The sequence below is a fragment of the Mixophyes fleayi genome, chromosome 5 (assembly GCF_038048845.1).
Source record: "Mixophyes fleayi isolate aMixFle1 chromosome 5, aMixFle1.hap1, whole genome shotgun sequence".
Lineage (NCBI taxonomy): Eukaryota > Metazoa > Chordata > Amphibia > Anura > Limnodynastidae > Mixophyes > Mixophyes fleayi.
The window spans coordinates 270,618,178-270,690,266 of record NC_134406.1 but is presented as its reverse complement, the minus strand read 5'-3'; positions in this window follow the sequence as shown (position 1 = coordinate 270,690,266).

Below are 72,089 nucleotides of genomic sequence, written 5' to 3'. Positions count from 1 at the left end.
GGCAGGTGAAGCGTAGGAACTGTAGACACCTGGGATGGCACTGGGGAAACGGAGGAAAGCACAGGAGCTTCAATATTAGCTGTAACAATCTGTCCAGATGTTCCTTGGGAGGTTAATGATTGGTAACATTGAAGTAAGAGCTGTTGGCGAGCATCCTGTTGCTCCACACGGCTGACCAGATGCTGCAGCATCTCTTTAGCGGTAGGTTCCGTATCTGGGTCTGTCATGGCCTGATCTTACTGTCACGGGCACTAGGAGTCCTTACCCAGGGATCACCAGGTGATAGGCTTACCAGAGCAGTATAGGTGGTAATATGGTACTCTGGTAGCAGGGTGATCACGGAACAGGAAATAGCAGATGATGAGATGCTCAGGAAAGTCTATGACTAGCAGCACTGGCAATATGGAGGTAGTAATACACGAGGAACTGTATGGACAAAGGACACGTGAAGGTAGTCAGTGGTCTGCGGTAGCAAGTTGTACCACTGCTATAGTGAGGAGGAATGTCCAACAGAAACGAGGAGGTGATGAGAGTCAGCGGTCTGCGGATAGCAAGTTGTACCGCTGTCTGAGTGAAGGAATGGAATCCAAGTGGAGGTATCCGGGGAGTCAGTGGTCTGCGTTAGCAAGTTGTACCACTGCTATGTGAGAGGATACTGGAACAGGTGAAACTGTAAACAGGGATCAGTGGTCTGCCACTAGCAAGTTGTACCACTGAATATATATGTGAGGAGGTGCACGGGGAGAGACTGCAACACAATATATACACGGGCACCTTGACTTTGATCCACAGTAATATGCACAATATAAATGTATAAATGACTGAACAACACTGCCAATATAGAAAGTCTCTTGAAGTAATCCAGCATGAGATAACACAGTCAATGATGGCAATAGAGTCAGCGGATAGTACACTCCAGAGGAGAACCAACACAGTCAATGATGGCAATAGACTCAGCGGATAGTACACTCCAGAGGAGAACCAACACAGTCCAGCAAGGTATGCAATACACAGCACAGTCAATGGGAAGTAAGCATACCGTGGTTCAGGAGAAGGCAGTCAGACAGGAGTGCAGAGATACCTGAAGGGCAGGAGGCCGGCAGGATGCAAAGTCCCTGGATGGGTGAAGCGGTGGTCTAGCAGATGCAGCGCACAGGTAGGTAGACCAGCAGGGAATACAGGAAGGCGTGGAGAGCGGATCAGCAGTAGATGGATGAGTAGCGCTGAGAAGTAACAGCAGCGGGTCTCTGCGGGAACACGGAGGTAGCCAATAGCAACCAGCAGGTGCAGTAACGATGGGACACCGGAGCAGAGTTGAACTGGAACAGTTGATCACGGAGAGTAGCGGGTAGCAATAGTGGCAGCAGACTCAAGGAAACACGGGAGAGTTGACAAGGGCTGAAGACTGAAGCGCACAGAGGCAGCGGATAGGAATCAGCTAAACAGTCACGATGAAACACAGACGGGTTGCAGGTTGAAGACTGTAGTGCACGGAGGCAGCGGATAGGAATCAGCTAGCAGTCACGATGATGAAACACAGACGAGTTGCAGGTTGAAGACTGTAGTGCACGGAGGCAGCGGATAGGAATCAGCTGGCAGTCACAATCATGAACAGGTGAGTGGATGTGAATGAAAGACTGTAGTGCACGGAGGCAGCGGATAGGCATCAGCTAACAGTCCCAATGATACATGGTAGAGTTGAAGTGATTAGAAGACTGTAGTGCACGGAGGCAGCGGATAGGAATCAGCTCACAGTCACGATGATACAGTAGATGGTAGAAGTGGTATGGGAACCACAGTAGTAGAAGTGGTTTGGAAACCACAGAGGTAGAAGTGGTTTGGAAACCACAGGAATCAGCTGGGCTGAATAAACGAGGAAACACAGGAACACCTTCAGAGACTCATGGGGAATGAGACTCCAAGATCAGGCAACGTGGTGTTGACCACAGGTGCTTAATATAGGGAGGTTGCCTGATCTGCCAATTAAGTTAAAGGAACATACACTGGAGGTATAGAAAGGGCTGCGCATGCGCAGTCCCTCAGGATGGAGGACGGCCACGGTTCCTAAATGTCCGGGAAGAAGCACTCACAGTCCGGTGAGTAACAAATAGCCATGTTACAGTTTAATGTCTCACATTTCACTTTAATATCTTGATCATAGCAAAGCAAACTAAACCATAAACTTAGCTGTCTTCATATGAGTCCAGTTGACATCTCATGGGCAGTGGCAAGCTAGGTCTTGTATTCAGGAGCAGAACTAACGGCGGTGCGGCTGATGCACGGCATCGGGGCCCATGGAAAAAATGTGGCCCAGGGTCTGATCTGTCCCTCCTTTTCCTGATCCCTAGCTCCTCTTTCTTACTTCTCTCCCCCGCTCCCGGCGGTATGCACCAAGTGGGATGGGACTCCATGGCGGGAGCCCAGTTATTGAGGACCCCGGCCTCCTTCTTCTGATTGCAGGACCCGCATGTTGAAGGACACACTCCAGCGCATTGTTAACAGACTGACCCAGCCCTACAAAGTAATGCATAATTTGAATTGCGGTTAACTACAATGTGGCTTAATTTGAATTAGAGGATCTACTGTGCTGTGTAATAATAAATAACGTCACTACTGTGTGGCATCATATGAATTAGGTGCATAAACTGTGCATTTTTTATTTTTGCGGGTGCGTGTGTAGAGGGGGGATGGGGGGTAAGGCCGACGCAATTTATAATGAACTTCCCAGAGGTAGTCTGAGAGATGTAGTTCTCTGAGTGAGTGCATGTAGTAATATACTTGTGATTTGCAGGTCATGACATGGCACCCTCCCAAATGTCAGTTTGGAGGCAGGGGTTTATGTTTTTGGGAGTCTGGTCATGGCTGGAATGGACCACATATATGACAGAGAGCAGGGAGAGAGGTGGCAGATCCAACTTACTGAGTTTGTTCATAGCCTGCACAGCGTGAGAACATAAAACTGTACAAAAAATGTTGCAGTTCTTGTCCCTTGAACAACAATGTTTACAATTTTAGTCCCACAGTGGGCAAAACGGAGGTAAAAATGATATGAATTTTATAAGTCATCCTTGGGCAGACGCTTGAGATTAAGCGAGTAGGAGAGACAAGAATAGTGACAGTTGTGACAGCCCCCTCCCCCTTCACATCTTCACCTTCAGTTTGTTTGTTCATTTCTCCGTTCTGCTACTGGGTACTAGAATGCTCTCTGCATATAAGTTACTAGAATGCTCTATGCAGAGAAGTTACTAGAATGCTCTCTGCATAGAAGTTACTAGAATGCTCTATGCATAGAAGTTACTAGAATGCTCTATGCATAGCAGTTTCTAGAATGCTCTCTGCATAGAAGTTACTAGAATGCTCTCTGCATAGAAGTTACTAGAATGCTCTCTGCATAGAAGTTACTAGAATGCTCTCTGCATAAAAGTTACTAGAATGCTCTCTGCATAGAAGTTACTAGAATGCTCTCTGCATAGAAGTTACTAGAATGCCCTCTGCATAGAAGTTACTAGAATGCTCTCTGCATAGAAGTTACTAGAATGCCCTCTGCATAGAAGTTACTAGAATGCTCTCTGCATAGAAGTTACTAGAATGCTCTCAGCATAGAAGTTACTAGAATGCTCTCTGCATATAAGTTACTAGAATGCTCTATGCAGAGAAGTTACTAGAATGCTCTCTGCATAGAAGTTACTAGAATGCTCTCTGCATAGCAGTTACTAGAATGCTCTCTGCATAGAAGTTACTAGAATGCTCTCTGCATAGAAGTTACTAGAATGCTCTCTGCATAGAAGTTACTAGAATGCGCTCGGCATAGAAGTTACTAGAATGCTCTCTGCATAGAAGTTACTAGAATGCTCTCTGCATAGAAGTTACTAGAATGCTCTCTGCATAGAAGTTACTAGAATGCTCTCTGCATAGAAGTTACTAGAATGCTCTCTATATTGAGAATCAGACTATGAAATGGATTTCATGTAGCTCTGCCATACCTACCTTTATGACCTAGTTACAACGATAAAAACTGTTGAAAAACAAATGATAACAATAGATATTTATAGTCCACACGCTGTCTGTGAATATTGTCCAGGAGTAATGCAGCAGGACGGCTATTTATGAATTTAGAACACAGGACGTGCTGGATTTCACAACCATAATATACTGTAATTACAGCTGTCAAGTGCAGATCTCAGGGATCCTCAAAGCAATTATCATGTTGTAACAGGTCAGCAATGTGTAAAGGAAGCCAGACAAAATGAGGGCTTTAACCTTGGTGCCAATATAATGGTGCTAACGTGGTATCTGCTTCAGTGCTCTCATTAGCATTCTGTACCCCAAGGATAAGATAATAACTGGGTTTTAGAAAGAGAAACAAACATATACATGAAAGGACTTTGTAAGGTCATCAGGTAATGGCAGAATGAGCACAAATCGACAGTCGAAGAAAAGCTGTAACTCGGATCAGTAATCTCGGACAGTCCTGACCAGATGGGTGTAATATAGTGATATCACTCACCAATGGTGATATAATACCTCCAACCAGGTATTCTCAGTAGGCGCTCTTCACTCTGCCAGGTGAAAGGGGGCGAGGCGGCATCTTCTTCTCTTAGGAGTGTGGCCTAAGGCATACTTGCCAACTCTCCCTGAATGTCAGGGAGACTCCCTGAAATAGGGGTGATCTCCCTCACTCCCTGAAGAGTCTGGCATTCTCCCTGATGCTGAGCCAGTACAAGACGTGGTTGGCTTCGCCATCTGTGGCATGATGACACAGTTCAGAAATTGTGTCCTATGTCCATGTATTGATGCCTATGGAGGTGGCCATTTTCATGGAGACCAAGATTTAATCAAAGACTGACAGGTAAGACAACATGACTTCAGTAATGGAGACAGAAATGTAAATGACACTTCAGTCTCTAGAGATTCATTAGCTGCTTTTCTTTAACGAATAGTTACCTACTCTCCCGTAATGTCCGGGAGACCCCCACATTTCTGGGAGAGGTCCGGACTCCCAGGAGAGCAGGGCAACCTCCCGGTTCTCACCCCGCAATAGATAGGTGGTGGGGACGGGGCTTAATGACGCAAATATCACGTCATCTTAGCCCCACCCCTTGCTGTAATTGACCAGAATTGTGACAATCATTTAGGGGTGGGGCCAAAATGATGTGATTCATCAAACCCCGCCCCCGCACGCCCACCTCCCCCAGAATCTCCCTGAAGCCAACGAGGAAAAGTTGGCAAGTATGGCCTAAGGCTGTGACATCATAGCCAACGTTACACTCTTTATGCCATTTAGGGGGAATTCAATTGGCCGCGTTACGGGTAAAAGTAACGCAGCCTGCGCATTATTACCGTTATTATGGTAGTTTCAACGCCGACTTTTTGCTTGCAGTTCCCTGAGCTGCGAGCAGAAAGCCGGGTTAAAACTACCGTAATAACGGTAATAGTTTTAACGCTGCGCAAATTCGAGGGGAATTGAATTCCCCCTTAGTGTTTTAATCGCCAACTAAGTCATAGGTTTGCCGAGTGGTAGATCAATCACTGCAAGTGCCATATACAATAAACAGAAAAGTCACTATGCACATTTATTATAGGGTATAAGATAGTAATATGGAAGGTGTAAGTATAGGTGGAACGAATATAGAAAAAAGTGTACACAGTCACAAAAAATATACAGCAAAACATACTCTCCATTCTGTGCAATATGGTGTAACACAACTGACATAAACTGGATAATTACTCTCTATCAATATACAGTATACTGTGTGCTTGGACTAATATAAAGAGATCATAAGCTTGCTAAACAAAGCAATATCTCACACACTAATCTGATATAATGTTCTCTACCTAACTATGAAGATATCTAAGAAAGGTGCCGCAGATCTTTCGGACGCTTGCAATGGAAATCCATGAACTTATTAAATGTAACTTTTCATGCCAATAAAAAAAATTACCTTTCACCCACATTTATCAAGAAAATACAGTTGAGGCGGCTGAGCGTTCATCAGATGTCCCGTTGGGATTACGTTGCGCTCAACCTCACTTCGCCAGTCTCCATCACAGGGCCTGATTCATATCTTGCATTTTAGTTGCGGTTTAATGAGCACAGAACTTGTGAGTAGTTCTGACCATATTCCAATATGAGAATCTAAAAATATGGCCCCATTCGAATCTGGGTATAAGTGCGCTCTGTCTACATAGTACCTGCCGCACGTAGACACACAGAACAGATTGTAGTACACACAAGTGTAAGTACAATAAAAATTCACATAAAAAAGCATAAAAATTTTATTTGATCATAAAGTAAAGTAATAATACACTAGAATTATTCATATAAACAATTATTTTCAACTATTATAATTGGTTTTTTAATTTTTTTTTACATTAATTACAGAAATAAGGATGATTTCAATGGATAATGTAGATACAATGCGTTGTAATAGTATAAATAGTTGTATATAGTTGATGCTGTGATAGCAAAGACTATACCGTGTCAGCATGATGTTAGTGGTTAGCACTTCTGCCTCACAGCACTGGGGTCATGAGTTAGATTCCCGACCATTGCCTTATCTGTGAGGATTTTGTATGTTCTCCCCGTGTTTGCGTGGGTTTCCTCTGGGTGCTCTGGTTTCCTCCCACACTCCAAAAACCTACTGGTAGATTAATTGGCTGCTATTAAATTGCCATTAGTCTCTCTCGGTCTGTGTGTATGTTAGGAGATTTAGATTTTAAGCTCCAATGGGGCAGGGACTGATGTGAATGAGTTCTCTGTACAGCGCTGCGGAATTAGTGGCGCTATACATATAAATAGATGATGATGATGATGATGAATTATCACTTACACCTGCTGTGTAGTGGGTGCAAATGATACTGCTGAAACCAAGAGTATCTGTGTCGAAACGCCCTAACTCTACATGGGCTACGTTCATCTGCACCTTCCCTCCCTCGTTTCACCTCTCAAATCGTCATAAGTGTCAGTTGCGTTCAGACGTGAATTTCATGCAACTGTGCTCACTGGTGTAAGGTTGGATTCTGTGTATGCACAGTGCTAGATACGCTATTCAAACGGACGGACGTCCGAACATGAATCAGGTCCATTGTGCGAATGAGTGAGTGGGCCTGAGTTGGGCTTTCAGCTTGTGTCACGGTCTCCTTAATATAATGGGGGCACAATGAAAACAAGCCCCTTCACTGGTGAACGCACCCTTTTTTTGGCAGCAAAAGGGCTTTTCACCATTTGATAAATCGGCCCCTCAATCCATAATCTAGATGTACAAGAAGATAATGACACAATAATGACACAATAATACCTATGGGCTCTATTTATTAAAGGGAGACTTACTATGAATTTATCGCCATCACCATTAATAGATTTGGCAGAGCAATGCTAAGACATTATATCTATAAAATACATTTTCCATCCTTGAACACTTGTTTAATACTGACTCTATGATACTCCTAATCTAACAATAAACAGACTTGCACTGAACGTAATAATCAAATACTGAGTCTGACCGGCTCCTTCCCTCATCACTGCTCCCCTCCAGAGAGAATTAGTTGTCAGCTCCGCAGAGGCAATTTATGCCCTGCTGTTGTATCACTTTCTGTACCCTGGGATGCTGGGAGATGTAGTTAATAGGACTTTTGGGAGCGGCTCCAAGGGTTACATGATCCAATGAACCAGGGTATGGGAGTGGTGGTTACACGCAATTAAGTGGATTCAGTGCAGTGGTCACAATCAAGACTATAATGTACCTTAGAAAACAAAGTGAATTTTTGGGCTCTAAGTATCTTCCATTTGTTCCTGCAAACTTTGGTGAACTTATTATAACTGCAATAATTTTACTACAACTAATAACATTGACAAGGAAGATACCCTCACCATTTATAACATCTTTCCAATGTTTTCAGAGTATATTATATTGTAATTTACTTCCTGTACTTTTCCTTTTGATTTTTGGAATAAAAATAGAACTTACTTTGCCGAAATCTCTTACTGTGTAAGTACTGGCTCCAGCACTCTCCGGTCCTCTGCCTGTTGGTTGTCATGGTTTCTGAGACCTATTAATGTGGTCACTGGGAGTTAGCAGGTAAACAGTAACAAAAATATATTTATCATTTACAAAAAAAAATAAATAAAGGAAGTAAACTAGAAAACATTTCCAAATACTGAAACATTCGGTGAAAAATTCCTGGGTAAACGTTCCATTCAGGGGCAAATACAAAATTTGTACAGGGGATATTCTTTATATGTATTTCTGAAGAAAAAACCCCATTTATTTATTTATTGATAAATATACATTAGTACCAAGAGTGGAATTTTTTGAGAATTTGGTTTATAATATTGTTTTTGAGTATGGGGATTAATGTGATATTACTGTACACAGTTTCTAGGTGGTGGAATATTAGCCTTGAGTAGTTCATAGAAGAAGGCCTCTTGTTAAGGCCTAAGTGCTAAACCTTTTACATTATAAAGATAAGTAATGGGGGCGGGGCTGCTACAGAGAAAGAGCTCCGCCCCTATTTACCTGCAGGACACCACCCGCCTTCACGTTTATACTGAAATAATATGTAGATCACTAACACCATACCTCCCAACGGCACCCATTTTGACCTTGAAAGGGGTGGAGATTACACACAAAGGGGCAGGGCATCACCTCAAGTGGAACTATTTGGCATGGGTCCGGGGTGGGTTTGGGCGAATCAGGTAAATTCACTGGTGAATAATTGCGATCAACCATTTTCTTAGAGATGACATCTTTAAAAAGGCTGTTTAGATTGAAAAGCACTGAAGAGTATAGGGGCACTGTATAAATACAAGTTAATAATAATAATAATAATAATAATAATAATAATAATAATAATAATAACAGAAAAATAAGGGAGCATAGCTTCTGTATCATTTCCTAATAAGTAGCTAAGTCTTGAGCAGAATGATTGGCTTGCAGTCTCCTAGGTAACAAGAGACATTTCAGCATTCATATATATCAGGGAAATGTATTACCTTATACCCCCAAATATATTTAGATACGCCGACATTACCCCCTTGATTTGAAAGGAAGGAAATCATATATTATTAATTATTGGAATTCAAACTTTTATTGAATCTATTCAAAATTTCTTTGAAAGCTTCAACTTCAAAACTTCAGGCTTTGGAGAAATGATGTTGCTTCATTTTTTATACGAGAGCATCAATATTGGGGCATTTTGATGTCAGAGCAATTTGGATACAGTCTTCAGCGTCCAATCGATTTCTCTGCTTTGTTTTTATGTTCGTTAGAGTGGAAAATCCTTGTTCGCAAAGGTAGGTTGTTGCAAAAGGCAGCAACTTTTTGACTGCCTCCTCATGTGCAATTTTGATGCCTTTGCAGCTGTTGACATCCAGAAATATGACAGATCTGCTTTGTTTTCAAATGCAATACGTGCTTCATTATTGCATGGAAGCTCAAGAAGTGCCTCTGCCAACCCTTGAGGCTCTTCTGGTACAACAGCAATTTCACATTTAAAGGGGTCTACAATCCAACTGACAGCATGTGAATCGGCAGCATTACCCCCAGGAATTTCATTTTTACCCCATTTGGGGTAATTTACCCCTGTTCCCTGACCACTGATATAGATGATAGCAGAACAAGCTACCGATCTTATATGCTTTGCTATTTGGAGTTATGGACCCATATAGGTCTCTTGGCTATAAGCTGTGAACTATATTTTATGATGTTGGTGATGAAATGTGGAGGATAAAAATGATGTTGCAACAAAGTTGCAGTGCAAAGTATGTTTAAGGGGCATATTCAATTGTTGGTGTTACTGCTTAAAGTAACGCGGCGTGCGCTATTGCCGCCATTACGGTAATAGTGCACGTTATTACGGTACATTTCACGCTGGATTTCAGCTCACGGCTCAGGGAGCTGCGAGCTGAAATCCGGCTTAGTATTACCGTAATAATGGTAATACTTTTTCTGCGGCGGAAACCGCCAACAATTGAATATGCCCCTAAGACTGAACAGTTTAATTTGCCTTAATAAGTTATATATGAGCATTTCACATTCTGCCCGTTAAACATTTCACTTTGGTCCCTCAGCAGAACATTTCGGCTTGTATTTGCCAATATATTTAGCTTAGATATATATATATGTATACATATATATATATATATATATATATATATATATGTATGTATACATATATATATATATATATATATATATATATATGTATATATATATATATATATATATATATATATATATACACAAGTTAACCCGTGCATGCATTCTAGTCAAATCAAGATACTTAAGGTCTTAAAAATGTCATGCATTTGGACCTAGCCCAGGCCTCCTCAGGGGAAGAGCGTTACTTCCCGACGCAAGCCCTTTTTAATATGTGTTCATGAGGTAAAATTACCTCACGAAAATGAGTTTGACCCCTCAATTTGTAAATTTAGCCTTTACTACCCCTCCCACGGGGGGAAGGGGGGATGATGGAAGTTAACTGACTTGACTGTTCTAATTTTTTTGTCAAATAATGTCAGTATACTAAATTTCAGGTCAATTGGATGAGCCCTTTCTGAGAAAATAGTTTTTTCCACACACACACACACACACACACACACACACACACACTAACGCACGCCTCTACACATGTGTGTTCATGAGGTAAAATTACCTCACGAAAATGAGTTTGAGCCCTACCAAATTTCAGCCCTTTTTGAATTTTTTTTCCCACACACACTAAGAATTTAGTAGGTCAGTGTATAACTCTGCCCAGCAGGTGGCGCTGCAACTTGTTTTTTTTTTCCACACACAGACAGACAGACGCCACTAAGCATTTATATATTTTATATATATATATATATATATATATATATATATATATGTATATATATATGTATATATATATATATATATATATATACTGTATATATATATGTATGTATACATCTTACGTTTTGTGGGAAGTATTTCCTATAGACACTTACTAGCCGCCATCTGGAGTGATTTGCTTGTAAAAATAAAACACCTGGGCTTTTTACACAATGTATTATAATACTTCATAATGGGACATTATATCATTTTTATTCTCTGTCTCATAAACACGTAATAAAAAACGATTCAATGTGTCATTATGTTGCGTTTACGTTTATGGTTACGCTACTATGTGAACCTGCCGTCTATCTTTGTGTGCTGGCTGTAAAAGTCAATATTAAGCATTTGTTCTTGTAAAATATAACAGAAATAAAGTTAATTAGAAGTGTGGTTCGTAGTGCGTTCAGAACGTAGAAGAATAATGCGAGGTATTTATTCTAAATTGTATTTTTATCAGTTGTAGTAAATAGTTATAAAGAAGAATCAGAATTAACAGATCTATTTATTATAAGGTGAAAAGTCCCATCTCCAGCAGTGACATGTGATTCGCTATATACTGTACATTTAGGAGTCCTTGTCGGGGGTAATCCCCACCTGACAAAAGATTTGCCCGGTTTTGCAGGTGACAGCCCCCCCCATGGAAGGCGAAGGGAAGCCTATTTAACAAGGACAACGGCGGTACAAGTACGGCCGCAATCCTCGTCTGTTAACGCCATCTTAGGATGTTGATAGCAGAAGATAATCAATAAAAAAATGCTTTTTTCTTACAATGAAGCATTTTTCAATGGCTAACATGTAAATTTTGTACAAATATTTATATCTATTTTTAGGTTTTTATTTTGTTGTGTTCACTAAGTGGAACTGAAAGCCCAAACCTCAGGTTTCAGTCCCACGGCGGATGCGTGAACCAGCCATAAATAATGATGATAATGACGATGGTGATGGTGAAGAAACTCTGGCTTGACCTTTTTTTTGAACAATCTAGAATTACCCAGTTAATGAGTACAAGACAATTTTGACAGTGACCGCTCTACACCGATCCCCCTCATGTTGCCAAAACTGCTCTGACCCATCGAGGCATGGACTCCACAAGACCTCTGAAGGTGTCCTGTGGTATCTGGCACCAAGACGTTAGCAGCAGATCCTTTAAGTCATGTAAGTTGTGAGGTGGGGCCTCCATGGCTCGGACTTGTTTTTCCAGCACATCCCACAGATGCTGGATTGGATTGAGATCTGGGGAATTTGGAGGCCAAGTCAGCACCTTGATCTCTTTGTCAATTGTTGCAGTGTGACAGGGCGCATTATTCTGCTGAAAGAGGCCACTGCCAACAAGGAATACCACTGCCATGAAGGGGTGTACTTGGTCTGTAACAATGTTTAGGTAGGTGGTACGTGTCAAAGTAGCTTCCACATGAATGCCAAGACCCAAGGCTTCCCAGCAGAACATTGCCCAGAGCATCACACTGCCTCCGCCAGCTTGCCTTTATCCCAAAGGGCATTCCCGTGCCATCTCTTCACAAGGTAAACAATGCACACGCACCCGGCCGTCCACATGATATAAAAAAAATGTGATTTATCAGACCTGGACACCTTCTTCCATTGCTCCATGGTCCAGTTCTTGTGATCACATGCCCATTGTAGGCGCTTTGGGGGTGGACAGGGGTCAGCATGGGCACACGCAGCAAGCTCTTATGCACTGTGTGTTCTGACACCTTTCTATCACAGCCAGCATTAACTTGAAATTTGTGTGGGGTTGGACCAGATGGGCTAACCTTCACTACTCACGCGCATCACTGACCATTAGGTGCCAATGACCATATCGCTGGTTCACCAGTTGTCCTTCCTTGGACCACTTTTGGTAGGTACTAACCACTGCATAAAAGGTACACCCCACAAGACCTGCTATTTTGGAGATGCTCTGACCTAGTCATCTAGTCATCACAATTTGGCCTTGTCAAAGTCGCTCAGATTCATTTTTCCTAGGAGAATGCCTATCTCAGTGCGGTCATGTTGCTGCCAGCTCCTCTGTTTCAGCATCTGGAAGCATGGAATTGTAAATTTTAATAATGAAACACTATTCCTACTTCCCTATTGTCAGCCAATGAGGAAGGGGGGGGGTGGTGTTACTGTAAATGGCCAGAGTAGAGATGCAGGGAAAAATTAAACCACTAGATGAGTGACATGATGATGAAATGTTGATGATTTAGGCCTCCTAGTGGTAGTAAAAGCCCTGGAGGCAGATCTGGGTATCACATATGGGCAGGTATTCCATTGACAAGGAGCCTTTAGTATAACTGCTTCGGTACTTGGTTCAGACATTGTGCAGTCCAGCATTTTACACCTGTGCGCACATACTGTGAGTTTGTTGCTGTTGGACGACGGCTCTGACCAGAAAACGTTTTATTAAGCACAGTACTACACAGGTTCTCAGGTTTTGATATACAGAACATTTAATCATTGTTCTTTCTTTTGCAGTAGCTGATTCCTAATAAATTGGTTTATTGCAGCTATTAATAACAGCGGATTTCAGTGAAACTGTGTTATCAGCTCAGTCCAAACTCCAAAGTCTTTACAACTGTATGATTAGAGGAGTAACAAGTAATGAGTAATTGTGCTAATAACTGATATCTTCACAATATAATTGCCTGGGAAGAAGGATGTTTGTTCTGGCTTCCTGAAGCGCTCACAAACATTAAGACGGACTAAACACAGTATAAAATTTCTCCCAACACAGCAAAACTTACACTTCTTCTGGGTTCCCTTATTTCTTCTATGTGCTCACCCTACGTCTGCTTCCCAGCAAAAGTAGTTTTTCTCCTTTATGGGACATTTCTTCATTGCCTTGTACACAGAGCTGGAGTAAGACCTCTCCGGGTTACTAGTCAGGATACTAAGCCCTCCGCCCTTCCCATCCGTTCCTTCAAAAATCCCTTTTCTAGACAAACTGGACACAGAATTTCCATCACCCAGAATGCTAAAATCATGAAGTACATTAACATACTCTACTCCTGAAGCAGGATGTCCACCTTCAGTCGACAGTTTCATTTATTGAATTGTGCATGTCCCTTCTTGTTTCCTTATGTACATTTCAGCCATGCATTTATACCATAAGGCAAAGATGTATATATCTAGGGAGCAACTTTGTGTTGCATCCAAGATCAAAATCCCGACAGACAACGCTGCCCGATGATTTAAAGCCATGACTGAAAGCACAGAAGATAGCTTCAAAGGAAAAGTTATGTATTTAGCACAAGCTAAAGAATGGAAAACATAAAACAATAACCTAAAATCAACTGTGGAAAACACATATATAAAGCCAATTAGTAGGCGATCTTGCATTTAGAGGTGGATCTGGATAAAGTGTAACTCACAATTTTGCAGAACTCACAGTTGGGACATACATCTAAGGGGGCGGACCCATGTCATAACGGGGGCGTGGTCATATCACTATGGGGGTGTGGCCACATTACCGGGGCGGCGTACCTAGCTGTTCTGAAGTGTTGGGTCTCCACTTAGCCCCTTCCAATCCAATCATTATAATGGGACAAAGCTGCCTGTAGTCAGGACAGAGCCCACCAATCGGGACTGTCTTGTCTACATAGGGACAGTTCAGAGGTATGGGTCTAGATATCATCAAAATGTACCCTGTGTGAGGATCGAACTCACGACCTTCAGATTATGAGACTGACCACCTTACCTCAGAGCTTGTTGGAGTGGCCCTGCGGACTTATCAGGGAGGCTGTGAAGGATACACTCCAGCAATCTCGGAGTAAACCTAACAACAATGACGGTCTCACTCTATAACATAGGGTGGGCGCTCTCTCCTGAACACCCAGAGCCGTAGATCTGAAGGTCAGGACTTCCAGCAGAAGACCATGACAGCACTTGTAAAGAGTAATTAAAAGAGACGACCGCCTGCACAAACATATAGATGAGTTGTGACTTCTGTTTTTCCTTCTGTCTCAACTGGTGTCTTAATTAAAAACAATGACTAGAACATTTCTGCTCGGTAATCCCTCGGAGGAAGCATAACAAGATTCATCTGTTCTGCTTCACCTAACGTACCGTCGCTAGTATTAAAAATGACATGTCTGGTAATCACACTGAGAACTGAGCTGATGCGTGATGTTTAAACGGTTTCTCTGGAAACTGGCTGCCTGGCGTTCTGGAGTCTGCAGAATCTGTCACACTTTAGGTGGATGGAAAACTGTCTAGACAAACCTCTGCGCTTTCTGCATTTGCTACATGAAATCCCTCATTGTCGTACGGAGACGGTGGGGGTGGTGGTTAATCAATTACCGGAATGGTTCCAGCTGGTTTGGAATTTAGATTCATATTTTTATTTCATTTTATGTTTCCTGTAGCCGCAGATATAAAGGGACGGAACTATAGCCATTGTCAAGGGTTCGGTGGCTTTGCAGTTGTCCAGAAAGGGGGCCACAAGATGGTTCTCCATCCACTATGCTGCCCCCCAACTCTGCAGTTCTGGGCCTGCGCGGGGGCTTTGCATGCACAGTGACGTCCCATATGGGCTTCCAAATTTTGCTATGAGACCCAGTAAGTCCTGGTTTTACCCTGTAGATAATGTAAAGTAGGCCTGTCTCTACAGGTGTTCTAAAACTTCAAATCCCAGAATACACTGCCAACTATCGGACTGGCAAAAGCATTCTGGGACTTGTAGTTTCACAACAACTGGAGAGCCACAGGTTGTCCAGACCTGATCTAGGGCTTGTGCTCACGAGGAATAAGTATTGCAAATTCCAAATGAACTACTGAGCAGTGGTAATCGAGTTATGCGTGCTGTAAACACCGACACTGTTTACTCCTACATAATTATTCCGATAATGAACAGAGCGACATAGAAAAAATAACTACTTACCAGGAAAGAGACACAGAGGAAATCCGATGACAGGACTAAATGACGTTGCGTGCGAGACTTGGAAATTTCGGCTTTTAAAGCGGCATTGCACGGACCGAGGTCTTACCTTTACGTTAGGTGTTAGGAGTTAGGAGTTAGGGGATTAGGGTTAGAGGTTAGAAGTTAGGGTTAACCTTAGGAATTAGGGTTAGGGTTATGGGTTAGGGGTTAGGGTTAAATGTTAGGAGTTAGGGGATTAAGGTTAGAGGTTAGAAGTTAGGGTTAAGCTTAGGAGTTAGGGTTAGGGTTATGGGTTAGGGGATTAGGGTTAGAGGTTAGAAGTTAGGGTTAAGTTTAGGAGTTACGGTTAGGGTTATGGGTTAGGGGTTAGGGTTAGGGTTATGGGTTAGGGGTTAGGGGTTAGGGTTAGGGTTATGGGTTAGGGGATAGGGTTAGGGGTTAGGGTTAAATGTTAGGAGTTAGGGTTAGGGATTATGAATAGGAATAAAATTAATATTACCATAGTCCGTGTGTTTCCACAAAAATGATGTCGCGCACGCAACTGACGTTATTTGGAAGTGTCGCATGTCCTCTCATCGGATTTCCTCTGTGTCTTTTTACTGGTAAGTAGTTATTTTTTCTATGTCGCTCTGTTCATTATCGGAATAATTATGTAGGAGTAAACACTGTTGGTGTTTACAGCACTGATAACTCGTACTACACCCCTACTGAGAACTAAGAGATACCAGTCTCACTATTGATATTACCAATGGGAGTCGCTAGAAAAATAAAGAAAATGTCACGTTTTAAGCTTTAACGTTTGTAACATGATAAAGCAAAGCCTAGATTATTTTTTAATTTTTTCAACAATATTCTCCACCCGGCAGGAGAGGGAGGTGAGTAGGGAAATAATTTATAAAGTGTTTGGGAATTCGGCATTAAATGCTGGTAACTATCATGTCAGATGCTGGAGTTAAAATAATTTAATATATTTTGAAGATTTATCTATTCATAAAACTGCGGGATCAAGCAGGGGCGGATCGGTCATAGGTCTTACCGGGGGGTTTAACTGGCAGACAGATGTCCCCCATGTCCTTATGGGGTAATTATGTGGATGTTTTTCCTTTTTCTTTAAGTTATGAAGGTGGGTGGGCACCCAGGGCCACGGTCTGGGTGGTCAGGGCTCACCCTGGACTATAGGGGCCATTGGTGTGCTTTTTGGTGACCCTGATCTGATCTCTCCACTAGCCCATGGGCAGCACGGTGGCTTAGTGATTAGCACTTCTGCCTCACAGCACTGGGGTCATGAGTTCAATTTCCGACCATGGTCTTATCTGTGAGGAATTTGTATGTTCTCCCCGTGTTTGTGTGGGTTTCCGCCGGGTGCTCTGGTTTCCTCCCACACTCCAAAAACCTACTGGTAGGTTAATTGGCTGATAATAAATTGACCTAGTATGTCTGTCTGTCTGTGTGTGTGTTAGGGAATTTAGACTGTAAGCCCCAATGGGGCAGGGACTGATGTGAGTGAGTTGGTAATAAAATGAATGGTAATAATAAAAATAATAATCCCATTCCTCTCCTCTGTGTGGCAAGACAAAAAACTGCCTGGTGCATAGTGTCACTAGTAGGAGGCTATCTATCCCTACTGTGTGGCCATCAACACCACATGGAACCCACTAACAGGGTAAAGTAATTCTGATGTGAATTTAGCTGCCCTCCAGCTAGGGAAGGGCCCAACTAAGGAAAATGTTTCCCTAGGTGGCAATGCAGGTTTAATGCAATGTGGGATTTCTGTATTAAATGTAGGCCCTAATAATGCAATGTCAGTGGACATTAGGAGAATTAGGCCTATTTGTTAAATGTGAATGGTATTGATTAAATGTCAGGGCTGCTAGGGGGGAAGGAGGTCTATTTATTCAAAGCAGGTGCTATTGATGGGGAAAAGGAGACCTAGAGTGTTCACTCATTGCTCGGCTTTCCAGGAGGTGAATATTACTGTATGTATCCCTTTTCCAAGCAGGGTCACAACATTCCAGATTCCGGCCAAGCAGCAAATGAACGGAATACACCAGCAGCAGAGACTGTATGCAAACTGCAGGGTCTACCTCCGGCTCCGATGTGGCCACTTCTGGGGATCCCCCCAGGTTGCACTTGTATCCTGGGGGTGTGAAAGCATGGACGCCCCCCAGCCTGCCTCTGCAGCTTCATGAATGTCCCTAGTTAACTTGGGTCACTGACCAACTGTTCTGGTTCAGGTGGGACAGTCCTGATTTTGGTGCACTGTTCCACGCAGTCAGGACTATCTGTCTTCATGCTGCTTTGCTCATGAAAGGTGGAGCTGCTTGCACCTAACAGTAGTTCACACAGCATTGTTTGAAAGGAAAGGGGTTGGAGGCTTGTACTCCTGCGGTATGGCCGCATCCGCATCGGTGGTGACATAGCCAACTCTCTTGTCACTTTGGCCCTGTTCACATGAGGCCACTTTCACAATATTTTCCAGGGCCACTTTAAATTCCCAATCCACCTCTGGGCTCAAGGTCCATATGGTTCAGTAATATCAAACGGAAATCAGCTTAGATACCTATTAATTTCCTATGGTTCATTTGGCTGAATTATTAGTTCTATTTTTGCCAAATTGATTCACAGTGTAGCCAAATTTCCATTTTGGAAACAACTACAGTGTAAAATAATGAAACAATCTGGAAATACTAATAGGTTCACTCTGCTCCTGACACCGGATAACAAAACTAAGAGGTAGAAATAATATTTTGGACATTTAGATATTTCTTCCACCTCGCCGGTTCCAGGAGAGATTCAGTATGTCAAGATGATTTGTGAGCTCCTTTCTGATGGGTTTTTGTGGGTTATTGGACTTAGGGTAATATCTGTGCACAATGTATGATCGCAAAGTGATGCGGCATATTCCCTGACACAGGAAAAACATGCAGGTCATCAATTATTTAAGATTCTATCATGTGGAATCAGTTGGATTCTAAAGCTATTTAATTTGCAACAGAGTTTCCATTTAACACAATATATAATTTACTACTCAGAGTTTTATTTAGTGTTTTAAACATGACATATATCTGTCTGCTTAAGGATAACTCAAGTTTGAATTCCAAGTTGAAAATTCTGCATTGGGTGAAGTATCTTAAGTACAATCTGATGGTCCCCTCAATTCTGGAACAGTTTGCCTAAATCACTTAAATCAACTACGTGTCTGAGATCTTTAAAGACTTCTGTCATTCAGCTTCATAAACATGTTTGTAATTGTAATACTTAGTGCCTTTTTGTTTAATTTGGTCACTAGTGCAGTGGATCCCAAACTTTCTCAATTCGATTCACCCTTAGGGTCTTCATAATTTTTTGAAGGCACCCCTAAGCCAATATAATTGGCAGGTAGTACCCCTCCGTGCTTACCCATCTTGGCCATGGCACCCCTGTGAGATCACAGTTTGGGAACCACTGCACTAGTGTATATAATGTATACAGGTATCACAAACCGCGTTTGTGCGCCAAAGGATTAATCACAGCAAACCCACCTGATCATTATAGCATTTTTTATGTCACTCACTTACTGGTACTTCCAAAGCTGCCACCATCAGGGTTTGGTTTCACAGACCACACTGCGAGGAAGTCCTAGTTCAACTCAGAATTCCTTCAGAATTTATAATACAAATTTAAATCTATCAGATTTATCATAAAGCCAATTGATACCATTTATTTCAGTTATTTATAGTTTCTAAATTGCTAAGTTGTCCAGTAAGAACACAAAGACTGGACCTTATTTAGGCTGAAACAATACTCACAATGCGTAAGGTAACAATAATAATAATAATAGTAACAATAATAATATGACATACAGTATTAAAATGCAAATAGAGCCTCTTAGTAAAGTAAAAGGGAACAAAACCGGAAAAGAAACCACATAGTTTTGTCTGGCTGTACCAGGGAGAGATTGGGATAGTGAACAAACCTTCAGAATGAAATTGATTCCCAAAGAAATCACAATTTTTTTGGGAGTCAATTTCATGTTCTCGGAGGAGACATGTTGGGGGTGTGGATGTGTTGTAGTTTCCTACACTAGGTGGGTTTTCTCACAAACTGTAAGGAAATGCAGTCATACAACAACAGAACATTGTCTTTCTTCTCTTTCATCCCCAGATATGTACATCAGTGGCTGCTATTCCCATCCTCTCCTAATCTGAAACTCATCTCATTATAACTATACTTTTTAAAAGTATGTAACAGGAATTTGATATATATTACTCTATTTTTTTTGCTTTGCTCTCTTTAATGACTCTTTTATCTCAAGTGTTAGGAAATCCACAATTAAACAACATAGAGGAACAAAGAGGGATCAAGCTCTGATATCTGCAAATAACACACTTCACCTGCTGCAGCTGCTGCTGCTCATCTTATTTCATGTTCCTGGACATTGTAACATAGTAATTATTGGCCTAATTCATTAAGGAAAGTAAGGCAAAAAAAATAGTATGTTTTCTCCTGGACAAAACCATGTTACAATGCAAGGGGTGCAAATTAGTTTATTATTTTGCACATAAGTTAAATACTGTCTGTTTTTTCATGTAGCACACAAATACTTATAATAGTTTATTTGTACACTGAAATTTAAAGTTGATCTATTATATGCCCTACCGCAACTACAGATCTGTCTTCACATTTTAAATTTACCTCCCCTCCAATTCAACATGGTTTTGCCAAGGTTCAAAGTTACTCATTTTTTTTGCTTTACTTTCCTTAATGAATTAGGCCTTATATCTTTGTTTTCGCTCTTTATTTCCCTTCCTCACTATCACCACCCAGCTCCTCAGCTCCTGCTCTCTCTCTAACCCATTCACTTCTTACTTATGCCTTTCACAAACTCTCTCACCTCCACTGTCTCACCACTTCACTCCTGCCCCTGGCTCTTCACTTCTGCTCCGCCTCTTCACTCCAGTTCCCGTTTCTTCACTCCTGCCTCCGTCTCTTCACTCCTGCCACTGATTCCCCTTCACCTTATTTTCCCATTGCGGTTGTATCTACTGCTCTGAACTCTACCGTTATTGTACTGCATTGACTTTGCCATTGTAGTGCTCTACTATAACATTGCTTTGCCATAATATTGCCTATTTGTTGTTTTACCACTCATTGCATTGCAGATAATCAATTACACTGTGTTTGGGATTCCCAGTATGAAAACCATGGAGAGTTTGTTGAAATGAAACAGAGTCTTTATTTAGGATAATAATCAAACATGTAATACTTGATTCAGGCAATGGTAACTTCAATAGCACAAGTCCATAGTCATCAGAAGAACAGGATACCAGGTTACTAGGATTAGCAGAAGGGCTGGAGACCAGGCATGACAAGTTAGCTGCAGGTTCAGGTTTGTCTGAATAACCAGCTTACCTGGGAAGCTGGAGCAGGAAAGACTGATGTCAAGGTGTAGCAGATGAAGCAGGATACCAAGATAACCAGGTTTTATAGATGAAGCAGGATACCAGGATTAATCAGGTGGAACAAGGCACGGGACGATCAGGCAAAAAGAGGGTCAGGTAAGCCAGGAGTCATAAGTTGAAAGATCCAGAGTATACTTCGGAGTGAGCAGAAGCACGTTCAAATGAAGCTGGGGTCTGGGTCACAAGATGAGGTGCAAAATGCAGGAACAATGCAGAGGTCAATAACCAGGGAGAAGGTCAGGACTCAGACAGGATCACAGAAAGTCCAGCAACAGAGAGGAAAACAATTGAACTGGCACAGGCCTCTTGGAAAAGGAAGTCTTAAGACAGCCAGAAACAGGTGATAACAATCCTGATCTGATGAGGGCTTAACCCCTTGCAGGCAGGGAAAGCCTGTCTAGGTATAAGAGCAGCACCTTTGGTAGCACGGAGGTACTGCAGGCCAAATTCAGACATAAAGACACAAGATCTATGTCTTTCATCCACTCTAATAACATCCTCCAATTCCCATTTACAGGACTTCTTTCAGGCTGTACCCACTCTATGGAATTCCCTCCCACACACAATAACACTTTAACACTTTCTTGTGGACTACAAACCTTCGAGCGTTCTCTAAGAACCCACCTCTTCAGACAAGCTTATAATAATCCTCAAACACCTTCTTAACCTCACTAGGTTACCCTATTACCACACCATTTTTTTTTTACCTTTGTATTCTGGGTGGACCAAAATGCAATATGTAGACTTAACCTCATGTACCCAACTCCCATTGTCCCATATATCTTAAGCTTTCGAGCAGGGCCTTCTCACCTCTCTGTCCATCTGTATTGCCCAGTATTGTTTTATTACTGTGTTTGTCCCCAATTGTAAAGCGCTACAGAATTTGTTGGTGCTATAATAATAAATGTTGATGATAAAGACACACTGCACTGTCATACCTCCCTTGTTACCATCCAGGTGGTAACAAGGGAGGCCCAGACACTATCATGGCCATTGCACCTTCTAGCCCCTGAACCGTCCTTGACATTGCCCAAATAGGCATCTTCACTATCTAGACTCTCCAGGACTCACTTACCTCCTAGGCCCTTGCACCATCATGGCCCCATATAAACCTTTCCACATCATGATCTCAGTAAGTTGCAGACTTCTGCCCCATAGTGAGTCCCACTCTGCCTGTTGTTCCCATTTGTTCTTTTGTCTCTCATTTTTTCCCTCCCTTTAGAATGTAAGCTCTGATGTCCTCTCCCCTATGTCTTATGTCTGCTTTCTCTCAGTTGTCCTCTTTGTCCACATTGTGTCTTCTGCTTAATTGTCATGCAATTTGTTCTGTTAATTGCATCCATTCATTTATTATTCTCTTTATCTGTACCCATTATTCTTATCTGTATGTACTTATGTAATTCTGTAATTTTGTTGTATATCTTTACCCCTATGTATTGTGCTGCGGAAACCTTGTGGCGCCTTATAGATAAAAGATAATAATAATATTGAAGTTTTGTCATTTTGATAGCATACAGTGGGTTTTTAAATATGTTACCCTGTAAGGTCATTCACCAAGGCAGTGTATATTCTATTATGTGGAGTAAATTCACACCTAGATGTGAATCAAAGTCTATTCAGAAATAGCCATAAATTCTGATAACTGCCATATCTTTTCTCTGACACATTATAGAGACATAATTTCCAATCCAATAAACAGGTAACAACTTCCCACACAATTGCAAATGAAATATGACATTATTAGACCTAATAATCAGAAAGATACATTATTATATTGAATAATGCACTGATGATGAATACACCTAAAGATATGGATATGGACCATGAACACAATTTCTTTTATGTATATTTTGTTGTATGAATTTATGAGGACTGGGTTTAGTTGCTCACAGCACTCTCCATTTGTAGACTTCAAATAAACCAGAGATCTTCTTGCATCAGGTGGGAACTGGACCATACAGTGAGGTGCCAAATGGTTCTTATCTTTAGACATCCTAAACTGAACTCCAGATGTAAATAATCTGGTTTTTTTTTGGACAGGATCTAATCAGTAGCAGGGGACCTGGCCAGGGCAAATGGTCAGTTGTGTCAAGTTCCCCTTTGTTACTTGTCACAGTGAGTTCCAAAATAACACACAACAAATATTTTACATATGTTTAACCCCTGATGATGATGCTATAACTATGACACAGGAAAAGCCTGAAAATTAGAGATTTCTACCCAATAAAATACTTGTCAAGTTTCATTTCTCTCCTATGTCATTTTATTTTACCATCATTACTTTGTGTATGATTTTTTGGGTATTTAGCAGTGTAATAAAATGGTAAACAAGGGTTTGGGGTGCCTTTATTTTTTTATTTAATCTTTAAATGTGCTGTGATTTATTTGCCATTAGGTACTATTGTGGAACGACATGGTTGCCAGGGCATGCTACCGCCTGTAGGTCCACAAGCTCCAGCATGCTCCTCCAGTCACAGACAGCCATGGGCATGCTGATATGGGCATTCCAATGGCCATATTCTAAGGGCATGGGCACTACCAATGGACAGCATGTGCATGCAGTTGAGGGCTACCAAGGCTTGCTGGGGTTTGCAGTTCCCCAACAATACTTAATATTTCTTGCATACTATTTACCACCCCAAGGGGTGCCAGAAAGAGTCTCGGTGCTATAGTATGGTTTACCCTGGGGTGGGAGGGCTCATGTTTTCTCTGTGGGTCTCCATGTTAAAGTGTGATCAGCCCAGGCTGGCGCTGGTTGCAGCTCTTGCCGAGGGCCCTTTGGTTGTGCCCCCCTCCCCTTACTTGGTGGTTATTAGCCATGGTTATTGCAGTGGTGCCGTTTATTCATCTGGTGGTAGAAACCGGTACTACATGTAAAAACGGTGATTGAGACTTGACACTTATTGAAACCTCTGCAGCACAATGCAATCTGTTTCTTTAACGCAACACTGTGCATTGCATAAATAGCAGCAAGCTGCGTCTGTTACTATTTTAAGGATTCTTTTCTGTTATAGGGGCAGCCTAACACACGCCATCTATTTATACATGCATATATATTATATATTATAATACAAGTAATGCTAATCTCTTTATGAACGCCTGTAAATATTATCAGTATAACACAGAATAGTGATGTCATAAGTGACATAAATATTACAAAAATGTATTTATTATAAAGACTAATGGTGCCACTACTATAGGATATTTTATCCTGCAGAACTGTATGTTGTCCTCACGTGTGTCCATGGTAGCTGTCAATTAGTCCTATGACCGTGTATGAATCTGATAGATATTACATGTATGTATCTAACATGAGTGTGCAGTCCTTTCTGAATGTCCTTTTCCTATACTCAATATTCACCCCTATCCCAAGGTATAAAATTCTAATAAGGTAAAATGTTATTTGTTCTGAGACAAAGGATTTGGTTTGGATGCTGCAGAGTCCTGGGAGGTTTTAGCAAAATGTAGTTGCTGCCAAATCTATATTTGGGCAAATTAAAATGGATCCTGTTTGTTCTCAGGTTTTAATAGACCGGCCGCAGAATTACCATTTTCAGGAAGACCTTAAACTTTAGGCCCCTTCTACTTAATTGCAATATTCAAATTAGGGTTCCAGCGGAACCTTTTATAAAATAATTAGGCATTTATCTGACTCCTGCAACATGGATACATTGCATCCCTAGTTATAGTTTCTAATAAGTGCCGATTTACATGTTACCCTATGTACAATTCAGGCCATGACATATATGTCGTCTAGTCTGAGTACAATAATTCCAAAACTTATTCACCCTGTAAAAGACATATAAACATATATGCAGCATCAATACCTTGTGTTATTGTTGTGTTAAAAGCATTTGCAGCTTTTTAGGTTTGTCACTCTGTACCCATTGGGCCTGACTCGTGCATTCTGAGCGAAACTCACTCCGTATTCTACGCCGGTATTTAGGCTTTGTGTACTCGCAAGTTCAACAAAGTACAGATCTCAAGATACGTGCGCTGCTGGATTCAGATGTACGTTTGATGTGCTCTACCACACCAGACACTGCAGGATACCTCCAATATCTATGTATATTATAAATTCGCAAAAGAACGCACAGAAAAATAAAAAAATTATATAATTAATGTCACATGGTAATAATAGATGCATTAATGATAAAACAGTTAAAAAACATGACATTTTTTTTTTCTTCCATGAAACACATTCATTGGAATGTTGTTAGTGTCTTCTGAACATAAAATGAAAATTACAATACGTGATTGCAAACTCATCTTACAGCATGCATACGAAACTGTCATCATTACTGATCTGGACGTACTGGTCCCAGAGCTGGTGCAAGAGATACGGCAGAAAGACCAGTTACTTTCACGCCCGTAGAGCTTGATACGGCCCGTGGCTGCTGCGCTGGGGTTTGGCACGCCCCTATTGTGCAGCGAATATGGCAACACGCCCCTTCCCTGCCCAGTTCACTTCTCGTAGTCATAGGCAGTAGTATGCTCGCTTTCGTACGGACATTGCAGCGTCCGCGGCCGTATCTACATGATCTGGGCGTGCGAAGAGTGATTTTGCATATGATATGCTCAATATGGGCAGATACGTGCCCTGAGTCAGGCCCATTGGGTTTGAAAACACCCCATGAATGTGTGGCTGCTTAATTTAATTCTTTGTCTAGAGGGCTAAAGCACCGTGGAGAAGAAGGTTACAACAAGCAAAATGCAGGTTCGGGATGCAAAAGCCGGGATGCTTAGTCAAACAGTGTCAAGCGCACTATAGGAACCATTGGTCATTTAGACGCAACGCTTTCCTTTTGCCTGATTCTTTAGTTGAATAGTGACATTGTTTAGGATCCCAATAAGTTAATGGGAGCCTTATAAGGTATTTATTTATTTAACGCATTTCCTTATCCCTTTTTTTGTCATGTCACTTATTTTTTGTGTGGCACATTTTGTTTATTCCCAGGACAGACTGGACACTTATGGACCCCTCTATCTGTGCCCAGATAGGTGAATTGGCGTATTGTTGCCACCTCCCTGAAGTTTTTGGGAGCTCCAGGTTCTTGGAAAAGGTTTGGCAGAAGCCAAGGATAAAGGGGTCTCTCTTAGCCTTGCAGAGAAGAGGGGCTTGAAGACCACAACCCCCTTACAGCTCCAGGGGTCTGGTCTGAAGAGGTCGTTCTGCTTTTGGAGACGGGATGAAGACTGAGACCTAATGAGCACCTTGGGCATGTTTTGCACCGAGCACATACCGCACCTGGGGGAAAGCTTATACACAGCATCATTTATACAACTTTTAATATCCCTCTGAAAATAAAATTGCGTTACATTGTATTACAGAAGATGTTGCGGTTGGGCGATTTCCACCTACGCAGCATGTTTCTGTTATTATGAAAGATATTTTAAAATATTATCAGTGGCCGCAATATTCCTTGTCTTTGATGTTTACAGCCCAGGGTGTAGCTGAGATCGGCACGGCTGAAATATGAGAACGCAGAGAGACATTTTCAGACAAATATTTTTCCCATTAGATAACGGTTGGAGCGTGTAATAAAATACCTAAACACTCCTTGACAGGGCAATACCGTGAAGTCAAATAGGTCAAGGAAGCTATGTCAATGCATCATGTAAACGGCATTCTCTAAACTTCAAGAACAAGGAGGATGTGAGGTTCTCAGGATAATCCTTGTTGTGCTCTTTGACATTTAATCTATGATGTCTCAGACAAGGCAGAAATCTACGTCTTAATGATAAGCATCTCACTGTACTCGCTGTAAATAATGCCTATGGGGCATATTTAAGAAAGCACGATAGTGCTTTTAACGGGTCATTAAGGTGCCTCCTGTCCTCCGCAAATTTATTAAGGGTGCATCGCAGCAGATATCATGGATATCTGCTGCTTTGCATTCCTCTTCGTTTTTGGGAGCAGTCACCATTCAACAGAATGGTGACTGCTCCTGGCCGCAATCTAACAAGTCCCGAAAAAACTTTTTTCGGGAACTTGTCATGTTAATGTACCAGCTGAAGCTGGCGTACATCATCGGAATGCAAGAAATCTAATGCTGTCAGCTCTGCTCCGAAGAGCAGAGCTGGACAGCGCATGTATGGAGGGATCACATGATCCCTCCCTGTCACTCTGCGCGCTCTCTCTGCAACTATCGTTGCAGAGACAGAGAGGGGATCTGTGTGCGCATGTCCAGTTCTTGGAACTGGACATGCGCAATTGAAGAATGAAAAGAACGAGGAGAAGACCTGGAGGCAGCGCTTCCGAAGAGGGGGGTAAGTATGATTTTTTACATCGCAGAAACAGCAGTTTTTCGGAACTGCTGTTTCTGTGCAGGGCTGTACATAAATGTAAGAAATAGTTCAATCCTTATCATTGCGATAAGGATTGAAAACTACTTTTCACTTTATGTGTATATTGATAAATGTGCCCCTATGAGCGTTCACTTATTTTATTTGTATTTGAATTTTGGATGCATTATTGCTGTTTTGTATTATGTTTTTTTTTTAACGTTAATGTACATCAGTGGTTAGCAGGGCTTCCAAACTTCATTAGGGGGTCTGATTCATACTGAGCGCAACCTGCGTTTGGGCAATGTTGCGTTAAAAAGCATCTGCAGCTTTTTAGGTTCGTCTGTACCCATTGGGCTTAAATTCATCAATTAGCGGATCTCAAGATACGTGCACTGTTGAAGTTGACTGTAGGTCTACTGTGCTCTGCTATACAAGATGATGCAGGATACATGCAATACCTATGTGGAATACAAATTCGCCAAAGATATATATAATTAATGCCACCTGCTAACAATAAAGACATTATTGATCAAACTGTAAAAAAACAACAACCTTTCTTTCTATTTTTTTTAACTCATGAAAAACATTTTGCAGAAAATAATTTTTGACAGTTGCTCCTGATTGCAGACACATGTTGTAGCTGTATACATAGCTGTTATCCCTAGTGATCAGGACGTAGACTAGACCTGTATTTGGAGCAAGAAAAAGTGCAGAAAAACACATATTTGAGAGATGGGCGGAGCTGGATTTGGATGTGGCTGAGCTTGAGTTTCCCTACTGTACATTGACTACAGAAAAAACGCACCTTCCCTGCTCCGTTCACTTCCTGAAATCGTAGGCTGCAGTAAGTGTCCTTTGCGTTCAAAGATGGAGCGGACAGGGTTGCCTTCACGGACATATCTCCCGGGTTCTGGGCACACGCAGAGTGATTTTGCGGACGATGCGCTCAAAATCAGCAGATACGGGCCATGATGAATCAGACCCAGAATGTTGTTATTATTATTATTATGGCAGCACGGTGGCACAGTTGTTGGCATTGCTGTCTCGCATCGTCATGAGTTCGATTCCGCCCATGGCCTTATCTGTGTGGAATTTCTCCCCGTGTTTGCGTTGGTTTCCTCCGGGTGCTCCTCTTTCCTCCCATACTCCAAAAACATACTGGTAGGTTAACGGGCTTCTGATAAAATGGATCTTAACCTGTATTTCTATGTGTGTGGTAAGGAATTTAGACTGCAAGATCCAATGGGGGCAGGGACTGATTCCATGTCCTCTACAGAGCTGCATTATGAGTGGTGCTTTGTAATAAATCTACCATCATTTTTAATAAAAATATCAATAGAGAAATGCCAGGCCGTGGCCTGGTCTGCAGCCAACCCCACCAGCAATTTTGCTGAAGTCATGACCCCAAAATTGCCAGGACATGCTCTTTTATCCTGCAGTAAAATGAGACTGTTGGGGACATGGGACTAGTAATTGTGCACCTGGAGTGCTACCGAGCACCTTCACCTTTACTGTGATAAATGTATAACTGGTACCAACTAACCAGCAAAGGTGAACTATATATTGTAACCCCTGGACATGTTTGTTTCTGGTGTCAGTGTGTCCTAACCGCTATCTTGTAGCGTGCTTGGTTCAAACACCCGGCAGAAGATCAGCCTCTCCCTCCTCAGGATCCTGTGAGTTACCCTGGTGCCCCTCACATGCATATTAATAACAATGGACATGAGTGGTCCAACATCCTCTTCTCCAGCAGCAATCACTGACCTGCATGCAGTTATTTGTCAAACTAAATCACATAAGGCAATAATAATCTCATTACCCCACACTGGGCTGAAGAGCTGACACTCACATACAGTGGAACTGTCATTTTCACTTCTATACATTTGAAGTCACATTAGCGTGCTTGGTCTCAGCTCTCTCTTAACTTGCTCTTGACAACACTCAGGACTCAGAGAAGTCTTCTCGGGTGCTCCTCTGAGTCATACTCTTAACACTAGACTGACTTGCAGGATCTCACACTCAATCTTACCAATCTCTGTGTCACTATCTCTGGGGTCTATTTAAAAAAGGGGGAAAAAAATGGAAGTTTTTCCCCGGATTTAAGTCTTCTCACTATATAACAAAGCCCCGGGCCGGCCGTAGCCATTGTTGAGTATCACTGACGGTAGCCTTTGCCGGAGACCTCAGGTGAAGCATGGGGAAGCCTATTTACCAAAGACAGCCTTATGCTGCGACAGAACTACAAGCACCAGCATGTCCTGCATCCAGGAACCGCTGGGACCTATTGTGCACTAGAAAAAATACACTATTAAAAACACTGTGACAAAAATATTTTATTAAAATAAATACTCCCCGACAACTTTTGTTTTGGGAGGAACTCTAGCGCCTTCAGAATGGGGCTACTTTTTCTGTGGGGTGGGTTTCAATTGCCGCAACAGTCTGGCTATGAGCCTGGCAATGAGCGCTGGTTCTGGTATCACTTTTATTTGTGGGGAGGCGCATTGTGGTTTTTTTATTATTTATTATTCCTGTGCTCTTACCGTAATGACCTATAATTGCCTGCCCCGTAATACTAAGCGTAAGAAGTGGTGCAGTCTTACATGCGGACGCAAGCGAACACATTTATTGTGCGCAGTATGAAAGCGCATATTTTATGGAAAGAACAATAAATACATCTGTTTTGACTCCTGACTGACACGTGGCCGTTCTGTATATCTGGAGTACAATTACATATTGTAATTATACATGTAACCCCCTGTCACTGTGTGTAGTGTGGGGTGCAAAGGGTACACAGTGCACCTCCTTCTCAAGCCCTGGCTAGCTGATGGGCATGGGTGTAAATGATCAGGGGGTCCCTGCACATGCAGGTGTTTCTTTGTAGTTAGTGGGACACAGGTAATGTCACTTTGGTGCAGTGTAATAGAAGTCACAATAATTTGGGCGCCAGACCATCTCTATAACAAACTCAACTCTTTATTTACACTCTTCCTCCAGCACGATAATCATAATGGTTGCAGCAATAAAGAAATATATGTACAGCTCCTTACTCTCTCCAGCACAGTTCTTAATGAGCAATACGAATATGGTTGCAAATATATCTCATTACTCCTCCTGCACAGTTCTTAATGTTATCCAGATGTTATATAACATAAATCATTGGTCTCTCTTACACTCCATACTCACTGCAGATACCCTTTCTGCAGGGGCACATGCATGGATGCTAATAGGCAGGCAGCCTCTCCTCCATGCAGCTCTGACACACTCTGTGTACCTCTCAACTGCAGCTCACCCCTCCTCTGCGGGGATGATGTCTCCTGTGCTCTGACACGTCACTCTGTGTACTCTCAGCCTCAGGATCTGACACTACAGCTACCAGGCCTCTTGTAGCAGCCCTCACTCCAGGGCCTCTTCCATGCAAAGTGTCCCCCTCTCTCTTGGGTTCTCTATAGTGGCATGGAGTTCTCCCCCTCATCCAGTGCACACATTCCTTGCCCTGGCTCAGTCACCATGCTCAGACTTCCAGGGAATGCTGGGGGAGCCTGGGAGCTTCCACCCCAGGTCCCCAGCTACAACTCTCCTCTTGTGTCTCCCTTCTCAGTTCCTATCCCCCCTTAATGACAGCCCCTCCTTCCTCTCACTTAGTCTCACAGGCTGGGCTGGGTTATCACCATGGTAACCAGTTTATGTAACTTTTCAGAAACTTCTATCTTACCCTCTAGGTGACCCCTCCTCTATTCACTGAGGTAAAGGTTTAACTAAAACACCACTAGGGGGGTGTTACATACATGTTACTGTAACGTTTTATTATTTTATGAATGAATATTAGATCCTTTATTTACCTGTGTTTTATTGGTATTGGGTGGAGGCGTCTGCTGGTCTGTCCTACTGCTGCTGAGTACATAAAACATATCAGGATTTGGCAGAAAATTGGATGAGTCAGACTTAAATGCTAATTCCCCACAGCCTAAGTTATAAATATATTGTAATCAAACACCAATATAACACCCTGAATACTCACTTCCTTTTCTTTCAAAATACCGATACCACATCCTACATGTAACTATTTAAACAGTCTGCAAAAGTTTTGCTGGTCAAACTGTAGTGCTGAATCCTGCTCTCCCTAGTGCTTACAGTGTCCCCTCGTTGACAAGTGGGCAGGGGGCATGGTGACATGATCGCCTCCTACATCATCATTTATATATCGCCACTAATTCCGCTGTACAGAGAACTCACTCACATCAGTCCCTGCCCATTGGGGCTTACAGTCTAAATTCCCTAACACACAGACACACAGACAGACACACAGACTAGGGTCAATTTGTTAGCAGCCAATCAACCTACCAGTATGTTTTTCGGAGTGTGGAAGGAAACCGGAGCACCCGGAGGAAACCCACGCAAACACGGGGAGAACATACAAACTTCTCACAGATAAGGCTATTGTTGGGAATTGAGCTCATGACCCAAGTGTTGTAAGGCAGAAGTGCTAACCACTGAGCCACCGTGCTGCCCCCAAAGCTCTGCATCACCGTAGCCTTGTCCCCCACTATTCAATGTTGCTATTTGCAACGTTTGCGCCTCCCTTTCTCCGCTCATAATTTGGGGGTCCCAATTATCTTGTCTGGCTTGTTTTCATGCACTATGAAACTGAAAGCCCAGATTGACCAGGTAGGGTGAGCTGCTGGTTGAGGTGATACAGTTACAGCTACCTACTTTTACATGTAGCAGACAATGGAAGGAATAGGAGAAGAGGATACCTGGGGGGTGGAGGGGTCAGAGGGGTTGTATTCAAATATATATAATGGTATGGGGAAAACTTAGTAAAAGCAGTCAAGGGCAACTTTTGGCCTCGGAGCATACACAAGCAAGTGCCCTAGGGCGGTGATTGTATATTGTCAATGAAATATATAAAAAATGGTTATGTCAAAGACCGACCATCAAGTACAACACCTACCAGTTCCATCTGAGTAGTCTTCAATGCAGAGAGCATCCTTCTGACTCCCCACATAACATTAACATCCCACCACACAGTAGTCCCCACATAACATTAACATCCCACCACACACCAGTCCCCACATAACATTAGCATCCCACCACATAGCTGTTCCCACATAACATTAACATCCCACCACACAGCAGTCCCCACATAACATTAGCATCCCACCACCACATAGCTGTTCCCACATAACATTAACATCCCACCACATAGCTGTTCCCACATAACATTAACATCCCACCACACAGCAGTCCCCGCATAACATTAGCATCCCACCACACACCAGTCCCCACATAACATTAACATCCCACCCATACCAGTCCCTAAATAACATCCAAGCACAACCAGACCCCACACACATCCAATATTCTTACTGTCTTTGCAATATGGGAAATTCTCCTATGGAGCTTCAAACACACCACAGTGATACATGTAATACAGATGTAATATGTAATATAGACAATCCCAATGGTCTCCTCTATCTAGTCATTAATTTAAGGCATACATGAAGCTAAATGGGGCAATGTTTTAGGAGAAACACTAAAAATGTTAAGGTGAATAAATGGGGGCAGTCCAAAGACGTTAGTAAGTTGGATTTTGATGTGATGATTTTACAGCTTCTGCCTTGCCCAATTCTCGGGTCATCCACCAACCCGGAAAAGAGACGCAGATCGATTTTACAGTTGTGTTTCCAAAGACCTGGGAAGTCAGCGTGCACCTTCATATGCGCTTAGAGTAGTTGTAGGTGCACTTGGGAACGTAATGCATCAGCCTGTAATTTATGTGGATCGTAAAATGACCATTACTGCTTACTACAGAAAACAGACCAATATAAAGTGATCTGATTCTAATTACTGGCTTCCTTAAGGGATGAGGCCTTAACCCAGTCTCCAGCCAATCAAAGAAAAATGGTCAATGACCCCGATGACGTGACAAGTGATACAGTAAGAAACTGGAAGGTCAGTATGCATATATGTGACATATACTTCTACATATCTATGTTATATAAGTTTTGTATAATTACTGGAATATAACTGGAATTGCTGCAAGATTAGCAATAATTAGTAAAGAAAAGAACCAAAAACTGGGGTGATTGATCTGGGTTCAGGCAGAAATTTCCGTCCGCAGCGCACAGTTTGGGAAACACAGGATTAGGCACTTAAGCAATATCAGTAAGAGGCTATTTCTTTTCTAACCAAACATAATGGGATCTTTAGTATTTGAATGTCAAGTTCTTATTTGCTAAATTGATAAATATATGGCTTGGTTTATGTGCAGTGCAAATTCTGCTAGTCCATAAGTAAGACATATTTATATCGCTGGTCGATAAAAGGACAGTCCCACAGACCATTCTCCCAACAATAGTCCTTCTGTGATTTTTTTTTTAATGAATAATTCCTTGAAAACTAACCTCTTTCTTCTGATTTATGGTATAACCAGCATGACTTTCAATTGAAATTTGATGGCTGTAACAGAAATTGCACTCTTGCCAGAGGCAAACGCAGGATTTGTAGAGGGGGGTTTCCACACCACAGCACCAGTGGGCGTGACCAACATACATGGGGACATGGCTATAATTTTAGACAGTGCTTGGCTGCTCTCCAGCTCTTCCTATCCCCATAATATACATGGGCAATGCTGCGTGCACTCCTGTTAGGTGCAGGCAGCTCCCCCTTTTCAAGTAGAGCTGTGTGAAGCCGGAGCAGGGTCCAGTCACCTCAATTATACAGTGCCCCAGGCTTGGAGGGGGGGGGGGGTTTCCAGGCACTGGGAAACTCCCCTTGGTTTGCCTATGCTTGCTTTTAATAGCTAAGTGTCAACACCACCATTACTATTTTTTTTATAGATATGGCACTGTGCTTTCTAAGACCCCTGCCTCACTTATAGGCTCCTCTCCTCACCGCAGCTTCATTCCCCCGCTTCTCTTCGAATTCTTCATCTTCTATTCTTGTCTTGGCCGTACCTGGTGGCTCCTCTGCTGTTCGTCGCAACGTTATGACGATACACTCAACGCCTCTGGACAGTAGAATGAGGTGGGAGCTGGAGACAGGTGTCGCCTTTGGTACTGCCCTGCGCCAGGATCCCCTTGGGAGAGGGGTGCCCGGGCCATGTGCCCCCTCCTTAATTAGGATGAAGGGAAGTTCACTGCCCCCAGATCATTGGTGGTCTCCCTGGTGAGTCTGGACCCCATACATCAGTAGTGCCCTTAGCCCCTCTGATGGCAGCCCTGGTGATGACGGCTGTGTGTACAGCTAGAACATGTGTATACAGCTAGAACATGTGTTTGCAATCAGGAGCAGCTGTAACAATGCATTTGATGTACAGTTGACATTAATAACATCCGAATAAATGTATTTCATGGGGGGGGAAATATATATTTTTATTTTTTAATGTTTGCCCATTAATGACTATATTATTAACAGGTGACATTAATTGAATAGGGTTTTTTTTCTGTGCGTTCTTTTGTGACTTTAGTTAGAGCAGAGCGGACCTAGACCCGTATTCATCACCAGACGTATCTTCAGATTCGCTCCTTGCTGAACACGGACGCGCCTATAATCGATTTGTGCAAGTATTTTTTACAAAGCGCACATTACGTTAATTTTGTGTTCGTTCATGAATTACACCATAAATGGGGGGCTTTTTGGTCAATGGCCCAATTGCAGCAATTAGGATAATTCTTTTTGCTATCGCTGATTATCCCGGCAATTTTTTTTTATTTATGTCAATTTATCAAGAAATTCTTACAGAGGCAACTGAGAGATGCTCAACTGCCCCGCGATACTGGCCCAGCATGGTAAGAGTTAACGTACCGTTCCCCCGGCGCTGTCTCTAGGGATATACGCGCGCGTCGCCGTCCGGACAGCTCGCAGCACGCTCGTACTTGGGCTTTCAGTCCCACTTGTCGAGAAAATGTAAAGTATAAAAGAAGAGCTTCAAAACTGATTAAAAATATAAAAAAAAAATGAACATGAAAACTTTAAAGCATTAAAAAAAATGGTTTATGTAAAGAATAAACAATCTTTCCAATGATTTTCCTCTGTTATCACCATCTCAATAACAGCGATATTTGCGCAGCCCATCATTGCGCTGTACAATTGTGCGCATTTTATGCTAAACAACCAGACATATCAGTGTGAGCCCCGTAGAGACCAGACAGACTAAATCAGACGTTACTGCTCATTACAACATACTAATAAAAGTTATATTAGAAGCAGCTGTTACATGAGCATTTGTTTCAAACTACAATACTCGCAAATCTCCACTTAATAGTGATAATTAAGAGATGAATCGGGACATAGGAGAAAATGAGGGGTTTAGACCTATCATATTTCAGCTCCAGAATAGGCTCCATGCTCAATCACAGGAACTTCATGGATATCATTTACACATATATTATATGCACAGCGGCATACATCTCTCTTATCTCCTAATAACACATGTGTTATCTGAATATATGCTACCCAAAGAGAAAATTGACTAATTACCCATCACTGAATAAATAGGAGTGTGAATAGTCACTGAATCCTTATGTTTTTCCAGTTGTTTAAAAAAAAGGGGAATTTATAATTTAGATGATATTTACTTCATAATCATTTTTGCTTATTATGATCCAGCATTTGTGTCAGTTTATAACTGGTCCATACTGGCAGACTACCTCGATTTTTCAGGTAATGGCCCAATTTTCATGGCCAAAAGGGCCATGATCTGCTGAACAGGAGGCGTGGTCTTTTACAATGGGTGGGGCTTTGGTGAATCAGGGGCATGGCCTATCTGCCCTCATTGTCCAATCGGATATGTAGGTGATATGCAAGTGTGCATATGACTGTCAGTCAGGGGCTGGCTGGGCTGGGGGGCAGGGGGACATCTACCCCCGGGCCAATCCCATAGTGGGTCACTGCAATATCTGCATTTTGTTTCCTTTAAAATATTCTTAATAGGCTGCTGAGCCGAGTCTTGCAGCACCCCCCAACCCTGGGCTAAAATCAGGCAGCCCGTCCCTGCTGTCAGTATAGGTGATCTATTTCCCAGTTGCGCTCCAGCTGACAATCACATTTCTAGACAAACTTTGCCCCATATAAAATAATTTGCAAAGGGGCTTTCACTTTGCACCAACTCCGAGCCGGTCGTAGATCACAGACTTGATCATAATGTTGCATTTCAGAGTAGAAGCGTATTTCCTGATGTACTCTGAATAATGGAATTGTCCAACTGTAAAGCGCTACGGAATTTGCTGGTGCTATATAAGTAAATGTTGATGATGATGATGATGGAATAAAACATTTTTACACACACAAAAGTGCCTCTTGTAATAAAGACAGCCACTATATAACCCACATATGAGGCTATATAGAGCTCTAGTTTAGGTGAAATGTGAAATGTATTTGTTTCCAAGATATTGCCCAAACAGTGTTGGAGATTGGACTTTGCTATAAGGTTTAAACTTTTGTATGGCGCACATCTATTTTGAAGTAATCTATTATTTCTGTACTCTAATATCGGTTGCAATGTGATTAGTAGATTAGTATGCCATCCAACAATTATCTTTAGCAAATAACAACAAGAAAATAAGTTTAATCTAATTATTTCAGTTAATATAATATATAATGGGGTGAAGAAGGTAATTAATGTATTCAACATGTTAATTACATTGAGTTTGGTCTCATTCTGTTTGCAATCGCATAAGAACATTTCCGGTGTTATTTATGTAGCGTTCGCACATTGTGAATGCTAGTTATAACTAATATTACTTGTCATACACCAAATAGCAGCTCCAGAGATGCCATAAAGGAATCAGTTTATAAAGTTCCAGGGGTAGGAGCCTGAGAAAAGACATCTGGCTATATATGGAAAGATGACCCCCACCTCAAAGAACCAGAGGAATCAACCAATGGGGTATCGAGTAATTGGGAGGTCCTGACCCATCCTATGGATGTGCACTTTCATACTGTATCTGAGTAAATGTGTGATGTCACTGCTTTTTATGACTGTACAGTGTAGAAATTGTTCAACTCTGGCTTTTGAAACCAGAACGTTCTGATAAAAGCTTGTTGTCTGTGCCGCCCGCACAGGCATATGCATGCAATACTTTGCCCTGTAAACTATTTTGTTAATAAAACTCTTGTGCTTTGGAACCACATTGATCACATCGGAAATTATTTTACTTCGTACAATACAATGAACGTATCAAAAGCCAAAGCATTTATCGGGGGAGCTTCTTATATGATCTCCAGTATGCGTAACCCCCCCCCCCCACCATTGTACAGCTGAATATAATATGCCTGGCACATATATATAATAGAAAAGTGGGGATAAACCGCGCTTCCTAAATATTAGTGTGTGAAATGCTGCCTCTTGTGGTAATACTAAAGAAATAAAAAAAAGTAAAAGAGCAGTATTACCTGGCGCACTGGGAGATGGATAAGATCAGTAGTCTCAGGCAAAGGAAATGTATGATATTCAAGTATATAATGTGTAATACAATATTTATTGATCAAGGAAATAGAGATAAAGATTAAAACATATAGTTCATATATGGTCCGGACCAGTAATACTCTGGAATATACACTCAAGTGTTATATGCACAATATACAATAAATCCAGTTATTAAAAGTATTCCTCCATATAAATTCACATAGATATAACTTCTATAAGAATGGAGGGAAATAATTAGAACTCTAACATCTTAGATATGCTAAGGAGAGAATCAAGTCCCATAACAGTTCTGAACAATAGGAAAAATTGCAGACACATAAATGTGCTTCAGTAGGTGGTGTGTGGAAAGTCACTCATTATTCAGTAGGTTAGTGGAATACTCGTGGAAGGCTACAGCTGAGTAAATTCTCAGTATCGTTGTGCCAAGGTAAGGGGCTATAGATGCCCCATCTGGAAATTCCTGGGTTGACGTTCCAAATAGGTTCGGTTAACAGATAACCCTATGCATCGCTCTGGAGTCCTCTCACTTCTTTTTAAGAGATTATGCACAGATAGTCCTTAATTCCCCAGGAGCAGGGAGCTGCTCTGATTGGAGGCTGTGGGGTTCAGACTTCTCTGTGCCCTGTCCGATGTCCGCGCATGCCCACTAGCTTCCAGAGACTCTGCCGACTAGCTACTCCGAGCAGGAATTATTTTCAACATTCACCTATATCCCCCATGAGTGTGCCTGCTTGTCGGGTAAATGGAACAGCTGATACAGCCGGCATAGTCTCTGGAAGCTAGTGCGCATGCGCAGACATCGGACGGGCACGGAGAAGTTTGAACCACACAGCCTCCGGCCAGAGCAGAGTATTGCTGGTCCGGACCATATATGAACTATATGTTTTAAATTTTATCTCTATTTCCCTGAATAATAAATATTGTATTACACATTATATGTTTGAATATCATACACTTCCTTTGCCAGAGACTACTGATCTCTCTCTGTATTGCATATCAGTCACTAGAATGCTCTCTATATTGTATATCAGTCACTAGAATGCCTGGTGCATTGCATACCAGTCACTAGAATGCTCTCTGTATTGTATATCAGTCACTAGAATGCCTGGTGCATTGTATATCAGTCACTAGAATGCTCTCTGTATTGTATATCAGTCACTAGAATGCCTGGCGCATTGTATATCAGTCACTAGAATGCTCTCTGTATTGTATATCAGGCACTAGAATGCTCTGTATTGTATATCAGTCACTAGAATGCTCTCTGTATTGAATATCAGTCACTAGAATGATCTGTATTGTATATCTGTCACTAGAATGATCTGTGTATTGTATATAAGACACTAAAATGCCTGGTGCATTGTATATCAGTCACTAGAATGCTCTCTGTATTGTATATCAGGCAATAGAATGCTCGGTGTATCGTATATTAGTCACTAGAATGCTCTGTGTATTGTATATCAGTCACTAGAATGCTCTGTATTCTATATCAGTCGCTAGAATGCTCTGTTTTGTATATATCAGTAATTAGAATGCTCTCTGTATTGTATATCGGTCAATAGAATGCTCTGTGCATTGTATATCAGTCACTAGAATGCTCTGTATTCTATATCAGTCGCTAGACTGCTCTGTATTCTATATCAGACACTAGAATGCTCTGTATTGTATATCAGCCACTAGAATGCCCTGTGTATTGTATATCAGTCACTAGAATGCTCTGTATTGTATATCAGTCACTAGAATGCTCTGTATTGTATATCAGTCACTAGAATGCTCTGTGTATCGTATATTAGTCACTAGAATGATCTGTGTATATGTGAAATAACATTTGTGGATCACTCTATTAATTTTATTTAGAACTCTTTGAGCCATGTCCTGAACACTTTGGGAATCACTTAGAGGAACAAAGCAAAAAATAAAAGACGCAAATTAGCATTTTGGCAAAACTATATTGCACTGTAGGGTGAAGGCGGGGGAAATATAATAATACAGACAGTATTAGAGTTGGAAGGGGGCGTGTCCTAGCTGAACTCTAAATTGCTGTGCAAAAATAAATCTGCCCACAATTTGTGTGCTACATGCAAAAGCAGCCGGTATTATTCCTGCTTGCAAAAAATAAATGTATTTGTACCCCTGGTATTGCAACATGGTTTTTCCAGGAGCAAATGTACTCCTATTTTTGTTTTTACTTTGCTCCTCACACTAAAATGAATTCCTTTTAGTATATAGGTCTTGAAAGGAAATAGAAATTGGAAAAGAAAATGGCTTCCTCTTCGTAAACATCTCAGGTATTTTACAATGTTGCAAATTTTATTAAAGTTCACAAATTACTACATTAATATATAAATATGTATAACACTATCATATTACACAGAGCTCTACAGAGAATGTTTTACTCATTCAATATTAGTAAATCCTAGAATGTCCACAAGTCAGTGAGCTGAAACTGAAATGAGGTTGGATATTTTAACAGGACAATGCTCCAAAATAACTCAATATAATTCCTTAAGTACTTACAGGAATGAAAATGAAGGTTTTGGACTGTCCTTCATAGTCCACAGACTTGTGTATTATTGCAAATCTGTAGAGATTCATGAAAAATGCAATTTAATCAGCGGTGGCCAAACTTTTGAATGTTACAATAAGATTCAAGTCGGCGCCAGGTGAAGCAATGTAATTCTGGAACAGTCCGCGGAAACACATCGCATCGGAGTTGAGATGCCGCGGAAAGTGTGCGGAGATTTCTGTACCGGACAATGTGCGTAACCAGACAGCGAGGTGATGTCTTGCAGCACCTATTGGCTAATTGAATCTGCCCCTTAGTATCATAATTGTATTACTCACGAACCATCATAAAATCAAAATGTACATTTTTAAAAATCACAATTTACAGTTCCTCATGTTTGCCAGAATTTACTAATTTCTACGTTTTTTTAAACGTTATCCTGAAAATACATCTATGTTTAATTGTTGACCAACTGTACAGTACAATTTCTGTATATTGAATGTTTTTCTCAGTAGTTATATTTCCTGTGCATTAAATGTTATTTATTGAAGAGTAGTAAAAATAGCAAAAAAACACATTATAATGAATTTTATTAAACAAGTGATTTGTAGCTTCTTAGCGCACATAGATCCGGACAGACAGCGATCGAATGACGCACTTAGATGCAGCTCCTTACAACTGAGGAGTCCCTGGATATTATTTTAAACGTTGGCAACACAGAAATTAAAAGGTTGTAGAATATACAGGGTCTAATTTACCATTTAGCTTTTTATACTTAGTTCATAGTTGCGCAGATTAGACTGACAGAGAAACGTATCCACTTAGGCAGACTGATCGCTGTAAAGAATCTTACAGTATAAAACGAGACAGAATTACTTACTTAGGAATCAATGCGCTTCCTGTAATTGTTCTTTTTCCAATAAATGTTTGGCCACAAATCCCAGCAGGAATCTGCTGTGTCCTTACATGCTGATAAACATCAAAATTAATTATTGTATCATATCCAGGATGCACCTGCGCAGCTCAATTACTTCACATAAAACAACGTACAACAGAATAGCGAGCTTTATAGCGCACACCTGTACAATGGAAGGAGATGAATAACTGAAATATAAGGGAAACAGAGCAGAATTTTAGGAGAAAAACCAAAATATTTATTTTATTATAAGGGGCGATTTTTATGTGGTCAGAGGTTGGACTTTGATTTAGAGTTTATACTATTGTACAGTCTGCTCTTCAGATTTTGCCACTTCTCCGTGAATGAGGCCTCTTCTAGACAATTGCCTAAAAGTTTTTTTGAGTTTTCAACTGACATTTGTGGGCTCTTCGGTGCATGTTGTAATATAGAAAATAACTATAACATTGTATTAAGGATATGAAACATAATAACAGCCACAAACAGGGGTAAAATTAAAGAACAGGCAGCACGGTGGCTCAGTGGTTAGCACTTCTGCCACACAGCACTGAGGTCATGAGTTCAATTCCCAACCGTGGCCTTCATTAGTGGAACCTAAATCCGGTTCCACTAATGAAAAAAATATAAAGATTAAGAAAAATCAAATAAATAACAATGATTGAAATTAAAACAAAAACAAAACCTTTTACGCATTAAAAAATGTTTCATTTCATTTTTAAATGATATCACTATGTTGTCGTCATCATGACATGGCGGCAACAGAACAGGTATCGCGGCGGTACAGAGTACAAAGGTGAAAGCAGCGTTATTGCCGGCGGTAGAACTTCCTGAATTGGGAGAAGCTATCGGCAGCAATTTTGCCCACTGATAAATCAGCCCCACAGACCAGCTGGGGAAACAGCTCATTCCCTCACATTCGTCTTGTTACAATCACAGAAAACAACAAATACAACTTTTCTGCCACAATGTACACACATGAACCCAATAACAACACACCGGAAAATAATAATGAAAGATAGCCCAAAATGTAACATTCCTGAAGCATTATGTTGTCCCCACTTCCTTGTGGCTTCAACGGCCTTTGCGGGGTATTATCCAAAATAGCAACAACTTTTGACTGAATTAGTGTTTATTGGGCTGCATTTGTAGAGCTACAATATACGAGTGTGGATTCTGTGTGTCTCTAGACGGACGGAGATAAATGTACTATTGTAATACTGTTGTATTAGGTTATTAGCATCAAAACTGAATATAAATGTTACATTAAATTTGAATATGTATAACTACATTTCATTATCACACTGTTAGAACAATGGAAACAAGCTTATTATGAGAGATTTTCCACTTTTAATCATAACATGGAAATAACAAAAAAGAAAATACTTGCTTTAAGGGATAAGTAAATTTTGTATTTTTTTTGCAACCCCCAAAATCTTAACATTATTAAAGTTTCAGTGATAACGGTAACCACATTGGGACGTTGTATTAGTGAACTACAGCCTCTGGTTCCTCCCTTGTGGAAACTCAATTATAACCAGGGTCTGCGAACTGCAGAGGGAGGAGGTCACAGGGGAGGGACCTCCCACAAACTGGAATTTACAAATTTACAAAAGTGAAAGCATCCTATCAGTTAATGTACGAGGCACCTTTACGCCTTGTAGTCTCAGTCTAACTAATTACTCGATACAGGACAATATTGAGGCCTGCATTGTTAGAAATTTACTGAATAACAAGAGAAAATGAGAAATACCCCCAACATATAGAATAAGAAAACCAATATGTATGCTAGTTGGCTAGCATACAAAGCCCATTATGGTGCCCAGTATATAATATACACCTCTGTTATGGAGGCCAAGTATAGAATGCAGACACAAGTTGGTGGTTATATATGATAAAGACCTAAATTCTGGTGACTATTAGGCAACTGGCTACTGTACACTGCAAATCCAGATTTAGTGCCTAGTATACAAAACAATCCTGAAGACTGGCACACAGTGCAGGCCACAATCCTAGAAGCTGGCATATATCCTGGATACTGTACAATGCAGGCCCCGATTATAAATGTAGTGTAAAATGTATCCTCCTTAATTTTGGGTGGATTAACAGTGCCAACCATAATTCTGGTGACTAGTACAGTTTTGTGTTGAGGAATAAAGCTTTGTTTGAAAAATAAAACAGACCAGATCCTTGTCATCTCGGATCCAATGTTAAGGACAACTGTACTTAGATCCTCAACTACTAGAATCTCTTCTCGAGATGTTCGCCTATAGCAGTCCCCTTTCCGGGGAAGTGAAGGGGTTAATGCGGCATGAACTGGCACTTGTCTGGTGGAGTGAACAGCACACGGTAGCAGGTAGTGAGCAACCGGGATGTAAATAGCAGCACTCAGAGCCAGACTGGCAAGGGTTAATGCAGAGTAACAGACATGCCTAGGTCAGGAGCAGGATAAATCAGCAGTTCCTTTTAGCAAGCCAGAGTTCAGGGCAGGCAGAGCTATAAGAGCAGATTCATTAAACAAGCTGAGGTTAGAATGCAGGAGAAGACAGCAGTTCCTTTAAACAAGCCAGAGGTTAGGACAGGTAGAGATATAAGAGCAAATCTGTTTAACTATCCGAGGTCAGGAGCAGGTGAAGGGAGAGAATTCTTAGAACAATGCAGGTTAAATACTTAGAGCAGAAAAGGTCAGGATACAAGGCACACAAGGTCAAGCAGCTACTATCACCAGCATTGGACTGGAAACAGGAAGCGGTTTATGAAGCCAGCAAAACCAATCACAGGTTGCTGGAAGTTCGACTGCATGAGTGCAGCAGTGATTGCACAGCTGATGTAGTAAACTGAAACCTGAAGAGATGCTGGTTGTTATTTACATGGCAACTAGCTGAATGACATCTGTGTATATGGAGAATGCCAGCAAGAGATCTAATATGCAGCGGTGCACCGCATAGCTACACACATAAGAGCTCCCAGGCATTGTTCACTGATAGGAAAGGAATGCTGATATGAATCAGGTATGTAGATGAGACCCTATTTCTTAACAATAAGTCAGATTCAACAAACTAGAAAGGATTCTACATTACAAAACACACAGCAGCAGACTGAATGGACATTACTGAAAATTGTGTCTTATTTTTTCATTCTTAATGAAGTAACTTGTTTTCTACTGTCTGCGGATTCTATGTAAACTCTTCAGGGCAACATCTCATTTAGTAGATAAATGGATACATAGAGTCATTTGTTTCCACTTCCCAGAAGTAACTTCCGACTAATCAGGCTCTCCGTGGTTTGTGGGGCTCATCAGTCATTGGGGTTTTATGGTGCCTTTGACTTGTAATTGCTTGATTTGGGGAGCGAGAGTGAAATTAAATAAAGAGAAGACAATTTTACAACTTCTATATAACATCTCTGACAGGATTTGTCCTTAAACCTGGGTGTATTTACTGTTAGAGACTGTTAGAGGTTCACAGGAAATGCTGACAGTAAATCTATATACAGTATGATGGATCTTGGTTACAACTTACCAGATGACTCTCAGACTGTTCGCTTGCTGTCCATACGCACTTGTCTACCTCCATGCCTCACTTCACCTCACTTTACTGGTGTTCTAATAGATCTTAATAATATATTTAACCATTTCACTGTACAGACCACTCAGGGAATTGCTCTCAGCAGCGCTCACCTGAATGCATAGAGTGCTCTCTTGCTTGTGTTGAGGAATAAAGCTTTGTTTGAAAAATAAAACAGACCAGATCCTTGTCATCTTGGACCCAATGTTAAGGACAACTGTACTTAGATCCTCAACTACTAGAATCTCTTCTCGAGATGTTCGCCTATAGCAGTCCCCTTTCCGAGGAAGTGAAGGGGTTAATGCGGCATGAACTGGCACTTGTCTGGTGGAGTGGACAGCACACGGTAGCAGGTAGTGAGCAACCGGGATGTAAATAGCAGCACTCAGAGCCAGACTGGCAAGGGTTAATGCAGAGTAACAGACATGCCTAGGTCAGGAGCAGGATAAATCAGCAGTTCCTTTTAGCAAGCCAAAATTGAGGGCAGGCAGAGCTATAAGAGCAGATTCATTAAACAAGCCGAGGTTAGAATGCAGAAGAAGACAGCAGTTCCTTTAAACAAGCCAGAGGTTAGGACAGGTAGAGATATAAGAGCAAATCTGTTTAACAATCCGAGGTCAGGAGCAGATGAAGGCAGAGAATTCTTAGAACAATGCAGGTCAGGATACAAGGCACATTAGGTCAAGCAGCTACTATCACCAGCATTGGACTGGAAACAGGAAGCGGTTTATGAAGCCAGCAAAACCAATCACAGGTTGCTGGAAGTTCGACTGCATGAGTGCAGCAGTGATTGCACAGCTGATGTAGTAAACTGAAACCAGAAGAGATGCTGGTTGTTATTTACATGGCAATCAGCTGAATGACATCTGTGTATATGGAGAATGCCAGCAAGAGATCTAATATGCAGCGGTGCACCGCATAGCTACACACATAAGAGCTCCCAGGCATTGTTAACTGATAGGAAAGGAATGCTGATATGAATCAGGTATGTAGATGAGACCCTATTTCTTAACAATAAGTCAGATTCAACAAACTAGAAAGGATTCTACATCCCAAAACACACAGCAGCAGACGGAACGGACATTACTGAAAATTGTGTCTTATTTTTTCATTCTCAATGAAGTAACTTGTTTTCTACTGTCTGCGGATTCTATGTAAACTCTTCAGGGCAACATCTCATTTAGTGGATAAATGGATACATAGAGTCATTTGTTTCCACTTCCCAGAAGTAACTTCCGACTAATCAGGCTCTCCGTGGTTTGTGGGGCTCATCAGTCATTGGGGTTTTATGGTGCCTTTGACTTGTAATTGCTTGATTTGGGGAGCGAGAGTGAAATTAAATAAAGAGAAGACGATTTTACAACTTCTATATAACATCTCTGACAGGATCTGTCCTTAAACCTGGGTGTATTTACTGTTAGAGACTGTTAGAGGTTCACAGGAAATGCTGACAGTAAATCTATATACAGTATGATGGATCTTGGTTACAACTTATCAGATGACTCTCAGACTGTCCGCTTGCTGTCCATACGCACTTGTCTACCTCCATGCCTCACTTCACCTCACTTTACTGGTGTTCTAATAGATCTTAATAATATATTTAACCATTTCACTGTACAGACCACTCAGGGAAGTGCTCTCAGCAGCGCTCACCTGAATGCATAGAGTGCTCTCTTGCTTAGAAGTCTGGGTGTACAGTGGTGGTTTGTTCCTCGTGGTTCCCAACTTGTAGCACGCTTAGGTCAACCACCAAGATGACACTCAGTCTCTCAAACCTCAGGAGCCTGTGGTGGTAAATTAGTCAAATAAGGGTCCCCGCACATAAAGGTTTAAAACACTAAATCTAATGTATTACAGATGTAACAGGTGACGTGGAACATGGGCCCAACTGATGAAAAGAATGAGATGAAAAGTTACCTTTGTTGGATAAATAAATTATATGGATTTCTTTACAGTCTCTGCTAATCATTGCAGCACAAGTCGTGTTGCTGAACATTAATTTGCAGAATGAATAGATGACACAGTAACACTTTGCAGAACACTTAATACTTCTCAAGAGCTAACACTCTGTTGCACTGTCCTTTTCTACTGAACTTCTCTCCTCCTGCAAGTAGAATAATTGTTCTTTGTTATCCCTAACTCCATTTGCAGAGTACACCTGGGGGTAAATGTATGAACCTCCGGATTCTTCATCTCTGGCGAGTTCAGCGTCTTCAGCGCTTAAATTTAAAGCGGCGCTGCCTTGTAAAGGAAAGTTTCCCTTTACAAGGCAGCGCCGCTTTAAATTTAAGCGCTGAAGACGCTGAACTCGCCGGAGATGAAGAATCCGGAGGTTCATACATTTACCCCCTGGTTGATCCTGCTGTATAAGGTTTTCCTTAATTATGGACACTGACATAAGCGCACTACCACACCCTCAGATGCTCAACTCTAACTATTGAAGGGTAATCAATGTCTCTATCTGTCTCAGGAACCTCAATTGTTCCCATCTGCTTAACTACCTTGGTAGCTTCGCGTAGCAGCTGGCAAGGGGCCTGAGATCTGAGGGGGCATGTCAGGAGCTTATATCTGCAGAGCCATTCGCTACCTGTGCCGCTACAGGGATCTGCTCCCCTCTACCATGTCTACAATCAGCATGAGCCAAGCTGGGTACACACTACAGAAAATTATTGCAGATGCGATTTTCAACGATTTTACCAACGACTGAAAGTCCTGATGAGCATCCTGATTCATGTGTACAGGCCATTATGATTTACCTTCAGATCTGTGATCTTCATCTCTCATAACCATCTGCTGAAAATATTGTGACTCTGTAAACTCTATAGAGATCTGCCTAAACTGCTGGTTGTGAGTGCGTACACACTGCCACATTTGACCGACATCGTTCCACCGTTGATTGAGAATTTTAGGAAGTTTAGTAAACCAAATCAACAGATGCACTGTGCTTTGGTACAATAAACATGATCGTGGGAGCGTCCACACTAATGTAATATCTGACCACTGTAGCTCCGTCTGCCGCTGTTCCATGTGGCAAAGGTCTCTGTGCACTGATGATGGTGTCGTCTTTACGGATCACCCACAGCAGTGCAAGTCTAGTACTGTGCCAGGGGCAGCATGGGTGGCAGTTATATAGGGCCAGCAGCTTAGGGGTTCGTGCTATCCGTGGATTTGTAGGCCAAGATGGGTGCAAAATGTTCCATCTTCTAAAGTAGGAGTTGGCTGTATTGTGTGTGTGAGGGGGACGGGTTCCTTGCTGAGGGTAGGCATGCATGCAACTAGTTACGCACCCACATAACGGGGTGTTCCCTGTTTATCGGGGTGCGACAAAGCATTTTTCTCCCCACAAATGTACTTGAACTTTACAGGTCTTTGGAGATGTTGGAAACCAGACTTTGACCGAAACTTCCAATGTTCATTTTACTTTGCACAAAAGTGTCAGCTGTATTAAAGACAGTCATGATGTTGAAAATGAGAAGTTTAAATTAATGGGCATGTTTCTAGCATGGCGATAGACAGGACTCTATCCTGTATATGTAACTATGGGGCACATTTTTCAATATTCACATAAAGTGAGGAGGAAACCAACGCAAACACGGGGAGAAATTCCACACAGATAAGGCCATGGGCGGAATCGAACTCATGACGATGCGAGACAGCAATGCCAACAACTGTGCCACCGTGCTGCCATAATAATAATAATAACAACATTCTGGGTCTGATTCATCATGGCCTGTATCTGCTGATTTTGAGCGCATCGTCCGCAAAATCACTCTGCGTGTGCCCAGAACCCGGGAGATACGTCCGTGAAGGCAACCCTGTCCGCTCCATCTTTGAACGCAAAGGACACTTACTGCAGCCTACGATTTCAGGAAGTGAACGGAGCAGGGAAGGTGCGTTTTTTCTGTAGTCAATGTACAGTAGGGAAACTCAAGCTCAGCCACATCCAAATCCAGCTCCGCCCATCTCTCAAATATGTGTTTTTCTGCACTTTTTCTTGCTCCAAATACAGGTCTAGTCTACGTCCTGATCACTAGTGATAACAGCTGTGTAGTGCTGATTACTAGTGATGACGGCTGTGTAGTGCTGATCACTAGTGATGACGGCTGTGTAGTGCTGATCACTAGTGATGACGGCTGTGTAGTGCTGATCACTAGTGATAACAGCTGTGTAGTGCTGATTACTAGTGATGACGGCTGTGTAGTGCTGATTACCAGTGATGACGGCTGTGTAGTGCTGATCACTAGTGATAACAGCTGTGTAGTGCTGATTACTAGTGATGACGGCTGTGTATACAGCTACAACATGTGTCTGCAATCAGGAGCAACTGTCAAAAATTATTTTCTGCAAAATGTTTTTCATGAGTTAAAAAAAATAGAAAAAAAGGTTGTTGTTTTTTTACAGTTTGATCAATAATGTCTTTATTGTTAACAGGTGGCATTAATTATATATATCTTTGGCGAATTTGTATTCCACATAGGTATTGCATGTATCCTGCATCATCTTGTATAGCAGAGCACAGTAGACCTACAGTCAACTTCAACAGCGCACGTATCTTGAGATCCGCTAATTGATGAATTTAAGCCCAATGGGTACAGACGAACCTAAAAAGCTGCAGATGCTTTTTAACGCAACATTGCCCAAACGCAGGTTGCGCTCAGTATGAATCAGACCCCCTAATGGAGTTTGGAAGCCCTGCTAACCACTGATGTACATTAACGTTAAAAAAAAACATAATACAAAACAGCAATAATGCATCCAAAATTCAAATACAAATAAAATAAGTGAACGCTCATAGGGGCACATTTATCAATATACACATAAAGTGAAAAGTAGTTTTCAATCCTTATCGCAATGATAAGGATTGAACTACTTCTCACATTTATGTACAGCCCTGCAGAGAAACAGCAGTTCCGAAAAACTGCTGTTTCAGTGATAAAAAAAATCATACTTACCCCCCTCTTCGGAAGCGCTGTCTCCGGGTCTTCTCTTCACTCTTCAATTGCGCATGTCCAGTTCCAAGAACTGGACATGCGCACACAGATCCCCTCTCTGTCTCTGCAACGATAGTTGCAGAGAGAGAGCGCTGAGTGACAGGGAGGGATCATGTGATCCCTCCACACATGCGCTGTCCAGCTCTGCTCTTCGGAGCAGAGCTGACAGCATTAGATTTCTTCAATTCCGATGATGTACGCCAGCTTCAGCTGGCGTACATTAACATGACAAGTTCCCGGGACTTGTTAGATTGCGGCCAGGAGCAGTCACCATACTGTTGTATGGTGACTGCTCGCAAAAACGATCTGAAGTGAAAAGCAGTCATTTTCATCAGTCATCAGTGCGATGAGACTTTAATAAATTTGCGTTGGACACTTTCTGGACCAAATTACACGGTAAGTGCACGATAGTGCAATACCGTTTTTTCTTAAATATGCCCCTATATTAATTCTCTCAAAACTGGAACATAGGTGTGACAAACGGGCCCATTTACACACATTGTAAAGCTCTGCACTCTGCAAATGTCCGTCACTGGTATTGGACCGGCGCTAGGAAATAGTCTACATGGGTCAACTAGTTCTGCCGTCAAATTCTATGTATCTATATTACATTCTTTGTGCTTTATGGTAAGCAGAGCGCTGCTGTTGTTTATATCCTATAATATAACTGTTATTTTTACTCTACCTTCAGTTTGGGAAATTTACAGACATCATATTAATGACATCCACCCTGCCAAGCAGCACAAACTTAGTACTGGCTCCAAGTTGTAGTAACACACTGAATAGTTTCCTGGTCTCCGAGATAAATTGTTGGAAGTTTGCTCTCAAGCTAAATATAGAAACAAGGATTCTTTATGTGCATAACTCTGCTCCATTTTACATTACATTGTAGGACAAGGAGAGCAAATTATATTGTTATAATTGGACAATTTCACACAAAAGGACTTATGTTCAAACATGAATGATGCCTAAAAATTTTATGCACTGTAGCAATACACAGATTTAATCAATCGTGCTTCTCAGGTACAAGAAAGAGCAAGGGTATAACTATAGCTGCAGCAGTCCATGTGACCACTGGTATAACTATAGCTGCAGCAGTTCATGTGACCACTGGTATAACTATAGCTGTAGCAGTCCATGTGACCACTGGTATAACTATAGCTGCAGCAGTCCATGTGACCACTGGCATAACTATAGCTGCAGCAGTCCGTGTGACCACTGGTATAACTATAGCTGCGGCAGTCCATGTGACCACTGGTATAACTATAGCTGCAGCAGTCCGTGTGACCACTGGTATAACTATAGCTGCAGCAGTCCATGTGACCACTGGTATAACTATAGCTGCAGCAGTCCATGTGACCACTGGTATAACTATAGCATACTTGCCAACTCTCCCGGAATGTCCGGGAGACTCCTGTGTTTCGGGTGGGTCTCCCGGATTCCCGGGAGAGTGTGGCAATCTCCCGCATCTGCTCTAATTAGTGCCAAAATGCCACGATTATCCGGGAAACGCTTTTTTGGAGCCCCGCCTCCCGCACACCCACCTGCCACAGAGAGTCTCCCGGACACCAACTGAAAAAAGTTGGTAAGTATGAACTATAGCTGCAGCAGTCCATGTGACCACTGGTATAACTATAGCTGCAGCAGTCCATGTGACCACTTGTATAACTATAGCTGCAGCAGTCCATGTGACCACTGGTATAACTATAGCTGTAGCAGTCCATGTGACCACTGGTATAACTATAGCTGCAGCAGTCCGTGTGACCACTGGTATAACTATAGCTGTAGCAGTCCATGTGACCACTGGTATAACTATAGCTGCGGCAGTCCATGTGACCACTGGTATAACTATAGCTGTGGCAGTCCATGTGACCACTGGTATAACTATAGCTGCGGCAGTCCATGTGACCACTGGTATAACTATAGCTGCAGCAGTCCATGTGACCACTGGTATACCTATAGCTGTAGCAGTCCATGTGACCACTGGTATAACTATAGCTGCAGCAGTCCATGTGACCACTGGTATAACTATAGCTGCGGCAGTCCGTGTGACAACTGGTATAACTATAGCTGCAGCAGTCCGTGTGACCACTGGGATAACTATAGCTGTAGCAGTCCATGTGACCACTGGTATAACTATAGCTGTAGCAGTCCATGTGACCACTGGTATAACTATAGCTGCAGCAGTCCGTGTGACAACTGGTATAACTATAGCTGCAGCAGTCCGTGTGACCACTGGTATAACTATAGCTGCAGCAGTCCGTGTGGCCACTGGTATAACTATAGCTGCAGTAGTCCATGTGACCACTGGGATAACTATAGCTGCAGCAGTCCATGTGAACACTGGTATAACTATAGCTGCAGCAGTCCGTGTGACAACTGGTATAACTATAGCTGCAGCAGTCCATGTGACCACTGGTATAAAGCATCTGATACATAAGAACTATATATAATTCAGACTAATGTGAGAGATTTTGGTAGATGACTCAGGTATTCCAGTTACACGTTTCATGGAGCATGAAAAGTGCAACATGGCGGCTCAAATCAGGTTCTAGTAAAGGTGCAGAGCGAGACCCAAAGATCCTCAGTTTTGAGCAAAACAGAAGTCTTGTGGCAGAAGTTAAAATTGCAGTGCACCCCCCTGGACTGCAAGGACACCCCTACAAAGCCCCCTCCCCACCCCTTTACAATACTACAAAAATCTTGCTTCCGAAACGGACCCTCGTTTCTGCAAAATGAGACATCGCTCCACCGACTCCGTATTTCAATAGGAATAACCTGACTCCACCCAACTCCCAGCCTCTGTCTGTGCAAACGTCTGCTCTTCTGCGTCTTACAAATAAAGCAATGCATTTGTAATGAGACTACAGAGGACCATAGCAGCAGTTAGACCCCCAGATGTCTACCTGAGTGATCGTCTTACGTTGTCCAGACCCTCTTACTAGGAATAGGATTTATGCCCTGGGTATTAATGCTTGGTACGAATTGAAGCACAAACAGGGGCTTAATTATTTATAAGCTAATACCACAGATAAAAATCTCTTATCACTGGCAGTGACGCACGCAGGGGGGGTTTCTGGGTCTCCAGAAACCCCTCCTCTACGTTAAAGAAGTGCCCTACATATTGGCACTGTACTATACAGCAGCCGCGGCGCTGTCAAAGAAGTGTCCGTGGCGGTGCTGTATTGTACACAGCACCGCCGCGGACACTTCTTTGACAGCGTCGCGGCTGCTGTATAGTACAGTGCGGCATAAACGGAGCTGCGGCGCATGCGCGGCAGCTCTCTTGATTTTTTTTTCCCTTCAGTGGAAGGGAGACCCACCCCTTAAAAATCCTCCGTGTGCCCCTGACTGGCGCAGCTGAGCGATATGTAGCTGCCTCAGCGACACTGGTCTGTAGAGGTGTCAATTAACTCATTGCATCGCCCGGCCAATCGCTGACACTATTCACTTGCGCGAGCTGTCTAGCCGGCTCACGATGTGGAATGTAAAGCCCAGTATTTGTGTGCTACATGCGACAGCAGCCAGTATGTTCCCTGCATGCAACAAAAAATCCCAAAACATTCCTACCCCCTGTATTGCAACATGGTTTCACCAGGCTCAAATTTTCACCCTATAACTGTATTTGCTCCTAATTATAAACTAGGGCCCGATTCAATTAGTGGCGAGGTCCCATCGGAACCTCACACACATTTTTTAGGATCAGTTTGTTTTACCGTTTGTTACTATATTTGCAGGGGTTATGTTTATTAACGACATTTTAATACAGTTGCACAGATCCGCTAACACTTGGAATCATCATCTGGATTCAGTTTATGTTATATTAGGAAGGTTAACTGCAGAATTTTGGAAAGTCACTTAGAGAATCTCAGCTTCCCCACAAATAGCAGAAAGACGAAATATTCAAATGCTGCAACTGGGCAAATCTCCAGAAGCCTAATACACAAACCATGGAAACGTTAAAATAGGCAGAAAATTATAATGATTAGTATCGCAGCGTACATGCAAATTACCAAACTATGCTTTATTCTGCTTAATATGTGGAACCGCTGTGATTAATGAATCACACATCAATTAATTGCAGTAATATAAACAAAGATACAAAAAAAATCCATTAATTTAGAAAAAAAAAATCTTTACATTCAATTGTATCCGATGAGACACATTAAACTGTTATCAAGGAAAAACAAAATAGAAATGTTAAATGTCAAAAGAAACAAAGCCTAATATATTGCAGTTCTATAGCCTGAAATAGAGAGATTAGGACATAAAATAAAATATGAATTTATTATGTCACGCTGAGCCCAGCGGTTGTTTACTGTATTGATTCCAATATATATTTATTATGTGCCAACAGTTGCAATAACTAAAAAAAACATGTTTATCTGCAGAAGGACTTAGTAAGATTGTATATGGCAATTCCAACATTAGTAACCTGTGCTTTGCACACCTCAGGGTTTCTCAAATCCAGTCCTCAGGGAGCTCCAACAGTTCATGTTTTCCCCATCTCCTTGTTGGAGCACAGGTGTATTCGTTACTGACTGATACAATGTAAAAGATCCACAGGTGGTGCTAATTGTTTCACTGGTAAACTGGAAAACCTGCGCAGTTATGGATCCATGAGTACTGGATTTGAGAAACACTGGTATAACTGATCTATAGGGGACACTGGGAATAATCTTGGTCCCCCTCCAGCCTCGGCGTGATAGCATGAACACGTCGTAGGCTGCACGTGCAAGCTTCTGCAAAAGCATGGCCCGATAGGAAGCACCCCTCATATAAGTGAGGTCACAGCATGCAATCCTGGTGTATTTGCATGTGTATCACAATGCTCTACTATGGATAAGGCTAGTTCAGAAGTAGCATGGGACGGTAACTCAAGCTAAATTTGTTCTGCTTGGTAAATCAGCGGGAGACTTTCACATATAAATAGATAGGAAGGACATCATCTTTCCAGTTTACTAGAGCTTATGATGGAGATTTTGGAATAACCCAGTTACATAGTAATACACAATTATGATCTTTATATGTGACTTTCAATTTTTAAGAGTATATAAAGAGGAGGAAAATGGTTTATAGATCCCCACTTTTGTAGACATCTGTGATTGACAGTCAGCCCAGCAGGTCAGAGGACTTTGACATTGGTCCTCAAAACAGCACATTCTGCGTAGACAAAGTTCTGTGGTTTACAATAATATAGGTACAGTTGGAGAAGTCTTGATTGGCACAATCAGACTTGTCACTATCTGGATTTAAATTTTCCCATGACAATGTGCTTGGTGCGCCTGAGCAGTAGATTTAACTTAGAAAAGTACAGGATCTAATGGAAGCTGGCCATCCAGTTTTAACAAACTAGTGTTCCATTATCCAAATATGTAGATCTGCGCAGACCACACCATGCCCAGAATCTCACCCCAAGGTGACACCAGTTTTGAGACTTTTCTAACAGAGCCACATACTCTGTGATCATCCTAACACTGTGCCATTACAGGACATTACATAGCCGAGATTAAATGAACTATCATCTATAGTCTCCAAGGGAACAGTCCCCCCAAATAAAATAGAATAATCTTTGAAGATAACATCTCTCAGATATGATGACAAGTTTTGTTATAACCAAAAAGAGGCATTTAAAATGCTAGGGCAATGGGTGGGCAAAATAACCATAATCCCAGGTCTAACCGACTGCAGTAGAGCAACTACAAAATGTGTCGATGGTCAAGAAGAGTGCAGCGGGGCAAGGAATGCGTTAGATATACCCTTAAATGTTGCGGACCTTAACAAACTAACTATTGGACATCATGCTCTCATGTAAGCTCATTAGGTCACTGTTGCCCCTAAAAACTGAGATGAACTTAAAATGAAAATGTATCGGGCACAAGTGCAGGGTCAAAGTGAAAGATGTCGGCTCTGTCCAGCTGACTGCAAGCACTTATAAATAAATAAGGAACCCTTTAGGAAATGGTATAGTCATATACGTACATGAAACACATTTGACTTGATATTAGATCAGTAATATTAGCTCGATAAGACCAATCTTTTCTAAATCTAATAATGCTCAGAAATGACAGCATTATTATTTTAGGTTCACACATAGAGGGAAAAAGATGGTCCCCTTGGCCCAATGGCAATCAGTAAACGGCATCAATACAAACCAAATAACATAAATGCAGGATATGCAATTTTATTGCTGATTTAAATATGCGTTATATTCTAAAAAGAAAGGTTGCAACCTATAGCGGATACTGTGATACTTGCTTACCAGTGGGGAACCATTTCACATGTCATATATAAAGCACGGTATTCAATGAAATCAACAAGTACCAACATATGTCCAAGATCGCAATCCGTGGGTCAAGCCCAAAATGTTAAGTGTGATAGATTCCTCTATTAGGGATGGAGATACCAGTCTGATATATTAGATGTAGTAAACAGCAGCAGGTCATTCTAAATAAAGCAGGTGGTCTTCAATATTACAGTCTTTGCATAGACCAACAAACAGGCGTAATTCCCGCAGTAACAGAAGATAGGAATGTCCAGAATCCAGATAGAATTTCAGTAAATAAAGAAATGGAAGTTGCTCAATCAATTTATAGGCTATAGCAGGTGCTTGAAAGGGTGGGGTTACTGCTATAGCCAGCAACAGATCTGCCATTTCTACTTGTACATAAAAATGCAGAAGTCTCAGTTGCACATATTTGCAAATGTATGTTAAAGCCACCCGCCACTACACGGCGCTTTTGCTAATAGGGTGGTCCTAACTCTAAACAGTGAGAGTCCCATATATTTGGGCCATACATATCTGTTTTTAAATTGAGAGCTAAAGTCAATTAGGGATTGGTCTCAAAGACGCTACCTCCGCCCATATGTTGCAGTGAAAAGCAGTTCTAGTCGATCTGGGTGGAGCGGCATCGAGACGTACATGATGTAGAAACTTACCCTGTATAGGGATATGGTGATGTCCTCTTCTGGAGTCCTTTCCGCCTATGCTGCGGCTGAAAGAGTAGTCAAGGTGACAGACAAGCCGTGGCTGCGACTTAGTCCGATCTGCGCATGCGTTGATATGAGATAAATGCTGTTCCTTCGTGAGCTCCGACCTGGAGCACATATGGAGAGCAGATGAAACAGGTATATAGCGGAAAAATAACGCGTTTCGCCTTAGGCTTCCTCAGGGATATAGGTGATCTACGGGGTGGCCTTTTACCTTAACTCTACATCTAAAATTAGAGTACTGGTGTGCTAAATACAAATGCATTTTCCAAGGATGCAAAAAAAAAAAAAATGCATCGCCATATGGTACGGCCGGGAGCAAATTTGCTACATTTTCTAGTTTTGTTTTTTATTGTCTGCTCCAAAAGATAGCCAGTTGGATCAACCAATGCAACGCAGTATGGAGCCTTGTTCACGTACAGTTACTCTGACTGGTCAGACTATAAAAAGCTATTTTAGGGTGTGAATACCCCCTAGAGATTTGCTTTGCTCAAGCTTTTGAGTACTTTTGGACTTCATCTATAGTAACTCAATAGACAAGCGCTGAGTACTGTCATCACTCATTCTAAATATGTTCTATATTAGACTGTAAAACACCATCCGTAGATACAATATACACCTGAGGAAAGCATGTCATATGTGTAACCTATCGTGTCATCTCTAAGTACACAGTGATATATCCCAGCTGAATGAGTCACCTACAGAGAATGCTCCGTGTAGTTAAATCATTTAAGCGATAAGCCGTGTTTTAGTGATAAGTAAAGGATTTATTATGTACTTTGTGCATTTATGTAATTTACTAGCTGGAAACCACAAGTTAGGTGACTAGTAATGTTAACATAATGACACATAACTGAATCACTCGCAGAGATACTTAAATAACTGTCTGATGCTGAAGTTCTATATGGAAAAATGGAATTACTGTTATTGAATTTATTAATATAGTTGCATTTTTTAAACTCTTCTTAAAGGGCCACTAAACACAAAAGGATTTATTTTTATTTACATTTACATGTGCCACATTACTCACCCGGGACCACGATGTTCATGTTATTTAGGACTTCACAGAGAAGGGAACACTGTTTCCCAATGTTAATTTTGGGGCTGTTTTCAGCTGAGAGTGCTCAGATAGCTGACAATGTGCAACGTCCGCTCTGTTATCTGTTTCTAAAGTAGAGGGGATTGTAGGGAACACGATGCCACATGTACAGACCTAAAGCGCAGATCTGGTACATTCATAATGTAGTGCAATAATAGTCCCACAAAATAGAGCATTAGGCCAGTGGTTCCCAAGCTTTTTCCACTTGTGTACCCCCTTTGAACCCATTTCTATAAATTGTACCCCTTGTTTTTAAATACTGACACTTTTGTTCACTGCCTATCTTAATGTAAAATAGCGGAAATAATGAAATAAGTTGAGAAAGAAAAACTACTTTAAATTAAAGCTCACACTTTACAGACCAGGTGGAAAGGAAAGGCCAAGTTATTTGAGAACTGTAAGGACACCAAACAAGCCAAGGCACCAGGCAGTGGGGAACTGTACAACAGGTGGGCACCCAATATTAGGCACCCCACCTACAAACCCTGCACGGGTGTCTAATGAAGGCCTAGAACTGGTGGAAAAACTAAGCGTATGCCGGCTCAAACACCAGTAGTTAGTAATAATCCTGGGAGGCGATAGGTGTACAAAGGGCTGTGGTATTCGCAATCAGAGATTAAGGGGTATTGCAGCCTTACCCTGTCGGGTCATCTCTGCAAGAAGATGAGCTTGAGATGGGAGGATCCAAATGCTCCCCAGTCAGAATGCTCCACACCGCAAGGCCTCGGCCATCAATAGTCCTGCAATAGGTGAGAAAAGGGAGTCTGTTGTTTAAGGCCCCCTGGAAGCTTCTTCTGGCTATGCGAATAGCTTACTGACCCCGGCATTTGGCGGTGGAGCGACTCACTGTCCTGTAATCTTGCAGCGGGGACTTAATTCGGTTGCGGCCAATGATAAATAAGGCATCCGCAGGGTCATGGCAACCTGCAATCAGGACAGGGTAGCACCAGGTAAAGAATGCAGGGTGGAGAGTCTACTGCCGATTGGAGCACTGTCGGCACAGTTTCCCTGTGATACACCGACAGCCTCAACCTCACTCTCTTGGGTGCCAGCCCACATCCCCTTGCAGTTTATTTACTTGTTTTTCTGACATTACTGATTATTTTTTGCGTACCCCTGAACAGCCCAGCACGTATCTCCGGGGGTACACGTACCAGCAGTTGGGAACCGATGCATTAGGCTATAGTCACAGTTATTATAATGCTGTAGGACCACTCGTTGATTGCTATGTCTGCATGGCTCTCTCACACATTGATTATGCCAACATTGTGCCCTCACACATTGGTCCAGCATTAGGCCATCATGCATGGCCCTCACACACGGACATAACCTGTAATGAGGGGACCTACAGAAATAATATGAAGGGACCCTGTATCTTCTTCAGTTCCTCACAACTCCACGCTGTTTCTATCCCCACATCCTCCTCTCTGTACCTTGTATCCCAGGTCCTATTCACACACAAACATCATCGTCTTCTCTTCATTCTTCATCTTGTTCTTGATGTTCTTCTTAATCTCTTTTGTGAATGTCCTCAGGGGTACTAAGAGCTGCAGCCAGCAGGTCAGTGGGACATGTATCCCAGATGCCCATAGCAATGTGGGTCATCCAGAACCTGCCCAGCTCACAGCACTTTGGGGTCACTGATCTAGATCAGGAACAGGCAGTGACTGACATGACGGCTGTTATCAGAGATTAGTTATGGACGGCGGTGGTAGTCATTACAGCGAATAAGAAAATAGCGACGTCACTTACCCCGACATGGTAATTGCGAAGGCTGTCATTGCCGACATACCGCAAAGTCAGACTGCTTGAAAAACTGACAGTGAACAATTGCGAGACAAGAACATCCCGGCACACAGATCTAAGTCACTTTGAAGCCCGACACTTACATTCCTGCTGTTAAGGGGGCAATGCAAGGAGCCGCTGGCTGTAGAATGTATTTTAGGAAAGCCTCAACATTCTACAGCTGGCGGCTCCTTGCATTGCCCCCTTAACAGCAGGAATGTAAGTGTCGGGCTTCAAAGTGACAATGTGCCGGGATGTTCTTTTCTTGAAATTGTTCACTGTCAGTTTTTCAAGCAGTCTGGCTTTGCAGTATGATGGCAATGACAGCCATACCATGAATTACCAAGTCCGGGCAAGTGTTGTCACTATTTTCTTATTCGCATTCACATAGCCCAGCCATGGATGAATATGGAGGCTGTATGGGTGCTAGTAGAGGTTAGTTGGAGAGGGATATGGAGAATGTATGGCTGATATCAGAGTTTGTGTATTGAGGATATGGAGACTTTATGACTGATATCAGTGATTAGTTGGAGTAGGATATGGAAGTTGTATGAGTGTTATCAGAGATTAGTTGGAGTAGGATATGGAGGTTGTATGAGTGTTATCAGAGATTGGTTGGGGGACGATATGGAGGTTGTATGGCTGATATCAGAGGTTAGTTGGAGAAGGATATGGAGGTTGTATGAGTGTTATCAGAGGTTAGTTGGAGAAGGATATGGAGGTTGTATGGGTGTTATCAGTGATTAGTTGGAGTAGGATATGGAGGTTGTATGGGTGTTATCAGTGATTAGTTGGAGTAGGATATGGAGGTTGTATGGGTGTTATCAGAGATTAGTTGGAGTAGGATATGGAGGTTGTCTGGGTGTTATCAGAGATTGGTTGGGGGACAATATGGAGGTTGTATGAGTGTTATCAGAGGTTAGTTGGAGTAGGATATGGAGGTTGTATGGGTGTTATCAGTGATTAGTTGGAGTAGGATATGGAGGTTGTATGGGTGTTATCAGTGGTTAGTTGGAGTAGGATATGGAGGTTGTATGGGTGTTATCAGAGATTAGTTGGAGTAGGATATGGAGGTTGTCTGGGTGTTATCAGAGATTGGTTGGGGGACAATATGGAGGTTGTATGAGTGTTATCAGAGGTTAGTTGGAGTAGGATATGGAGGTTGTATGGGTGTTATCAGTGATTAGTTGGAGTAGGATATGGAGGTTGTATGGGTGTTATCAGTGATTAGTTGGAGTAGGATATGGAGGTTGTATGGGTGTTATCAGTGATTAGTTGGAGTAGGATATGGAGGTTGTATGGGTGTTATCAGTGATTAGTTGGAGTAGGATATGGAGGTTGTATGGGTGTTATCAGTGGTTAGTTGGAGAAGGATATGGAGGCTGTATGAGTGTTATCAGAGGTTAGTTGGAGAAGGATATGGAGGTTGTATGAGTGTTATCAGAGGTTAGTTGGAGAAGGATATGGAGGTTGTATGAGTGTTATCAGAGGTTAGTTGGAGAAGGATATGGAGGTTGTATGAGTGTTATCAGAGGTTAGTTGGAGAAGGATATGGAGGTTGTATGAGTGTTATCAGGGATTAGTTTATTATGGATACGGAGGTTGTACGGGTGTTATCAGATATTAGTTGGGGGACTATATACAGGCAGGGCCGCCATCAGGGGGGTACAGGGGGGGGGCCCGGGGGACACGGGGGGCCAGTACTGGACCCCATGTTTGCTGAAGGTGGCCCTGTATACAGGCTGTATGGCTGTTATTATGAGGTATTATAGATGTGAGCTTATTGCTTTGATGTTGTCAGAAACTTTTATGGCAGACATTGAATACAACAGATGCAGTAGGGATTAACTTTCACTAACCACATATGTCAATCACAGTCTCTGGTCGAGGTTCCACATTATTGGAACACAAATCCCTGACACACATGACATGAAGGTTAGTTAAATGCTAAAAGCCCCTCTAACACACACAGACACACACACCATTGCCCCTTTTCAGCTGGCAAATGCCCTGAAGCAGTCAATTCTGTCAATCCAGAAGCGTCAGAAGACTGATATCTGGGAATACATGAATTCTTAATTACAGGTTACCTGATGCAAAAATGTAGACTGTCCAAGGAAAATCAGGAGCTCCAGCGATCGATCAACTTCCTAAATATGCTAATAATGATTTCTAATAGTGTATCCTGGCAGCTGTCGTTTGGAATCTTTCATCTAAGCTTCTCCTAGCTACAATAACCCATTCCCTACAATCTTATTTGGGGATTCACAATTATTTTATTACTTCAGGAACCAAATCACTTACCTACAATTGGAACTTAACAGAATAAAACCTCCATCCATTGAACATAAACAAAGAAAGCTGAATGACTTATTATAGATTTTATTATGGCTTTTATTAATATTCAGTAATAAGTGGTAAAAACTGTTTTGTTCGATAGGATCAGATAAAAACATTTCACAATCCTCTTCTCTCCAATGAACACAATCATGTACTGTGAGCACCATTTCTGATGGAATAGAGTACAGTATGTAAACAATTAGCATCCTGGTAATGTACCCACATACGTCGGCTTTCAGAATATAAGACTTAACAGGAACAATGTTTGGCCTCTCTATAGAAAGAGCGTCACTAAGGTAATTTCTTCCCACTTGCCACTCAGAGTTGATATGTTTATCAGTTTTGAGTGGGCAGAAGTTCAATGTCATTCAAGAGCCAATTAACTTACCAAGTAGTCACTGGTAAGGTTAGCAAACAGATTCAAACTTTCATCTTTAAACCATGCAATTAAAGATGAAGAGTCTTTATTCAAAGTGCAACTTCAAACCAGTCCCATAGATCTGCGGGTCAGTAGAAGTTATAGACATATATAAAGTCTTCCATTAAAAACTCAACAACAACACAATAGCTCCTATTATCTCAGCATCAACCTTTCTTTGTAGATTGTAAGATCTCAAGAGCAATAAACTCTTTTCCCTCGGTCTCCTGTCTGCAACCTCGTTCGTCAACCTCGCCACTTGTACTTGTTCTGTTTCATTGTATGATTCGTTTCTGCGTGACCGGTTATACCAACAACCCAGATCTGCGGATTTCTGTGGCACCTAATGAATAAACGATGACCATAAATGCCGCAGATTAACTGCCCGGAGTAATTTCCAGCGCACCAGTCCATTTTCTAGAAATGTATTAAAGTATCACTTGGTGTCACAAAATGTTAATTTAACTGTCATTTTTCTGGTGTACTTTGGAATGTTTGTTATGGTTTGCAGATCCCACCCGATAAATGGCCCTTAGTATGATGTAATCCTCAGATGCTGGATGGGCTGGGGGGCATCTGCCCCCCTGGCCGGTTCAATAGTGGGCTACCTTGGGCTGGGTCACTGGTCTACCTGCAATTTTTTCCCGTTAAAATGTTCCTGTGATGCCCTCAACCAGTGGTCTGCAGTTCCATCTTGCACTTACTCATTCTCTTTATAGATCTCATTTTCATTATAGTCCAAACCTAGGTTCTACAAACCCCTGACCTCTGCAGAATGCTCTGGTTTTGAACCGTTGCACCTGGATTGTTTGTCCAGTGCTCATCAAGGTGTGACCCTCTGCTCTCCATCATAACCTAGAAGTGCGACTAGGTATGCAGAGATGTGGAAGTACTCTGAAGCGATGCAATGTGCAAAAGTGTAAACGTCAGATCACTGTCTGACCTCTGACCACTTTAGCATACCTCACAACTTTTTGATCTCTGGAATCGGGTCAGCCTGTGCTCGCTGCACAAGAAGGGGGTGTGACCCGCTCTTCTGGAATGTTTGGCCCACCTCAGCCCTCTTCTCCACCGTTGGAAGAACCCATGTGGTAATATAGCGGCGCCCTCTAGCGGCATACACCAAGCAGTTGTCCTGATCTATGCTACGGCAGCACAATCCCCTCAACTTGGAACTTTCCGGGATAAATCAGGACAGCTAGGAGGTGCTTTAGAACCCCCTTTCATTAAATAAATCTTTTCCATTTTTCTTCTAAAATACAATTTGCTTTACTCCTATGGCAGCCTCCATGTCAAAAGGACTTTCCCTGAGAAGGTTTATTGTCAATTCTCACCAGTCTTTAAATAGCTACTCCAATAGGACAAGGGCTTCATTGGTTCTGAACATGGGGCCTTTATTGACATACAGTGTGAAAGGTTAGATCTTCGGTATTCCCAGGGAGATGTAAAATCTGACAAAGGGAGGAATGAAAGACGAGACTTATAATGTGCGTTTTGTTAGATGGGTAAAATAAAAAATGCTGTTATCATCCTGCAACCGAAAGTCAGTATGTGATGAATTTATTCATAAAAACTTATTTTGGCCTTGTCCCTCAGTGATGTCACCACCTCCAAGTGATCTGCATTATGATTAATATCGGTTCGGTACAAAAAATTGCAGCCTGATTACGGTTTCACTGTAAAATTTTTGTCAACCTGAGAGAAGCAGTGCATTCTGGGGAAACAGCTGTGAACATTGACACTAAGTTGTGTTTCTTGATACCTTCGTACTTCTAGTTGTACTCCGTAATAGGACTCAAGTGTTTCACCAGGTCAGTGTTGACGTTGCTGTCATCCAATGTTTTGATTAGGACCCATTTCCAATAGTCACATGTAATAAAGACAGTCCCGATCATAGGCAAACTGAGGGGGGGGGGGTTACTAGTGCCTGGAAACCCCCCTCTAAGCCTGGGGCACTGTATAATTGAGGTGGCTGGACCCTGCTCCCGCTTCACACAGCTCTGCTTGAAAAGGGAGTGCTGCGTGCACCTAACAGTAGTGCACGCAGCATTGCCGTATAGATTATGGGGATAGGAAGAGTTGGAGAGCAACCAAGCACTGTTTAAAATTATAGCCACGCCCCATGCATGATGGTCACGCCCACTGGCGGCATGGTGTGGAAACCCCCCTCTACAAATCCTGCGTTTACCCCCGCCGATATCTCCTCACTATTATGATTAATGTATGTCATAAATCCCCGATGAGAATGTAGAGGTAAGTTCTGGACTCTCTGGTTTTATCTCTCTGGTACAGATAATTTAACAGGATGTGATATTCATCTAGACGTGGAGTTAACGCAATTTTAGCAAAATGTACATCAATTTCCCAAATGAATTGCTGGTTGCATTATTTATGTGGTTGTCTATCTTGCATTTAACACAATTTAACCTAAATTACTTGTATCCTGAGTTTACATTGTTCAGACAGGTTCTAACATACAGGAAGAAAACCTACACAGGACTGAAAGGTGACGACCTCCTGCCTTGTTGATCACATGAAAAGAATTAAGTAACTTAATTTAGGATTAACTTTCCTTCTTTCTTACACAAACTAATTTCCTCCACCATGGTTAGTACTTTTCGAAGACACAAACATACGACAGTATCAAAAGCAGTACATTTGCAATGATATAAATTGGCGCACTGCGCTAATAATTTAAATATATTTATACAATAAGTTACTTATAAGTGATCCATCCACAAAGCCCATTAAGCATTTAATTTAAAAGGTCAACGTAATATAAACATTACTTAGACTTTGAGGCATTTCTTGGAAAATCGACTAAGAAATGTATAAAAGACTAAAATGATTTCATAAAAATACCTTTTATACCCCATTCATACTGCACCAAAATCCCGGGTTTTTGCCGGGGCGAGCTCAAACGACCCGGGTCTTGGTGCAGTATGAATGGTACAAGTCAAAAATCCCGGATCTAAAAACCCGGGTCTTCAACCCGGGATTTATGGAGGGGTAATTCCCGGGTCGGACCCAGGTTGCTTGCACTATGAATGGTGCAACCCGGGTTTTTCAACCCGGGTTGCACAGAAAACAAGCTGATTGGCTGTCTGACCTGTAATGCTCACAATATTTACATTAACTGCATACATAAAACCAGGAAAAAAAAACTCGAGAGGAAAACAACAGTATGGACTGAAACAACTACTTCTATCATCCACACTATAAGAAACAAACGAAAGAGAAAGGTCGCACATACTTTACATAGGTGACTAAAGTAAAGTACGGAGCAGTGAGCAGTACAGAACGGAATTGGTGGAAACACTGAAGAAATGTCTGATTGTTTACAAATGATACAATGGAACAATAAAAATTAAAATAACTTACAATATACACTCACACATCTTTATGGACAAAACAGCAGAAAAGCAGGCTATTACAAAAAAAAATACTGTTTTCAGCCAATGAAAACTGCTCTGGTGATGACTCCCACAAATTGCCAGGGCACAGACTTGTGCAGTATGAATGGGGTCAACCCGGGAAATTCCCGGGTCCGAGGTGCAGTATGAATGGTGTTTCTGAGCTGGGACGCTCCGAGCCCCGGCAAAAACCCGGCTTGAAAAACCCGGGATATTGCCGGGGCGGCAGTATGAAAGCGGTATTATTGGAAATTCAGAAACATAGAGCCATTCAATGGCATACAGAATACTTTACTTAGACAACTGGTTTAATGGGATTGCAACATATAAGCAACATATGAAGTGTACTACTATTTATATATACACAATAAGTAAATATAAAGAAGTCAGAATAAGTGGAAGATAAGGACAAATTCCCACAATAAACCTCTAGAATCAGGTAGTTGGGTCCTTTGCCTATAGCGGCCCCCTGTTCGCTTAGAGCTGAACATGCTCACTGGTGCTCAGATACACCCATGGCTTGTGTCCACCGTAGTAAAGTGTTAATCATCCATCCCTCTCTCATTGGTTTAGATTGTGTGCAGGTTGAACCCAGATTACTCATGAATGGATTGACCGGTATTTTCTGCACAAGGCTCCACCTCCCCATACACAGTAGACAAAGGTTTTCCATATCTCCTTGCTGGAGCACAGGTGTATTCATTACTGACTGACACATTATAATTCTACCACCTGTGGATCTGTTACAATGTGTCAGTCAGTAATGAATACACCTGTACCTGAGGACCCGGTTTGGGAAATACTGTTCTATAGACACACAGGACATAGGATATCCTCATAACAGGCCATACAGCTAAGTTTGTAAACTCTATAAAATTATTTTACTATTAAACTCTACCCTAAGCTAAACTATTTTATTATTCCAAGCTACTCTATACTGCTATACACTATACTGCTACTGCCCCCAAATAATCTACACTATTCACATGAGAGGGCAAAGGATTCTATCTATCTATCTATCTATCTATCTATCTATCTATCTATCTATCTATCTATCTATGTATCTATCTAATTAGCGATTAAGTAGCGAGGTATCTAGGAACAGCATATAGAATTGTGTATAATAACTTATTTAATGCATGCTATTCTCCCCTTAAATAAAGACTTATTCTAAAATAGATGCTGGCAGCAGAAATATTAGAGACACCAACCAACACAATGGAGAGGACCATATAACAGGAGAAACAGGTACTCAAACAAGCCGGAAATAGGTGGAACTTAGTTCAGTGCCCGAATAGAGGTCAGGGCAGGTGGCAATAAAGGAATGGTCAACGTTCAGGCAAAAGTCAGGGCAGGCAGCAGTTTAGAGAATTGACTAGGTCTAGACAAATTCAGAAATAGAAACGGAACCCAGCAAGAACCAGGCAGGCAGCACCAATTAATATCCCTTGCAGTCGCATTCGACCAAAGTGCGATCACATAATCACACTTCAACTTCCCGTTTGACTGCTCGGAGTTGTCCTTAGCAAAATGAGCAGCCGTTGGAGGAGAAGGAACCTAGCGGTGGAGCAAGTCTGCGCTCGCCGCTCATAACTCCTTTCCTAGGCAAAGGCAGGATAATTTATTGGTGCTTGAATGCTGTAACACTTGTTCCTGACTAAACTCCTATGTACGCTTCTGAAGGAAAAACATAAATTAAAACTAACGTGTCTCCGTCCTGTTGGTTCCGGTCTCTCACGTCTACTCCTGTCCACTTTAATAACAGAAAAACAAATAAAGAATCGGATGCTCCCATTGCATAAATACACACATCCTTCACTAAAACTAATCCCCTTCCTTCTCTCAGGTCATTCTAAGGTTATCTAAGGTCTCTCTAATAGTTTATATGAAGCCAAAGACACTTTAGCCCAACTCTTGTTAAGGTCATATAAGACGTGAAATATGAGTTGGGCTAAAGTGTCTTTGGATTCATATAAACTATTTTGCAAAAATATGTGGGCGCAGATTATCTTTAATTTCCTTTTATTGTTTTTTACACGCGGGATGTAAATCAGATTCTCTTTTTGAAGATTGCAAGATTTGATTTTCACATAATTTTATGTTATTTCTTTATCAATTTAACACTTACATGAAGAACATTAACATTTTCTTATTTGTATTATCTATTCTGTTCGCTTTCAGAGCACTATGAATAAGGATTCACTGAAGTCTCCAACACATTGCATGTTGTTTAATGGGTTCATCTTGACAGGTATATTCTTGTATAATAACAATATAAATTGCCAAATGAATGAAAATGGTTGGAGTGATTTCTGCCGAGAGGCGGCTGCTCACACAACTATTGGAAGCGATTTGCCAAGATTAATAATCACAAAGAGATGCTTTTAAAGCCATTCATTGGAAAACTACATAGAAACACGTTAATGCATCTTAGGTTGGCATTTGCGAGACCGATTGTGCTCTTATGTTGTTCCGTTTGTTGTGTTTCATATCTGCAATTGCACTTCATTGAAATCAACAGATCATCATTGCAAAGTTCAATGTAGTTCTTGCATTTATAGAGAACTTAGTCAGAGAAGTTTTTCTGCGTAATATAATTTTCCCACTTTATGATTGTGTGTTTGTATCACGCATATTGGGCCTGATCCATCAGACACGTATTTGCCGTTTCGGTGTAGGGAAGGAACGTTTTGCCGTAGTCAATTTACAGTAGAGTCATGCCAAATTTAAATGCACGAAGCCACATCCGAATCCAGCTCTGGTCATCTCAAAGTTACTTTTTTTCTGCCGTATCTCTTGCTCCAGATACAGGACTAGTCTAAGTCCTGATCAGTAGTGATGACAGTCTGGTATACATGCTAGAACATATGTTTGCAATCAGGAGCAACTGTATAAATGTATTTTATGTTCAGTAGAAAGGAACAATATCTAATAAATGTATTTCATAGGGGAAAAAGCAAAACTTTATTATTTTAACTTTTTTATCAATATTGCTTATATTATTAACATGTGACATTAATTCAATATTTTTTTGATCCACCCAAAGCCCACCCCTGTTCCACCCAAACCCCGCCTAGAAATGCCCACTTTTTTGGTGAAACTCCGCCTACTTACATGTAAGCCCCAGCCCCCGCTATCCATGAACCAGAGTTGCCTCAGAAATGTGTTGTGTTCGGTAAAATTATATCCTGTCCGGTCATTTACTTTGTTTAGATTTTTTTAAAATATTGAGGCTGATTGAAGATTTTATTGGTAAAATTGAATATAGAGCAATTAGAAAACACAGAGAGATGAATCTGGCTAAATAATCCAAAACAGTTATTGTTTTCCTTACATATATATATATATATATATATATATATATATATATATATATATATATATATATGTATAAAATAAGTTTAGAAAAAAGAAAAAGTTAGTAATCCTAAAATATGTTTGGCATCCTCCTATTAAGCCACACTACAATTGAGTGCTATTGTATTGTTGCAAAACCTAGTTTATTATTATATTATTACCTTTCTGTATTTCCGATACTCCCAGTCATCAGCTATAAGGTCTTTTGTCGGGACACAGCAACTCGACTTTACTGACTGAAACTCGAAATATTTTTGGTGCCAATTTTTTTTTTTTTATAAAGATTCAGAGCTTTCAGATCATATTGGCATTAACAGAAAAAAATCTTTAGTGAAGACATAAATCATTAAATCATTTTTTACAGTTTCCATCTTTTTATAATAAATGGGGCGCTATAAATTTTTGTTATATGTAAAAAACCATCAAACATGGTAAATATAACGTAGTTCATATCTATTGCATACTTGTGTATATCTATCTATCTATATATATATATCTATCTATATATATATATCTACTATATAAATGCCTAGTGGGGCAGAGTTATACACTGACCTATATATTTCTTGAAGGAGAAGTGACAGTTGGGAGTGGTTGGTGGTTGCTGGGGGTGACAGTGGGGAGTTTTTAACACCTTAAGTAGCTTGATGAAGGATGTGGCGATGAAGATGAAGGATGAGGTGAGGGAGAAAAATGATGAGGTGGTGACATGTGGACAAAACCACGTTAAAAAAGGGCGCTTGCCTCGGGAAGTAACGCTCTTCCCCTGAGGAGGCCTGGGCTAGGCCCAAATGCATGACAAGAACCTTTTTAACACCTTAAGTAGCTTGATTTGACTAGAATGCACGAGTATCATGCACAGGTTAACTTGTATATATATATATATGTATATATATAGTGATGTGACAAGCATATGACTTACTGCATATCGTTTTTCTACACTCTGTTTAACAATTGTGTCCGTCATGTAGAATTGGACACAATTTCTGTCTAAAATGCAAAATGTAAGTTGTGTGCCAAACAAAATACACATTTTACGCGGGAATGTTGAGCTGGACATATCTCAGCTGATAGTCATCATTATCAGTTCGTATCTTACACCAGCGTTTGAGCATCCGCAAGTTTCCTGTCTCTTAACAGGTGCTTGTATGTCTGAATCTCAGTCTAAATAAGTCGCACTTGGTTAGGTATATTGTAGTTTCTTTTAATAAGAAAAAGAAATTGGCAACATATGTTTCATTCAAAAATTGTACCATTGTAGATGATTAACTCTCCACTAGAGGCGCTGTTGTACTGGCATTTAGAGGTAACATTTCACTTTGCTAACACACAACGTGGCACCTCCCACTAATAATAATAAGATGCAAATATGCTGATAAATGTTACTTATCCTTTTGAATAACATATATCAATTTGTTTTATTACTTGGAATTTTGTTTTTGTTTTTACTTAGTTTACACTACCTCCTGCAGCAGTGGTGTACTTAATTGTCCCCCCCAGAGGTGGGTCCCATTATCTCCAAGGGCCCCGGTGCACAGCAACTGTGCACCAATGGTAGTTTTGCCATTTCACCCACCCCGAAATAATTACTCTTTACATTAAATGCAATACTTACAGGAATGTTATTTCTTTTACAAAAAAATAAAATGCAATTTAGGAGTAAAAAGGAGATAAGATATTTCCCAGGATGCATGATCCTCTTGCCTATGTTAAAATAGTGCGATGAACGGTTATTATCTTGGGCCAGGCAGAGACTGGCGGCATAGCTTGGCATGTGATTACACTAGAACAGGGAGGATGAGAAAAGGTGATGAAAGAATTTGTGTCGGAGAAGACAGTCACGTAGGGTTGATGAGTTGAGACATAAGTTGCTCCTGTCCGGTGTGCAATCAATTCTCCCCTGTGGGCTGGAATGGAACCCTTCCTGCCTGAATACATTGCACTCTGTCTCTCCTTGAGTTCACCTTCGTTCTCAGTCATTTCAGCTCTAACAGTACAGATTTACAGTTATCATCATGATAAGAAGCAAAGCCCAACAGATACGGCCAGAGACAGAAGGTTAATCGTCAGTGCAGACTCTTAGGAGGTGTCAGTTTAAGTCTCCTGTGCTGCTGTGAGATTATGTCAGTCAGCATCTGCAATAAGTTGAAGAATGAGTGACAGCCCCCTGATACAGGTGAGCTTAGGATCCTGAAAGATGATTGTTGTTGTTGTTTATTATTCTGACTGTAAATTTTAGTTTTGCTTTTCACTTGTCCAGAGGATAATGTAAGCTAAACTCCTAAAGGTATGACAGCGGTATTCAGCGTCAGCACAGTAACGTGTCATGTGGCCTTTCATTTCATTTTAACTTATTTGTGAAATGTGCATGGCCATTGGTCTGGCTGATAAACGCAAAGCTCACCCTTATGTGGTCATGAAAGTATATATAGCATTTGTCAATGAGCTCTGAGATAGTCATAGTTATTAATTAAACAAGGTAAAGCTCTATCACTGTCAAAAATGTGTTTATCAAGGACTGCTGTAATATAGGAAACTTTCCCATGGAATTGGGGGAGCTTATATAATAGGGACTGCAGTGTCTGCATGTCTTATGGAAATGTTGGTTTTATTGTTCCTTAAATCTATGTTAAACTGCCGACCTCACAGCTCGACTGAATCTGCCGACGGCAAGAACTGTTTCATTGCTGGAGAAAAGTACATGTAGTTTTTGCTGAGATACACACTGGAAAATGGTAGGAAGGACTGGGGATGAAGCCAATAAGCGGTCTATGTCTTAAAGTGCGATCAGCAATTAAAATGGAGAAAACAGCGGCTTTCTCCG